The sequence below is a fragment of the Loxodonta africana genome, chromosome 3 (genome assembly GCF_030014295.1).
Source record: "Loxodonta africana isolate mLoxAfr1 chromosome 3, mLoxAfr1.hap2, whole genome shotgun sequence".
Taxonomy (NCBI): domain Eukaryota; kingdom Metazoa; phylum Chordata; class Mammalia; order Proboscidea; family Elephantidae; genus Loxodonta; species Loxodonta africana.
In genome coordinates, this window is record NC_087344.1 from 152343853 (window position 1) to 152415941 (window position 72089).

Consider the following 72089-nt stretch of genomic DNA (forward strand, 5'->3'; position numbering starts at 1 on the left):
TTAGGGTTTCATCCAGCTTCCATGGCCCCAGAAAATCTGATTCCATGAGCATTTGAAATTCTGTCCTGTAATTCCCCCCTTTTGATCTGGATTCTTCTACAGAATCTTTGTTCAAAATGTACGGTAATGGTAGCTCGGAACAGTGCATTTCTTCTGGTCTCAGTGAAAAAGAGGCAGAGGACTGGGAGGAATGTCCCAGAGCCCACTGGGCTCAATGTGTCTTTGGCCCCACTCAGCTCAGCCCAGGGTGTCACACACCTGGGGGTCTTTGGGGTCACTGGCTTCAGAGCTGAGGAGGAGTGAGGAGGGGCGAAGGTCATTCAGCAGCCCTTGTAGCTTCAGGCTCACCTAACGCACAGGTTTCAAAAGTGCAGAACTACTCGGTTTGTGGCCCCAACCCGTCAGGCTTTTTGAGGCTGTGGACCCTGTGCAGTTGTGCGGGAGAAAGCAGGTGGCACTGCCTAGTGGTTACTGAGAAATCCCTCTTTACTAAGGCAGGAAACACTGGCGATTAATGGCTCTGTTGCACTGGTTAGCACTTTAGGCTCTCAAACGAAAGGTTATTTGTTCGAGTCCACCCAGGGACGTGTGTTTCTGCTCTATAGATGTTCCCTACCCTTCTGTCCTCTGTGTTTTGTCCATGACGAGAGGAGCTAATCCAAGGTCCTCTCAGATGCTTCCAGAAGAGTCATTGAGAACAAATTAGGGGTATGTCTGGGAACCCGGAAATGCTTGAAACAATAAAATCATCATCATTAATGAGATTTTCACATTGTTTATTTGTACTATCATTTATTGAACACTTTCATCATTCTTGTGCATGTATCTTTGGCCGCTTGTGCAAGTATTTCATTGACACAGTGTGGAAGGGGAATTGCAGAAAAGGCAGTATGCTGGGGCAAATCTTAGGGCTCACTTTTTTTGTTTCCTTTTTTTCAAGGCTTACTCACCCTTCTGGCCTGATGTCCAGTGTTATGAAAACCAGTGTTAAAATTCGTCCTTTTTTGTTCAGGAGCCCCACTGCTGCAGTGGTTAAGCACGCTGGGCTGCAAACCCAAAGGTCCACAGTTTGAACCCCAACAGGCACTCCACAGGAGAAAGATGTGGCAATCGGCTTGGTAAAAATTACAGCCTTGGAAACCCTGTGGGACAGTTCTATTCTGTTCTCTAGGGTTGCTGTGAGTCGGAATGGACTCAATGGCAGTGGGTTTGGTTTTTTGGTTTTGTTTGTTTAGAAAGTATATTTCACGCAGGAGGGTAAATTTGGTTCCTCAGATTCCATCTTTGCCAAAAGTAGAAGGCATACGTTTAAATGTTTTTAATTTGAGTTCAACAGTTGTATAAATGTGTTTGCATTTCAATTTATTTTTCCAACTCAATGAGTCATTTTCTTCATACGTTTGCCAGCACAACAAATTTTTTATACATCTGTGGTGCAATGAGTCCCTTTATAGGGCCTTTTGCCTTGGTACCTTGGGAAAAACCGCTTGAGAGATTTTTTACCTAAGCTCTGAGGAGTTCTTACCTTTTCCCTAGTTCTTTGAAGAAACTACATGAGGGACCTCTAACGTTGCTTTCTAACCCAGAGGGTTGTTACTCTTGCCCAGGGAAGAAGCATGTCTCTGCAGGAGAAAGACCTGGTGATCTGCTCCTATAAAGATTATAGTGTAGGAAACCTCATGGGGCAGTTCTATTCTGTCACATGAGGTCACTGTGAGTCAGAATTGATGTGATGGCACTTCACAACAACATATTGGGTTAAAAATTGTAGTTAGACATAGAAATCTGCATTTTACAAGCAGTAATATAACAACTGAGGCAAGCAGGGATCATCAACAAACATTAAAACTTTTATAGGCACACACGCGCACACACAATATATTTATACACTCTGTAAGTATCACCCACAAACTATCTAAAACTTACAAAGTGAAAAAATATATCTTTACGGTAGAGAGGACAGACACATCCTTAAGCTAAGGATCAATAACGGAAATGAACAGACTGACCACTGTTTGTTTCCTACAGGATGCAGTACAAAGCACACACCATCACATATGTGGCATTCTTGCCCAAAATGTTTAGCCTGATCAGAATTAGGATAAGGCAATAGGTCTGTCCTCTTCAAAATAAAACCACAACAACGAAGTAGTAGGAAAAGAGTAGAGAGACAATTCAATATAATTAGGAATAAAGAGATACAACAATCAAGTGCCATTTAAAAACCTTAATTGGAGCATCGAGAAAGAACGTGACCACAACTGTCAATCTGCTCTTGCTTTGGCTCTCTCACTCTTGCTCTCTCATTCTCACTCTGATGATATATATAAAAACAAAGGAGGAAATTTGTATTTGGACACTATGTTAGCTATTATTGAATAAATATTGATATTCTTAAGGATGGCACAGGGCTTGGCAGTGTTTCGTTCTGTTGTGCATAGAGTCGCTATGAGTCAGAACCAATTCGATGACACCTAACAATTCTTAAGTTTGATAATATGGTTATGTAGGATATTGTCCTTTATCTCAGGATATACACACTGAGGTATTTAGAATTTTTTTTTTTTTTTGGTCTGAATTTACCAAAGAAGTATGTATGTCTGTGTGGGTGTGTGTAAAGACAGAAAGAGCAAATAAATGTCAGTTGTTGAGCTTAGTAGAACAGCATGAGGTGATCATTGTATTATTCTTTCAACTTTTTCTATAGGTTTGAAAATTTTCCAAGCAAATAGTTGCTGGGGGTGGGGACAGGATTATCGTGAAATATGGCAGGCTGTGAAGCTCTGGCAGGATCCTGGACTAAAACTGGTCTTTATGGGTCTCCCTGTTGCAGGAGGATATGATAGTCTCCACTGCCACTCACTGGTACAATAAAACAAAGATCATTAATCTGCCGTACAAACTCTTGCTTTTATACTCGATTGCAAAAGAGAAGTCAATGGTTGCGAGAAATTTATTTCCAGGGGAAAAACAAATCAAAACAAACAAACGACAACAAAACAGGAGAGTAATTTACAATATCCTTAGTTTCATTTAGGTATTCTCTGTATCTCTGTGGGTCCTCTAGGATGGAACTTCTGCTAGAACTGGACGGGAAAATTTTTTCTCATCATGCGTGAACAGCACGCTCTCAGGATTTTTCTTTGGCAGAGGGTCTATCACTGTTTCTTTGGGGACCCAGTTGTGGATATGTGTGAGTCAGCTGCTCTAACAGACGCCTCACTGCCAGGACAGATGGTGCTGGCTGAGTTAGCTCTGTTCCCAATGTAAGACCAAATATAGATTTTCTGAGTAACACCAGGTGCTTGGTAACATTTAATTTTGGAAGGAAGTGATGGACCTAGACTGAGTTGCTATTACTCTGAGGGTATAAATGGTGTGTATTAATGACAGAATTGTCTTCCATCTGTTGGGAAAAGAAAGGTTTATAATTTTGATATCTTTAAAAAAGTGATAGGCAATAAGTGTGTATAAAATAAAGTTAATTTTCAGAGATTTTAAAGCTCTCATCTTTCAAGGAGAATGGACATGTGCTGAAACTGATGAATAGTCTGCACTGATATTATTCTAAGTCTTGACCTCAAGTCCTTGAGGTTTTCTTCCAGCTACTGCTAAGGCCAGTCATGTACATGATGGGGCTGGGGAGAAAAAAGGCTCTGGTTCTCTCAAGGTGATCTGTGAATCTAGTCACTGGTGTCCCTGAGGCAATTATCACATTTGGAGCTGAGCGGTTGTGGTTTGTGCTATCAAACTAGCTGTTTGGAATAAAAATCCTCAATGGCTGTGACATCCGATTCTCATCTTGCTTTCAGATTTGGACTTTCACTTGTTTTGTTGTATTAGTTTTGGTCATCAATTTGGGAACTAAGCATAAGTTTGTCACTATGCATTGTTGAAATTAGACAAGATCTTTTTGTAATTCCAACATTAGTTGTTACCTGTAACAGAAAGAAAAAATCCAAATGAGAATCTTCTATCAGGTCCTGCTGATAGCTAAGTGAGGCTTGAGTGAGACCTAAGTGGTGATGGATGCCGGGTGCAAACTGAGTGCTGTTAAGTGGATGAACCACAGTCAGGAATGAGTTAGTGATGATAGCAGGGTAGAGGAAATGTGCTCTGAAATACACTTAAGCCCCATACCCCAGTCATGGCGATAACTAGTTTACGTCAAGTTGCTTCCGACTCATAGTAACTATATAGGACAGCGTAGAACTGTGACACAGGGTTTCCAAGGAGCTGCTTGTGCATTTGAGCTGCCGACCTTTTGCACTGGTGATAGTCCTGCTCCTAGGAGGAGATGTACATAGACTGAAACATGCACATTTAGAAAAAGCTGGTTATAGGAGAGAATATTTTCAGAAAAGCCCCCTTCCTAAATTCATTTCCTATTCCTTGTAAATAGGAGGGTGGTGCCAAAGGAAGTGCCCCAGAATGTGTAAATCAGCAGGGACCATCCAAGTACAGCTCCACCTTTTATGGAGGAGGAGACAATGTTAGCAAGAGGCTAAGGACAAGCTAAACCTGCATGACCTGCAAATGACAAACTGGGACCAGACTCCAGGACTCTGACCTTTTCCACTGCATCTCAGAGTTTGGGGAAATAGAGAGAAAAGGCTTCAATCTTGACAAAGCCAATGAGCACCAGAGACTATCAGGTCATCTTGGTAGGGAAAGGAATAAGACTTTACACAAGGGTCTTGCAAGTATTCTTCTAAAGAGATCAGGGAAAAAAGAAATCATAAGAGAGAGAAAAATGGGAATTAACAGATAAGAGGGAAGCTTAACCTTGAACCAATCCATTTTCACCCTGTGGAGGCCAACATTCTCTAAAGTTACTTCCACATCAGGTTATATCTTAGGGAAGTTTCTAGGAATACTTTCAATAGATAAACTAACAAAATTTTGAAGTGAAAAATTACAAATTTATTATTCCTAGGTGGTCTCTATAACTTGTTTCATTCCAAATGAGTTCTTGGGGAAAAATTTTTAACCTGTGTTGAAAAAATACACAACTAAACATGCAACAGTTCAACAATTTCTACATGTATGTATCAGAGATATTGATTACGTTCTTTGAATTGTGCAACCATTCTCGATACCCTTTCCCAAATTGTTCCACTACCATTAACATAAACTCAATGATCCTAAGCAAAAACTACCCATCCGCCCCTCCATTCCACCACTGGTAACAAATAATTTTTGATTTCTATATATTTCCTTCCCCTACTTTTGTGTCAGCCTGTTAGTGGAATGAGGAAAGTCATTCCTGATATCAAATGGATTTTAACTAAAAGCGGAGAATCCCAGAAAGATGTTTACCAATGTTTTATTGACTATGCAAAGGCATTAGACCGTGTAGATCATAACAAATTGCTGATAAGAGTGCAAAGAACAGGAATTCCAGAATACTTAATCATGCTCCTGCAGAATCTGTACATAGACCAAGAGACAGACATGCAAACAGAATAAGGGGTTACTGTGTGGTTTAAAATCAGGAAAGGTATGTGTCAGGGTTGTATCCTTTCACTGTACTTATTCAATCTGTATGTTGAGCCAATAATCGAAGAAGGTGGGCTATAAGAAGAAAAATGAAGCATAAGGATTAAAGGAAGACTCATTAACAACCTGTGATATGCAGATAACACAACCTTGCTTACCGAAATCGAAGAAAATTTGAAGCACTTACTGATGAGAAGCACTGCAGACTTCAGCACAGATTACACCTCAACATAAAGAAAACAAAAATCCTCACAACTGGACCAATAAGCAACATACCCATAAGTGGAGAAGATACTGAAGTTATGAAGGATTTCGTTTTACTTGGATCCACAAACAATGCCCGTGGAAGCTACAGTCAGGAAACCCAATGACGTATTGGGCAAATTGGCTGCAAAAGACCTCTATAAAGCATTAAAAAGCACAGATGTCACTCTGAGAACTAAGGTGTGCCTGACCCAAGCCATAGTATTTTTAATCGCCTCATATGCATGGGAAAGCTGGACAATGAATAAGAAAGATGGAAGAATTGATGCCTTTGAATTATGATGTTGGTGAAAAAAATTGAATATACTATGAATTGCCAAGACCAACAAATTTGTCTTAATATAAGTACTGCCAGGATGCTCCTTAGAAGCCAGGATGGCAAGTGTTTGTCTCACATACTTTGGAAATGTTAGCAGAGGGATAAGTCTCCGAAGAAGGATATCATTCTTGGTAAAGTAGAGAATGGGAAATGTACACTACGTTTCCTAAAAGTTTTAAATTTAATTTACTCTTATATAGTCTCCTTAGATAGTAAGTCCTAAAAGCTCTCTTTTGGGGTTTTGCTTAATGAAAAACGTTGATAAAAAGCAAGTTTTTCAAACTGCAATTCTGAACCATTACTACGTGGTGAAATCATGCCGTGACTAACTACAGGTTTTATTGAAAGAATCAGAAACAAAGAAACAAAAATACTAGAATCCATTAAATGTAGTGATCAAAAAAAAAAAAATTTTTTTTAAGTACACTGCATCATACAGAATTTTATGTCTCTTTCTGCATGTCATGGTCAAAAAAAGTTTGAGTAACTATATTCTACTTAGATGGTTATAGGTCTAATCCATCATCGACCTCTTTTCCTCTTTTTTTTTCCCCCATGTTATACCAAAATAAGACTGTTGAGAAAAAGAATGCATATTTTATCGATAACTGACCTTTAGTCTTCTTCTTTTTTTTTCTCTCTCTCTCTCTCTGAGAGATTTATCTCAAGAAGGTGGCTTACAAGTTTGTAGAGGCTGACAAATCCCAAGTCTGTGAGTTAAGCTGCTGGGGAAAGAGGATGACTGGTTTCCAAAAAACACGTCATTTTATCCACTTGATTGTTAAAATCCTCCTCTGCCAAGGTCACCCTTTGGTGGTCATCCACCTAAGATATAAATATCTTCATTTCTTTGGCCCATAAAAAAAATTTTTTTTTTAATCCACATATCTCTTCCCTATTCATCCTTGTCTCCAATTTTCCAATCATATTCCTTCCAAGTCCCTGATCATCCAGTCAAACCATTGGCCACAGCCCATGAATCACTATACAATTACATATCTAGTCATTTCTCCTTCCAAGCAAAGTGAACAACCATGTGCAGTGCTTGAAATTCTGCCCGTTGGGAGGATTTTTCTTCACCACTGCCATTCATGGAGGTCCCAGGAAGGAGCTGCAGTGCTACAGCTGTCCTCTTTAGAGTGGTGCCTGCAAATTGCAAAGAACCATCTTTAAACTAGGCACAAGCTTTCTCTTTGTCAGTCAACTGATCATAAAGAACTCCCCATGAGGCCATAGGTGCAGACTGGGAGAAGGCAGATAATATGAAAGGAGTGGAGACCATGGGCATTTGAGCCAATTCCTCATGCAACTTGCTTGTGTCTTCAAGTCATGCTGGAGGCCGGTCTCGAATATAGCACTTCCATTTAATGATGGAGTGCTGCTGTGCAGGTCTGACTTTATTGCTTGGTGGATCAGACAACTCCCAGTTTGTGACGAGCAGCTTAGGCTCCATGGTGACTTGGTGGCCCATGGATAAGTGTTCAGTATGTAATAAGGCCCAGTAACATACCAAAATCTGTTTCTCAAAGGAGATGATGGTAAGAATTTGCTCCAAAATTATAAGGGTCTGTGCCTTGATTCACCAATAGGGGCCTGCCAAAGACTCAAAACAACATCTCTGCCACTGACACTTCAAGCACCATTGGATCAGCCAGGTTATGTGGAACAAGTGGCATAGCGGCTTGTCACAGCCTGAATTTTTGTTGGATTAATTTCCCATCCTATAGCACGCAAATGTTTTACCAATAAGTCCAGAGTCATTAACTCTTCTTCCTTAATAGGTCCACTCAGCTTAATGTCATCAATGTAATAAACGAGTGTGATGTCTTGTGGAAAGCAAAGGAGATCAGGTTTCCTGCAGACTAAGTTATGACACAGGGCTGGAGAGTCATTATACCCATGAGGTAGGACAGTAAAAGTGTATTGGCAGCCTCACCTGCTGAAGGCAAAATGCCTCTGGTGTTTCTTTAAAACAGGAATTGAGAAAAAGGCATTGGCCAGATGAATATCTACATACCAGGTACGAGGAGATGTATTAACATGCTCAAGCAGTGAAACCACATCTGGAACAGCAGCTGCAATTGGAGTCACCACCTTGTGAAGTTTACAACAATCTATTGTTATTCTCCAAGATCCTTCTGTTTTCTGCACAAGCCAAATACGTGAGTTAAATGGGGATGTGATGGGAATCACTACCCCTGCATCCTTCAAATCCTTGACGGTGGCAGTAGTCTCTGCAATCCCTCCAGGAATGTGGTATTGCTTTTGGTTTACTATTTTTCCTAGGTAGGGGCAATTCTTATGCCTTTCGCTTGGCTTTTCCTTCCATAATAGCCTTTACTCCACTTGTCTGGGATCCAGTGTGTGGGTTCTACCAGTTTCTGAGTACATCTGTTCTGATTATACATTCTGGAACTTGGGTAATCACCACAGGATGGATTGGGGGACTCACTGGACCCATCTGTAAGACACACATGAACTAAGACTCCATTAATAAACTGACCTCCATACATTCCCCCTCTGACTGATGGGCCACAGTGATGTTTTAGATCTCCTGGTATTAGTGTCAGTTCAGAGCCAGTATCCAGTAATTCCAGAAAAGTCTGATTATTTTCTTTTCCTCAGTGAACAATTACTCTTGTAAAAGAGTGCAGATTCCTTTGGTGAAGGCTGCGAGAAAGATTAACAGTATAAACTATTGGCAGTGCAGAGTGGTCTTTACTCAAGTGAACCAGGCCTCCCCTTCATTCAAGGGGTTGTAGGTGCCTAAACTGGCTGAAGTCTGGGAATTGATTGAGGAGCTGTGATTCTCTATTCTGGCCACTCAAGTTAGACTGCCATTTACTTGACCTAGAATTTTTCCCCTTGAACAAATCAAGTAAATATTTAGTAGAGTTCCCATCTTTTTCACTCATAGGAACACCATGACCAAGTAGCCAAACCTTAAGCCCATATGAGTCAGACTATTCTGATTGCTGCTTTGACTCTGCTGTCCATTATGATAACAACGCCCACCTTGTCTTTGTAGATTGAGTGCCACCACTTGGCTCCTATCACCATGAGGTCCAATTATCCCCATTGTAGTTAGGTGCCTTAATCAGTTGGGGGAGTTCTTTTGCGGAGTAGCGTACTTTCTCTTGGGTCACACTTTGTACTTTACTTTTTGTGGCTCACTGGGATGAAAGTCTAGCAATAGCTCTAGAAGCAAAAATGGGTGGTGTGAATGTGTTCTGAGAACATCCAGCAATGTCTTCCTTTCAAGACACCTGCCTCAGGCCATGCTACAGGCATTGACTCAAATGCAGCCTCAGGTGATATTTCAGACAAAGGATCTTGAGACACAGCTGGCTTAATCTCATCGGATGGGGATGGAAGGGCTAATGGTTTTACCGGGGAGCATGGCTACCAGACAAAGACGGAGTAGTCTCTTCAGATGACAGTGAGAGAGCTGGTTCTGTTGAGTGATTCAATGGAATTTAGGGGCTCAGTGTGTTCAGGGAGGAGCCAGAACTCATCCCAAGGACACAAATAACCTCAGTTCCAGGCCCTATGGTGGGTTTCCACATCTTTCTTTCTCAATCTCCCAGCTGCATTTTATAGATGAGGTAGCCAAGGTAATTGAGACACAGGAAAGTTAGGTAAATTTGCCCAACATCACAAAACTAGAAGTTAACTTTGCTAGTATTCCAACCCAGGCATCTGTTTCTATTTTATTTGTATATTGTTTAAGGCAGAACCCCAGAGACCTAAATTCTTCCAGGCCCTGGAAAACCATCCAGTTCCCAGAGCCCCTGGTTGTCTAGTTTTCTGCCTTTCTGTAAATTTCTGCCCTTCTCCTTGCACAAATTTATTCTTCATTCCACCAGCATGGGCTGCCCGCTTCAAGCAGAAATTCCCGCAGCTGCCCTGCACAGATCCCTCCTTAAACAATTCTTGCAGCTGGTCTCTCCTCTTCCAACTGCAGCTCCTCCCCCAGCACGGATTCAATGAGGGCCTTGTATTTTTCATACTCTGAAAAGAGACAGTCACACCTGCCTAGGTGGAAAGCTGGACCTGCCACTGATGATCACTGTCTTCAAGGGTGGAGGCAAGGCTAATCCCAAGGACACAAATAACTCCAGTTCCAGGCTCTCTGCTGGGTTTTCCACAACTTTATTTTTCAGTCTCCCAGCTGCAAGATATTTGGCCATTCCCATTGCATAGACAAGTAAAGAGAGACTCAAGGAAACGTAGTGGCACAATGGTTAAGAGTTCAACTGCTAACCAAAAAGTCGGCCTTTCCAAACCTCCTAGCTGCTCCATGTGAGAAAAATGTGGCAATCTGCTTCCTTAAAGATTACAGTCTAGTGAACCCTATGGAGCAGCTCTACTCTGTCACATGGGGTTGCTCTTAGAACCGATTCAAAGCAGTGGGGTTGGGTTTTTTGTTTTTATTTTTTAAGAAAATTTTCAGAGGCAGTTAAGGTAACTTGTTCAAGATGATTCATCGGTATTTGGCAGAGTCAGAATTCACATCCCCAGAGGTCTGACTGATTTGTGGGCCCCTTTACCAAGCCTTGTGACCTCTTCAGTAAAACACTCACCTGGGGCACGAAGTAGCTCTTTCCTGCAAGTTTGGGAAGGCCCCAAGGACTATTGGACTGATGGTTCTCCTGGGTGGATAATTTCAATAATAGCCTAGTATTTCCAGAATTTAAAAGTTCATATGGATAAAATGTGTAAACATGCAACGGGAAAAAAAAATACCTGAAAGACTTATCTTCAAATGCTAACAGGTGTTAAGTTAGAATTCATAGGAGAGAGTGTTTCCCATGTGCCAGGCACTGTCCCAGTAGATTTTCAAGAATTAAGTCATATAATTATACCTGCCACAGGAAGAGGTAGGTACTACTCTTATTACCATTATAAGTGAACAAACTGAGGCACAGAGAAGATAAACAACTTGGATTTGAGCCCAGGAAGTTTAGCTTCAAGGTTTGTACTCTTAATCACTGCACTGTATTTCCTCTGCCCTAAGATTTGGTATCTTTCTTCTTCTCTGGCTTCAAAAATTCTGTCCTACATTTTAATAAGGATTATTATAATGAATAATGTGGGGAAAAAAAGCTTAGTTTTTTCCACTCCTCAAAGCTTATCTTTTCACTTCTTTAATACGTAGGCTTCATTGTTACTTTTTGTCTATGACAGTATTTATTCCCCATTGATTTGTTGGAAAATAACTGTATACATTTGGAAACCAACAACTTCAATTACAGCCAGAACCTTCCTCTAATATCCCTGCCCTTCGTGTCCCCCTGTTCCCTTTAGCACTATATCTCCAGCCCTTTCCCCCATTACTAATAGGTGTGGGGTTGCCCAGTGGATTTCCAAATGTGAAATCCAGCTGTGGGGAGGGAAGGGCCAGCCTCTATACCAGCCTGCTGGGACTGCTGGTCTCCTCCACCTGGCCTTCTCATTTTGGTCATGTGTCTCATAGCCCAGATGCTGGAGGTCCACCTGGCCTTTCTTGCTGTCTGCAAGGTTCATATTCAGGGAGAGATAGAGTACTAGAGATTCTCTGAGTTTCTTGGAAATACCCTCACCCAGAATATGAGAACTGGCTTCCTTGAACTGCGGGAAAAGAATCTAGCTGCAGGCATCTGGACTTCCTCCTGTGCTTGCTATCCATGTTCTCATCTCTAGATACCCCAGGCTAGCTTGGGAATAGACAGTGTTTAGCTCCTTTGAGGCAGGTATGGTAAACTAGTACCTGTTTCTTCCCCGTACAGCTGACAAAATGCTTTTGCAAATGGCTGTTTAGTAAAAGTTTGAATTGAATCCTGAAATATTTGGGTCAACAATGATATATGTTTGTAGACTCTGAAACAGTTTCCTGAGTGAGAAAAGGCAGTTTTGTGCCTGAACTAGGATTTTAGCCTCTATTCCTCCCTACACTCTCACTGCAAACTTGGGAAGGTTGCTTTACCTCTTTATATCTCAGTTTTTTCATCCTTTGCAGATTAAGGATAAAATATCCATTTCTAACTTTCTAGGAGTATACCGAGCATAAAATTTATTTTGATTAAGGGGAGAGAAGAACATTTAGTTTCTGGAGAGTGTTTAGTTTCTCAGAGCATGGGCAGACAATCATTCATCACTTTGGTGACCTTGGCTCTGCAGGACTTACTGTATTTCTGCAGCTGGTTGGCCAGGGTGTAGGCAGTAGCTTTGTTGTTGTTGTTAGGTGCCGTCGAGTTGGTTCTTCTGACTCATAGTGAGCCTATGTACAAGAGAATGAAACACTGCCCCATCCTGTGCCATGCTCACAATCATTATTATGCTTGAGCCCATCGTTGCAGCCACTGTGTCAATCCATCTCTTTGAGGGTCCTCTCTTTTTCACTGACCCTCTACTCTACCAAGTATGATGTTCTTCTCCAGGGACTGATCCCTCCTGATAACATGTCCAAAGTATATGAGACATAGTCTCACCATCCTTGCTTCTAAGGAGCATTCTGCTTGTACATCTTCCAAGACAGATTTGTTTGTTCTTTTGGCAGTCCATGATATATTCAATATTCTTCACCAATGCCACAATTTGAAGTTGTCAATTTTTCTTTGGTCTTCTTTATTCATCATCCAGCTTTTGCATGCATATGAGGTGATTGAAAACACCATGGCTTGGGTCAGGTGCATATTAGTCTTCAAGGTGACGTCTTTGCTTTTCAACACTTTAAAGAGGTCTTTTGCAGGAGATTTGCCCAATGCAATGCATCTTTTGATTTCTTGACTGCTGATTCCATGGGTGTTGATTGTGGGTCCAAGTAAAAAAGCTTTAGATGTGAGGAATTTCTCTTTGAGGTCTCTGAATTGCTGTTTGCTTTGTGCTAGTTGGAGTGCAACTCCTGGCTGATTTCCAAGATACTCCTTTTTCTGCCCTCAGCTCAGAGGAAGCTCTGAGAGATAATTCCATGATGAAGCTTATGGTAGAAGGAGTGGAGCCAGAGCCTGGGAAGAAGAAAACCAGACAAATAATAAAGAAAAGTTAACGGATTATGCTGATATTTACACATCTTGACAAATTTACTAAATGTTATTGAATTGTACAGTTAAAAAGGGGTGAATATTACAGTGTGTAAATTATATCCTAAGAAAGTTTTTTTTTTTAAGTGAAAAAAGTGATTTAACTGATATAAAGGATGCAAATGTGATTCATAGCTTACTTTTGGGATAAACTTTGTCAGCATCCCACAATACTTGAGAGATTCAAACTGCCAAAAGAAGGAACAAGATGCCAGACCTCAGAGCCTAAGTCACTCCTCTAGCTCAGACTTCAACTGGAGTGCCAAAGGGAGGACCCACAGCACCAGGAAACTGTTTGGAGTCACAATAACAGAACTGGAAGTTGAGAGGTGCTATGAAATTTTAGGAGCCCCTGTCTTCCAGTTGCCTGGGTCATGCTGATACACAAGGCTGCCTGGTCTCCTCTGAAGGTCACACCGAAGGGGACCACACTCAGCACCACTTGGTATGTGTGTACCCTATTGCTGATATAAAAGACCTGTCTCTTTCTAAAATTTAAGCATGTTTTTCATTGTTTATTCTTGCACAGAAAATATCAAGTGTTCCAAATTGTCCCCAAATTCTTTCATTTTCTTAAAAAAAGTTACGAAGTCACTTTTTCTTCTTTATGGAAAACTAAAAATTTATGGATAATCTTCATATTCTTCTTTGATTCTTCTCCAGCTTTTTTCCCGAACCATTTTAATATTATAAGAAGAAAATCCTGAGTATAATAGTCTACCCAGTTTGTAAATAAATTATAATATTTTTGCCCTGCCTATCCTCATAATATCCTTTTTCCTGCATCCCAATGTTATGCAGCCTTCCTTTCCTTCACTGCAGAAGAATGTTGGCTTTTCATTAAACCTGAAGTCAAGTTTCACATTCCTACCTCCTAATCCTACCCTCCTCTGGTGTGTGAGTTATTTTGCTTATTAATCACCTTATAAATATTTTGCACTTGTCACTTAAGAATTTCATTCTAGCTCTACAGGGTCTCTTTCCAACTTGTCAAAGTCATTTAAATATCTCATACTAGTTGGTTATTATCCACTAGCTTCATGATTCCCTGGACCCCTAAGGTGTATGTATATCTCCTTGAATAGGTGTAGTGTCCACCTATTTTGGGATGACTTGTAAACTGATGCTATGCTTTATGTTCAGGAGCAGTTTCTATGGGACACTGATTGAGAGATCTGCTTGGATTGACCAAAGCCACTGAAGTGTGACTATCCTGCAGTTGTATTCTCTGACACAACACAGATAATCAAGATCATGGGCCTTTGGTGGTTCCTGATATCCACAGCATTCCTGTGCAATAGGGTTTAGTGGCACAGAAGCTGAGCTTTTAAGGAGAGGCACAGTCAGGGAGGACAGAAAGTGATTCCCTGACACACTTCTGTACTTTCTAAATATCCATTCCTCCCTAGTTTTGTGAGCCTGAGACTAGGAAGACTGTTTCTTCCCTTCAGCTGTCTGACTTGCCTACCCATTTGGCAGGGAAGCCTTTGGGGCCCTGAGAAGAGGGAGGCTGGGGGGAGGAGTTCTTGAGGAGGGGAGCTATGCAGAGGGGCTGAAGACTTCCTGTGGAGGTAGGCCCTGTGCTCTGCTGGTCTTAGTAAAATTAAGGACAAGGATGAGTCACACGTGGAGAGCAATACATACAAGAAAATCAGTTTTCTCACTCCTGTTTGTTTTACACCCCAGCAGGCAAATCTTCAGGTCAGGGGATTATTTTTAATGCTTATGGTTAAGCAGCATTGGGAGAAGGCCATAGCAAACCTCAGCTCTGGAGGTTTGGAAGAAGAGACTCTGGAAAAAGAATGCCTGGGGACACATGGCTTTTCCACACCTTTTTCATCAACTCTTTTCTTCAGCAAAGCTTGCATGGTTCCCAGAGATCATATTGCAGCTACCACATTGGTGGTTTCAGTGCAGCTAATACATTCTGATTTATGAGACATTTGATCATCATGACTGGGGTAGAGGTGGGGTTTTCTATTGACATTTAGTTGGCAGAGGCAAAGAATGTTCCTAAACAATCTGCAATACATGGGAGATCCCCTCCCCACACACAAACGAAGGAATTATCAGATGCAAAATACCAGTAGTGCTGCGGTTGAGAAACATTAGCTTAAATCAATGCTCACGATTGAGTGACTAGAAAACATGAATTCCTGACTCATTGGATTTGGGGTCAAAGGAAAGCTCTGGAGTCAAAGAAAACTCTTATTTCTCACCTCAGTATACGGAAGGATGGAGTTGCCACCAACTATGATGGGAAAACCGCAGGTGCAGGAGGTTTTAGTGGGAACATCCAGCTCAGAACCCTGGGCCTTCCTTGAGTTTTCCATCCAGGCTGTCTCCATTCCTGTATCAGTATGTCCTTTTTTGATGCTGGAGATACCTGGCTCTTGGTGCTCGACCCCTCTTATCCTGGGTGCCATTTGTTCCACCTCCTGCTGGCAAGCTAATCCACTGCCCTGGTTCCTTTAATCATCTCTCCACAAGTTCTTCTGTGCAGAAGTGTCTCTAGGTCACCTGTGAGGCATGGCCAAGAAGAGGCAACTCACTTCTTGAATTATGGACAAGGAGATAGAGTAGTTCCCTGGTGGTCTAGAGAATAAGATTCCAGAGCGAATGACCCTGGTTCAGTTCAGGGCCAGAATTATTTTTCCATCTCTGCATGCAGGAAGTCTCCTTTTATCCTAGGAGGTCTGGGTACTCCAAGGATCAGAAGTAGAAGAGCTTCCACACTGAGTCCCAAACTTCCTTGTCAGGAGGGTGAAGGTTGGGGAGAGGGTGGGAAAGTGCAATGGTGGACCACTTCTTGGGACACCCCGGTCTTGCTTCATGTTCGCATTGACACAGGTGGAAGTGATTTTAGACAGCTACTAAGCCTCTTATCCAGATTTACACTGCTGTGCAGAGATTCAAATCCCTGTTGGGCTACACCCAAGATGACACTCTTTGCCCCTTCTTTTCCAGGGGCTAAGATTCTGCTGAGTTCTGAATAGCTGAGCAAGAGGCCAAGCCAAGTCATGGAGTACGCTTACGCTAGATCTAGGTGGGTCAGCTAAGCATCCTGGACTACATTTGCGGCTAAATTGCTTAGTAGGATTTTAGAAGTGGGGGTTGGAGGAAATAAATGTTATGGTAGGAGGAAGGTGAAGGTTGGGTAAGGTCATAGAGGCCTAAATAGTATGTAGATGAGGTGGTTCAGGAAGGTGATGTTCAGTGACCCAAGAAAGGCAGCATGTGAAGTAAGCATAATGGAAAACTGTTACCTGTGCTATAAGCAAAAGGTAGATGTAAAAGGAAAGTTCTAGTATCAAAATGATGGTATTATAGCAAAGCCCTATGGCTCTACCACTGTTGTGATCCTTAATCCCCCATAGACTTTTCCAGGCATGGGAGGCGTTTTCTCTTTTGCTTTCAGTACTCCCAAGAGGTGTTCAGATGTGTTTTATGTCCCTTGTAACCCAAGAAGGAGAGCTACAGCCAGGGAGGAAGAGTTGCTTCAGCCAGTGGAGGCAGCCTGGGAAATACACAGATGAGGTGGCAGAGGAGTTACTGGTGGGACTCTCTGCTTCCAGGCAGTGTGGTTGGCTGGGGTGTGGCTTCCAGTTGAGGGCTGTGGCTTGAACGAAACTGGAACGCAAAAGCGGCAGAGGGCGAATAGAGGGGAGGGTGGAGGCCTTGAGCATACAGCGAAGAGATATGAGGCTGCACTGTGCCAGTTGTTGTTCTGCTCATATTTACTTGGCAGAAAAGTTACCATGATCAAACTTTGTGGTTTTCCAAGGGTGAGGCTCATGCATTGCACAGCGGATGTGCTTACCCCTGCGATTTTCCCAGATATGGGAAATTCCACTGCATAGTTTATTGTAGTGGGGAGCTCCACGCTTTTTCCTAACGTTCTGCGTCTCAGGACAGACCCTATTGCACGTTTGCATTCTGCCTTCTAAGTTCCTTCCGTACCTGTTTTTCCTTTAAAAAGCCAAACCCATTGCCTTTTAATATAAATCCCGTCTCACAGTGATCCCGTGGGGCAGAGTAGAATTGCTCCAAAGGGTTTCCAAGGAGCCGCTGATGGATTCGAACTGCCAACATTTACAGTTAAAAGTCGTAGGTCTTATCCACTACACTACCAAGGTTTCTCGTCAAATACACTCGTATTCCTGCTGAGTACCTACTTGACCTGCAAAGTTTTGACATTGTCAAACCGGAACTGCCAACATTGTTTCTCTGTTTCTCTCTTCTCTCTCGTCCTTTCCCTTACATTTTCCCTTCCACAACTTTTCCGCTTTTAACTGCCTCATCTTCCACCCCTGCTTTGGAGACAGCTCGCCTCCATCCTGGGACACACACTACTGGTCGGCTTTCCCGCCCGCGCTTCTGCCCCCCGGAGCAGCTTTCCCTGCCCTGAGCGAAGCCTCATGCGCCCTCTGAGAAGTCGCGGCTTGGTCCGCCTGCCTCCAGCTTCCTCTCCACGCTTTGCTCCCACCTGCAGTGAAGAGGCGGCTCTGGCTGCGGACTCGGCTTTGGCGGCGCGGGATGGCGGGGTGGGGACGAGCAGGGGACTGAGTGGTGGGTTTCGTTCGGGTAGAGCCTGCGGTGGGGAGCAGGGGAAGAGGGAAGGGACCGCGGCTCCTCAGTCTTGCCATCGCCAGTGTTCGCGTGGGAACACAAAGGCTAGTTGTTGAGATGCAGCTCTCTCGGCTTCCGCTGGTATTCCTAACTGGTAAATGGGGCCTGCTCCCTGATCTTACTGGCTTTCATTTCGTGAGTAAAGTGTGTGGATGAGCCCTACTTCTTGCCCGAAATGTCCTGCCTCTCTCTCGCTCTGCGCCCGGGCTCCCACCTCAGACAACTCGACCCTTGGCAGGCCCTCTAGGCTGGGGGGCAGACACCCACAAGAGAAAGGGCATAGGGCCTGCCTGATGCACGACGTGGGCGACTCAGCCTTCCTATCACTCCAGAAGGCCTTTTCATTTTCTTCTGGGAAGAAGGAGGCCCGAGGGCTAGGGTTTCAGGGAGGCTCTGGGAACAGGATGCCCTCCTACTGGCTTTATCCAGTTGCTTCAGACATCTCACTGCTTCCTCCTCATTCTATCCTGGTAGTTCCTTGAGTGTTGCGGGGAAACATTTCTTCCTGCACCCCAGGTTACACATATCCTTGTGTTGTTCTGAGTTTTAAATTAAAAAAAAAAAAAATTAGGTAATGTAAAAAGTTTTTTTTTCTTTACCTAAGAGGTGCCTTCAGTGCTCAGTAAGTGGGAGATCTATTATTTTTTTTAGGTATTTCCAGTGAATAGGTCATTGCTTATTGTCATGGATTGAGTTGCGTCCCACCAAAATATCTGTCAACTTGGCTATGCCATGATTCCCAGTATTGTGTGATTGTCCACCGTTTTGTCATCTGATGTGATTTTTCTAAGCATTATGAATCCTATCAGTATGATGTTGCTGAGGTGGGATTAGTAGCAGTTATGTTAATGAGGGGAAACCGTCGTGGCATAGTGGTTAAGAGCTAGGCTGTTACCCAAAATATGTTGGCAGCTGGAATCCACCAGGTGCTCCTTGGAAACCCTGTGGAGGCAGTTCTACTCTGTCCTTTAGGGTCACTATGAGTCGGAATCCACTGACCGAAACCGGTTTGGGTTTTTTTCGTTTTTTTTTTTTTAATGAGGCAGGACGCAATCTGCAAGATTAGGTTGTGTCTTAAGCCAATTTCTTTTGAGATATTAAAGAGAGAAGTGACAGAGAGGCACGGGGACCTCAAACCACCAAGAAACAAGAGCCAGGAGAATAGTAGTCCTTTGGACCCAGGGTTCCTGGTCTGAGAAGCTCCTAGAGCAGGGGAAGATTAATGACAAGGAACTTCCCCCAGAGCCCACAGAAAGAGAAAGCCTTCCCCTGGAGCTGGCACCCTGAATTCGGACTAATAGCCTTGTACACTGTGAGAGAATGAATTTCTCTTCCTTAAAGCCATCCACTTGTGGTATTTGTATTATAGCAGTGCTAGATAACTAAGACACTAATTGTTCCAGTCGTGAGGATTTTTGTTTTCTGTATATTGAGACGTAGCCCATACTGAAGGCTGTAGTCCTTGATCTTTATCAGCAAGTGCTTTAAGTCTTCTTCACCTTCAGCAAGGTACTCACAAATACAATGTGAAGAGAATCAATTAGCATCTAGATTCACTCATAAAATTGAGAGATTTACATGTATTCGGAATTATAGAGACATTTCTATGAATCCTTGTTTCAAAGCAGAGTTGAAAATGGAAATTAGAAAAGGTTCTGAACTAAATAAAAATGAAAACTCTGCACATACTGCATAATGTGCAGCTAAACGTGTCCTTAGAGGACAACACACAGCTTTAAATGTGAATGTTAGAATTTTAGTGCTGATTGTTAATGAGCTAAGTCTCCATCTCAAAAATATTACCAGAATAATAACAACAAAAGCAGAAAGGAGTACAATTTAAATATAAAAACAGAAATTTACATTTAGAAATAGAGAGGAGAGAAGATAAGCAGTTGGTCATTTATAAACACTACTAAAACTGACTACATTCTGTTAAGTGGGAGGTAGAAAAGAGAGAGAAGACACAAAAAAGCAACATGAGGAATAAAACAGAAGTCATTACCACTGAACTAGTAGATATAATCTGATAATAAGTGAACAGATATGTGCCAATAAATTTAAAAAAATAGAGGAAATGAACAAATTTCTAGAAAATATAATTACCAGTAATGATTATGAAAAAAAAAATTAAAAGAAAGTCCTACAGGTATTAAATAAATAAATAAGTTAGATCAGAATTTAAAAATTTCTTGCAAAGAGTATGCAAAGACCAAATGGTTTGCTAGAAGAAATGACTTCAATTGAAAACAAACTGTAAAAAAAATTAAAATCTTCTCCAAAATATTTTATGTGATTAGACTGGAACCTGTCTTAGTCACGTAGTGCTGCTGTAACAGAAATACCATAAGTGAAATGCTTTAACAAAGAGAAATTTATTTTCTCACAGCCTAGTAGGCTAGATGTCCAAATTCATGCATCAGCTCCAGAGGAAGTCTTTCTCTCTCTGTCAGCTCCAGAGGAAGGTCCTTGTCATCAATCTTCTCCTGGACTAGGAGCTTCTTTGAGCAGGAACCCTGGGTTCAAAGGACGTGCTCTGTTCTCAGCGCTGTTTTCTTGGTGGTATGAGGTCCCCAACTCTCTGCTTGCTTCCCTTTCCTTTTATCTCTCTTGTAAGATAAAAGGTCATGCAGACCACACCCCAGGGAAACTCTCTTTACTTTGGATCAGGGATGTGACCTGAGCAAAGGTGTTGCATCTGACCCTAATCCTCTTTAATGTAATCTAATCTTGCCTCATTAGTCCTAGGAAGAGATTAGGATTTACAGCAGATAGGGCCCCTTAACCCTAGGTAGAGATTAGGATTTACAACAGATAGGACAATTATATCAATCACAAAAAGGAGGACAACAACACAATACTGGGAATCATGGCCTAACCAAGTTGACACACATTTTGGGGTACACGATTCAATCCATGACAGAACCAAAACACTGAAAAAGGCAAGAGGAAAAACAGAAGCTACAGGCAGGCATCATTGATAAATAGAGATGCAAAAATCCTTAAGAATATTTTAAGAAAACTGAATCCAAGAATACATTGGCATAATATAGTATGTTAAGTTTATGTTCTACATCCTAGTTTGGTGAGTAGCATGGTGCCCGGCTCAAACATGGAGGCTGACCGTGAGGCTTTGAATGTATGTTTCTCTCCTCAGTCCTGGCAATAATCCAGTCTCATGCATCAGGTTCCTGAAGGGGCTGAGTATGCCGCTTCTGAGCCTTCCATTACAGGGCTTTGACCTATAGTTTTTATGGTTATAGTTACAGATCAGCCAAATAAAAAAAAATTGGATCTCTTCTGGTTTCACCTCCTCAGCCATGACTGAACCAGTTTGAACCTGTTTGAAGCCCAGATTTAAACAGGTGGTGAATGGGAGATAAAAAAGACATTGTTAATTATACATGATATTTCAAGGTGGCAGAGTCAGAATTTTATTCCTATCCTTCTTCTTTCCTTTCCATACATATCCTATAAATCTACCTCTTGACTTATTCCAAATCTGAAGATCCATTCAGGACCCTTTTACTACCTTACCAAACCCATTGCCGTGGAGTCAATTCTGGCTCATAGTGACCCTATAGGACAGAGTACAACTGCTTTGTAGAGTTTCCAAGGAGTGCCTGGCACTTAACCACTATGCCACCAGGGTTTCCTTTACTACCTTACATGCAAGCAAAATTTTATTCTTGCTCTTGCTGTTCCTAATTGCTGTGCTATAGTTTCTCTACTTTGTGGACTGATTGCGGACTACTATTCTTGCTAAATTCCTTTTCTCATGTACTTATCTGTGTGTATGTGTGTGTGAGAGAGAGACAGTGATAGAAACAAGAGGACAGAAAGATTCTTTCATTCATTAATGTCTTAGTTATCCAGTACTGATGTAACAAATACCACAAGTGGATAGCTTTAACAAACAGAAATTTATTCTCTCACAGTCTAGGAGGTTAGAAGTTCAAATTCAGGGCACCAGCTCCAGGGGAAATCTTTCTTTCTGTGTCAGCTCTGGGAGAACGTCCTTGTCATCAATCTCCCCTTGGCTCTAGGAGTTTCTCAGCTCAGGAACCCAGGTCCAAAGAATGTGCTTTACTCCTGGTTCTTCTTTATAGGTGGTATGAGGTCCCCCACCTCTCTCCCTGTCCTCTTTTCTCTTTTACGTCTCAAAAGAGATTGACTCAAGATACATCCCAGTCTTGTAGATTGTGTCATGCCTCATTAAGAAAACTGCCTCTAATTCTGCCTCATTAACATGATAGAGGTTAGGATTTACAGTATATAGGATAATTATATCAGATCACAAAATGGAGGACAACCACACAATACTGGAAATCATGGTCTACCCAAGTTGACACACATTTTTAGGGGACAGAATTCAATACATAATAATGAACAAATATAGACTGAGCTATGCTAGTGTCTGTGTCAGTTCCTGAGAATATGTTATGTACATACACACCCTTGGCTTCCTGGGAATTATCAATATTTTGGAAGATGAAGACAAGTAAAGCATGATTACTTTAACCCCCCCCCCGCCCCCAAAAAAACCCAGCCCAGTGCGGTGGAGTTGATTCTGACTCATAGTGACCCTAGAGGACAGAGTAGAACTGCCCCATAGAGTTTCCAAGGAGCACCTGGTGGATTTGAAATGCTGACCCTTTGGTTAGCAGCCGTAACAGTTAACCACTATGCCATCAGGGTTTCCATGACTGCAATAGAGCATGATTAATGCCACAATATAAATGGACACATCAGTAGGCATTTAACTCTATTGAGAGGATCAGGAAAATCTTTCCAAAGGAAATAACTTCTGAACTGAGGCCTGAAAAATGAGAATAAATCAGAAAAAGGAAGAGGGAGTGGTGAGAGACAATTCCCTATTGAGGGAAGAAAGAGTGTGGAAGTGACTCAGCTCCAAATTCTTCACTGTTGCTGGATTTGAGAATTGGCAGGAGTATGATTTGAGAATTGGCAGGAGTATGATGAGCATGAAGGGAAGGGAAACATGAAGAGAAGCCAGGTACAGATCAGAAAGTATTAAGACATTTTATTGAAGAAATATGAGAACATTAGGTTACAGGAATGTCCAGATTTGGGCTGTGGAAGGGACACTCAGGATGAAGTATGGAAATGAATTGAGTAGACTAGACTGGCTATAGGAAGCCCAGCTTTTTATCTAGCTTTATTAATGAAGGTAAGAATTGATGTATGGAAGAGTGCAGTAATAAAGTGAAATTTAGTTTATGGAGTGTCCATTTAATTTAAGAAATGTTCATTAATTCAACTGGAAATAAATTGTTGTGTTGTGAGAGTTTTTATCCAAAAGAGAATAAAAGTTTATCCACAGAGGATACCAAAGCCCAGTTTAGGTAACAGAATCTGGGGTAGTAAGAATCAATGTATTTAGCATGGGTAGTAATGTACTATTTTATTGATGGATTTAAACACTCAGGACAGTGCACTACTCTTTGGGAGACACTGTGTTAAGAGTAATTATAGGGTTGAGGTAGAGAGTGGTATGTGTAGAGGTAGACAGGGATGCAGATAAGGAACTTACTGAAGCATTAAGTTTATTTAGCATTTGTGACTCGGAGATGCATATGAGGCATTGACTTGTAAATTAGGAGTTGCAAGTTAGAACTGCAGGTTGTAGTTTAGAAAAAGAGACTTGGGACTAAATCTAGATCCGGTTGATGTAGGTGGTAATTCAAGGGGTGTTTTTTAACCAGAGTTGGAAACCCTGGTGGTATAGTGGTTAAGAGCTAAGCCTCCTAACCAAAAACTCAGCAGTTCCAATCCACCAGGTGCTCCTTGGAAACCCTATGGGGCAGTTCTACTCTGTCCTATAAGGGTCCTTATGAGTCAGAATAGACTTGAAGCCAATGGGTTTGGTTTTTTCATTTTGGTGCGTGTCTCGTGTGTTGGCAGAGGGCAGATAGAGCTAAAGCTCTGCAAGGTCAACATGACAGTCGACTTCCCTGTTGAGCTCAGGTTTATGACTAGGCCTTGACCTAGCTTGGCTTCTCAGCATGAAAAGCATGAGTACATGTCTGCAGCTCCTGTTTTTCAAACAGTCATAATAACTCCAACATGTGGGAGAGTTCTTCAGTTTAATTTCCCCCAGGGAAATGGGTGAAAGAAGTATCTCTATATTTTACTTTCATCGAAGGACTAATACATTAACATCTCAGCCATCAATACTTACTTAAAATAGTCTACTCCTTATATAACTAATACATCAATGAATATTAATTTAAGAAACTGAATTCTCCAAAACAATTAACCATTGATTGCAAAATTAATGTTAATTTTTTTATAATAGTGACTTTTCCATTTAAATACTTTAAAAAGCAGACACATACTATTCTTGTAATGATTACAAAATTGATCATTATTCTTGCACAAAAACAGTTCAGCAAAAACAGTTACAAAGAACTAAATCGTGGACCGTAATTTGTTTCTTCATTATCTCTATTTTGATTCTTGCCCTTTTCTTCTTCTAATTCTGTTTCTTATTTTTTCTCTAGGTTAGAATTTTAGTAACCTAACCTAACAGATCCAGAAAGGTAACAGTTTGAGGTTCACAGTTGAAGATTTAGGTACATAAACAAGGGACCTGAATGGATGCATTTGCGATGTTTTCTATGGGGGTGTGTTATGCAGTTGAAAACAGCCTTTTTCAGAGCTGTAGTTTGAGCTGACAAAACAGCTCACTTTGATATTTTTGTATTTTAATTTGAATGCCATCACTTTACGCTGTTGCCTGTTGTAAGTCTCCTTTTAAGTCTTAGCTTTGGGTTTCTGTCGGTTTGTTAGCGCTGTCTTGCAAAGACAACACTATTTGAAGCCTATTTCGGAACTTTTTTCAGTGGTTATAGCGATCCTTTCCCCTCAACTTCGTGCTGTAAGAAACAACAGAGGCATTGGTGGTTCAGTGGTAGAATTCTCGCCTCCCACGCGGGAGACTCGGGTTCGATTCCCGGCCAATGCAGCTAGTGACGCACTTTTATTTGCACAGGGCTTTCACGCCTCCAGCCTACTGTGCACAGCTCGGCCACGTGATGGTTCTGACAGCCAGGAGCAGAAGCGGCCAGAGAGCATTTCCGGAACATAAAATGTTAAAGAGTCGCTCTAAACTGCGACTTCCCAGAGCCCACTACAAAGGAGAGTATTTTCATTCTGGGGCTGCAGAAAGAAAGAAAGAAAAAAAAAAAAAAAACTCTTCGCCATCCAGTCGATTGCGACCAACAGAAACCCCACAGCAGAGTAGAACTGACCCCCAGAGTTTCCAAGGAGCTCCTGGCGGATTTGAATTGGCCACCTTTTGGTTAGCAGCCTGAGCTCTTACCCACTACACCCCAGGGCTGCAGAGGGACCTACAAATAACATTTCAAAGAATCAAGTAACATCTAGAATTCAATTACAAAAAGTAAGAAGGAAATTCCATGTATTTGAAATTTTAGAGATGCTTTTTTATTAAACCTTGTATCAAATCAGAGATGAAAATGAAAATTAGAAAACATTCTAAACTGAATAAAAAGGGAAAACTTCCATATAGTGCATTTGTTACTGTTAGTTGCTGTGGAGTTAGCTCTGACTGGTGGCGACCTTACATACAACAGAAGGAAACATTGCCTGGTCCTGTACCATCTTCCTGCGTGTTAAAGTCCATTGTTCTGGCTGTTGTGTCGGTCCATCTCATTGAGGGTTTTTCTTGTTTTCACTGACTCTTTACCCTTTTTTTGAGTTTTACCTTACCAACCATGATGACCTTTTCCAGTGATTGGTCTTTCTTGATGACTTGTACAAAATAAGTGAACCAAAGTCCCACCATTCTCACTTCCAAGGTGCGTTCTGGTTGTATTTCGTCTAAGGCTGATTTGTTTGTTCTTTTGGCAGTCCATGGCGTCTTCAATGTTCTTCTCCAACACCACTATTCAAATGCATTCATTTTTCTTCTTTCTTTTTCGCTGTTCAGCTTTCCCATGTATATGAGGCAATTTAAAAGACCATGGCTTGGGTCAGGCACACCTTAGTCATCAAAGTGACATTTGCAGCTAAACCAGTCCTCAGAGGACAACACACAGCTTTAAACACAAATATTAGAAAATTAGTGGTGATCATTAACAAGCTAAGTCTCTACCTCAAAAAATTATAAAAAGAGCAACAACAACAAAAGTGAATAGGAGCAGAAATCAAATATAAAAAGTAGAAATAATTATACAGAAGAAAAGATTAAGTAGTTGATTCTTTATAAACACTACTAAAATTGACAAAACTAGGGTAAATAGGAGGTAGAAAAGAGAGAAGACACAAATAAGCAACATGGGGAATAAAACAGAAGTCATTACCACTGTATTTGTAGATATAATTGGATAATAAATGAATATCATGAACAGATACGTGGCAAGATTTTTTTTTTAATCAGAAAAAATGAACGAATCCCAAGAAAAATTATCACCAATAATGCTCTTGAAAAAAACTAAAAAGTCCTACACATAATAAATAAATTAAATCAGAATCCGAAAATCTTCTTGCAAAGAAGGACCAAATGATTCACTGAAAGAAATTACTCTAATTGCAAACTAACTCTAAGAAAATTAAAATATGGTATACTTCTCCAACTTACCTTGTAAGATTAGATTGGAACAAAATGTCTAAAAAAAGTAATAGGAAAAACAGAAGCTACAGTCATGTCTCATTGATGAATATAGATGCAAAAAATTTTTTAAATATTTTACCAAATGGAATAAAAAATTATATATATATATGTATATATATAATATATATATATACACCCATTGCCGTTGAGTCAATTCTGACTCATATAGACCCTGAGGACAGAGTAGAGCTGCCCCATAGGGTTTCCAAGGACCAGCTGGTGGATTTGAACTGCTAACCTTTTCGTTAGCAGTATATACACACACACATATATATATACATGTAGGAAGCCCTGGTGGCATAGTGGTTAAGCACTCTGGCTGCTAACCAAAAGGTTGGCAGTTTGAATTCACCAGGCACTTTTTGGAAACTGTACGGGACAGCTCTACTCTGTCCTATAGGGTCGCTATGAGTCGGAATTGACTTGACGGCAGTGGGTATTTTTATATATATATATGTATATATACATATGGAGCCCTGGTGGCACAATGGTTAAACGCTCAGCTGCTAATCAAAAGGTCAGTGCTTTGAACCTACCAGCTGCTCAGCCAAAGAAAAATGTGGCAGCCTGCTTGCATACAGATTTACAGCCTTGGGAATCCTACGGGACAAGTCTATTCTGTCCTATAGGGTCACTATAAGTCAGAATTGAGTTGACAGCAACTAGTTTATATGTGTGTGTGTATGTATATGTGTATATATATAACCATATACATGTATATATACATATACACTCACACATATATATACATATATACATATATATGTGTGTGTGTATGTATATGTGTATATATATAACCATATACATGTATATATACATATACACTCACACATATATATACATATATACCATGATGCTCGGAAAAGTTATCATTAGAAAATGAACTAATCTATTTCATCACATTAATAACTTAAAGGAAGACGATCATAATCACTAAAACAGAGATAAGGTGTTTGAAAAAAATTCACCATCAATTTATGATTAAAAAATACAACAAACAGGACACAACAACGTAGAGATCCCTGGGAGGTGCGAATGGTTAAGCACTAGACTACTAGCTGAAAGGTTAGTGGTTGGAACCTACCCAGAGGTATCTTGGAAGACAGGCCTGGCAATCGGCTTCCAAAAGGTCACAGCCTTGAAAGCCCTATGGAGTAGTCTACTCTGCACACACGCGGCCACTATGAGTTGGACTTGACTCAATGGCAACTACCAACATGCTGGCTACTGTAGCAACCCAATGGCTACTGTAACAAATTACCACCAACTTGGTGACTTAAAAAGAAAAAAGAATAGCTCAAAAAAAGAAAGAAAACCTACAACAAGCATTATACTTGATAAAATACTGACCTTTTCCCTCTTATGAATCAGGAACCACCAGGAATCAGACCCTATGCCTACTTGACCACTTCACAACTGTGATGGAGCACTTAGCCAGTGTGGAAAGGAAAAAAATAAATAAATAAAAAGGTGTAAGAAATGAAAATAAAAAATGAATACTGTATTTACTGACCTCGCCTTACCTGTCCTTTTTGCTATAATAAAACTATAATAGTAAGTATATTGCTTTTCTGAGTTCCACAAATCTGGAAAATAAAATTACAAGTTTTGCCTTATGAAGACAGAGTTTTCTTACTCTGAACACTATAAAGGTTGTCATATTAAATGTTAATAACCTACATACTGTAATAAATAATCTTTAAAGCTTATTTAAAAAAAGAAAACCCATTGCCTTTGAGTCAATTCCAGCTAATAACAACCCTATAACCAAAAAAAACCAAACCCAGTGCCCTGTAGGACAGAATTGAACTGCTGCATAGAGTTTCCAAGGAGCACCTGGCAGATTCAAACTGCTGACCCTTTGGTTTGCAGCCGTAGCACTTAACTGCTACACCACCAGGGTTCCCCCAGCTCTATAAAAAAAAAAAAAATTTTTTTTTTTTTTTTCATGCTGAGTAAAACTGTCCCTTAGAGTTTCCAAGGATCAGATGATGGATTTGAATTGCAAACCTTTTGGTTAGCAGCCATAGTTCTTAGCCACTGATCATTATCATTGGTTGCTAAGCTTAAACTATTAACTAGTCTTTAGAAGTAGCTTGTCTTGTTTCACATAACTGTATATAAGTGATCAGGATCAATGAAACACTTGAAACTTATTATTTCAGAAAACAACAGAAGATTAATGAACACATCTTGTTTCTTCACTAATCTTGAGATTGTCTTGGCAAGGTTCCTAAATAAACTTTGATGATGTTTGAGCACATACTGCGCTCTTATAAGGTTTACCTATTCTGACTTAATCGTCAACCACTCAAAACTTCTTCATTCAAAGTTCCTGATAAAATTGCATATAGGCACCTTGGAAATCTTAATCAGAAAACTGATTTATTCTGGTTTGTGCTGCACAACTTGTTAATTGTTTACTAAACCTACATAGCAATCAGATAATGGAGTTCTGAGTTGCTTGTTGTTGACACATCATTCCAGTGAATTTTAAGGTGGGGGTAGTGACCAAACCAAAACCAAACCCACTTTCGTGGAGTCGATTCTGCATACTGTAAAAGAAAGAAAACCCGTTGCTGTCTCTCTGGCTCAAGACGAAAGCCTGTACCTGAAAGTGAGAGAGTTCCTGACATGAGAAATGGTTCGTTGTTAATGGATTTGAGAGTTGTCAACTGATACTCTGATGAAGGAGCCCTAGTGACAAACTGGCTAATAGGCTGCTAACCAAAAGGTCAGTCATTCCTTGGAAACCCTGTGAGGCAGTTCTACTGTCATATAGGGTCTCTATGAGTTGCAATCAACTCCATGGCAACGGGTTTTTTTTTTTTTTTTTTTTTTTTTTTACAGGCATTCTGGTGAGGAAACCCTGGTGGCATAGCGGTAAAGAGCTAGAGCTGCTAACCAAAAGGTCAGCAGTTCCGATCCACCAGGCGCTCCTTGGAAACTCTATGGGGCAGTTCTACTCTGTCCTAAAGGGTCGCTATGAGTCAGAATCGCCACGACCGCGACAGTTTTTTTTTTTTCCTGATGAAGAGCATGGAGAGAAGCAGGGTACAGATCCTAAAGGTATGAAGACATTTTCTTAAAGGAATATAAGGACACTAAGTGGATTTAGGCTACAGTTATGTGCAGATGAAGGCTGTGGAAGAGTCACTCAGGATGCAGCGTGCCAAATGGATTGGAGTGGACTACGCTGGGTGTAGGAAAGCTCGTTTTATATCTGGTCGTATTAAAGGAGGTAAGAGTTGATGGATAAATGAGTGCAGTAATAAATGCACAGTTTCCTTTGCCCAGTTTACTAAATCAGGGTTAATCGAGGAAAGAAATGCACTACTTGACCTTGTCAAAAGATCAATATATTCATGTTTTCACCATTAAAATATCTCTAAAATAATTTGTACTCCATATACAACTAATGGCAACCCTGGTAGCATAGTGGTTAAGAAGCTACTGCTGCTAACCTAAAGGACTGTAGTTCAAATCCACCAGCCACTCCTTGGAAACTCAATGGGGCAGTTCTACTCTGTCCTATAGGGTCACTGTGAGTCAGAATTGACTCAATGGCAACGTGTTTGGTCTTTTTTTTTTTTTTTTATATACAGCTAATACATCAAAACATATTAAATTAGGAAATTGGATTACCCTAAACAGTTAAACATTTGTTTCACACTTTAAGTAAAATGTCCATATAATTGGATGAGCCTGCAGCTGAAGAATTGTTGTATCCTTGGAGGGATGTCGACTGACTACAGATCGTACTGAAGATGGGGCTGGAATGGTGAGGGGTCAGGCACTGGAGAAGGTTGAAGAAACAGAATTTGAAGAGAGGAGAAACAAAAATAAGAACAGCATATAGTGAGATGACTTCCAACTTCAAATATTTGAAGGACTTTAGGGAGAAGGAGTAGGAGTGTTTTGTGACAGGAGTGTTGACAGGAGTGCTTTGCGATACTCCTGGTGCTGAATAAGGAACGCCAGATGGTGAAGAGTACAGGATGTCAGGTATTGGCCAAGATAGGTACCAACCAAATAAGCTATTAGACCTTTTCCTAACCTCTTGAGCTGAAACACTGAGTGAAAAATCTGTGTATCTTGGGCCCATATCAATAAACTCAGACTGCTCCAATTTTATGTTCCTTGCACCGTTAACCCACACACTTAATAGTTATTCTCACACATATTCCTCGGGAAAGTCAAGCAGTTCTTTTGGAGTGTTGTGTACCTCCTCCTGGGTCATACTTTGTACTATACCTTTTGGGGTTCACTGTAACTTAAGTCTAGTTATAGGTCTAGAAGCTAAAACGGGTAGTGGGGATATATTTTGAGAACATTCAGCATTGTCTTGTAAGGCATCTGCCTCAGGCGATGCCCCAGGCAGTGACTCAGACAGAGGCTCTTCAGATACAGCTGGGTTAATCTCATTAGATTGAAGTGAGAGGGCTGATTGTGTTGGCAGGAATGATTCAACAGATTTTAGGGGCTCAGTGCTCCCTGCTTCCTTATTATCTGCCCATATGCTCCCATCCCAATTTTCAGAATCCCATTTCTTCCCAATCAATGCCCTCAACTTTAACTTCAGATACTGCTCGAGGTAGAGAATTCAGTTGACTTTATAATTCAGCCACTCTTACAATAAGGCTTTGGGTTTTGTTTTCAGCAATGTCAGCTCTGTTACTACAAGGAATAAGGCTTTGTTTTAAGGCATGAGTGGCTACTTTGAGGTTGTTTATGCAGCCCTTGAGCTTTGATTCTCAAGGCCTGAGTTCATCTCTTTCTTTCAATACTTTGTCTTGTGAAAGCAGGACCAACCAACCAGCTTCCTTACATTTCTCATTTTGACAAAATTGTAGAAAGGTATCAAACATGCATTCTCTCAGAGCTTTGCCTCTTATCAGTACCTGATCTATTGGTGGTAATATATTGCATATTTTATTGTCACCTCACACCATGAATTAGCAGTGCCCTCTTTACTACAGGGAACAACAAGCATCAACATCTTTAAGACTAATCAGACTTGAGAAGCAATTTAGAAAACTCATCCTTAAAATTTTGTTTCTCTAGAACCACTCTCAGTACCACGGGTCTTAGTCTGGGTACTCTAGAGAAGCAAAGCCAGTGAAGCATGTACATATATATGGAGAAAGAGAGAGATTTATATCAAGGAAATTGCTCACGTGGTTGTAGAGGCTGGAAAGTCCCAAGTCTGTGGGTCAGGCTGGAGGCCTCTCCTGACTCACATAGCTGCAGGGGCTGGTGAATCCAAGACCAGCAGGTCAGACAACAGGTCTCTGGTTCACAGGCTGCAGGGGCCAACAAATTCCAAGATCAGCAGGTAAACTGCTAGCACAAGTCCAAAGAGCTCGAGGTCAGGTGAACAGGAGCCAGCTGCAGGATCCAGAGTGATCAAAAGCTGGTGAGCCTTGCCAGAAAGTCCACCTTTTTGGATGTAGCCTTACCTCCATGGAAACTCCCTTTCGACTGATCGGCTACTCTCAGCAGATCCCATCAATGGAGGTGACCACATTATATCAGATTTTACCATGGAGGTGATTACATCATTATATGATTGCCAAACTACATCATAACTGCTAAACCACTGAGAATCATGGCCCAGCAAAGTTGACACACAACTTTAATGACCAGAAAAGTGATATAAACCTGAAAGTAGCAAAAGCCCCAATTCTTAAACTAATGAAAAATAAAAGGAGCAAAACATTGAAATAAGTATCTTAGGTTGATCATTTGAAAACTATAAATTTGTTGTATTTGAACTATAATATCCAAGTTACGTTATGGTGTCTAACTCTTATTACTGAGGAAGAAAGAAAGAAAAAAAAGCATATGTTCAGATTGGCAAAAATGTTTACAAACCTGCAAGATGTCCTCAGCCTACCTTTATTCCCCCAGAAGTACTATTTACCAAGTTCTTGCTGTGTGCAACATCCACCTCAATATCCATACATGTACAGCATTCACCTGAGATCCCTTTTCCCCTTCTCATACCTACGATTTGCTTTTGCTTTCAAGGACCCTTCTGTAGAGGACTGTCCTCAGACTACTGGAGCTACTTTACTGATGACTCAGGGAGCTGAAATTAACTCGATGTTTTTATCAATCCCACAGCAACCAGTTGCTTCCTGCCTGCAAAAGCATTTACCAATGGCTGACAGATGTTGGAGTATGAATTTCAGCTACCTGACTTCAGGAGACCTTTGTGGTGAACTGTCTTTGGGAAAAGGGAATCTAAAGGCCAACTTTGTAAAGACTCAGATAGATAGATAAATGGAAGGAAAACAAGAACTATCAGGGCAATGTTTGCCTTGGAATTCCAAATGAGACACTGATTTACCTGAGACTGTGAGAAGGAAGAATAAAACTTGATGCAGAACAGTCCGGGGATAGCCCAGGCTTGGAGAGGTGAGAGGCGATGGCTCAGAGCCTCCAAGAGCTGCAACCTACTGTGGACCACCAGGAACCGCCACCACTCCTGCTGTCCTCATCTTAGAAACCTAACTTTTTGCTTTCAGGATTTTCATCTCAAAGAGAACGAAGTAGAACCTAGGACAAGAGTTTCAGTCTTCCTTTAAAAAAAATTTTCAAACACCAAAAAAGTTGAAAGAATAGTAACTTTATATATTCTTCATGTACATTTGCCAATAAACATTTTCCACATTTGCTTTGTCAGCCTCTCCATATAATGCATTTGGTACCCCATTTGAGAGTAACTTGCAGATCTCAAGATCCTTTGGTTACTCTTTCCTTTAGCAATATCCTTCTAAACCTGCCCTTCGGGAAGACCTCTGCTGTTTGTCCTCTCAGAGAGGCCTCTCTTGCCCCTTCATCATAAACTCTCAGATGTGACCTGGAGCCCCTTCATGAATTACAATGACCCCAATCACTGATGAAATCTCAAGTGTTTAGAGATTACCTTCCAGAAAACAGGGAAAAAGTTCAAATCTTTTGAGTAAAATTAATTGTACACTCCACAGATATGCTCATTCGCCCCTATTTTTATCCCCTGGAAAGGTCAAGAAGACACTACCTTCAACAAGGCTATGAGAAATACATCCTAGGGAACTGTTCCTGCATTCTAAAAAGAACTGTGTGGTGACTATTTTATGAAGGACAGTGGGAACTGCTGCCATTGAACTGGGATCTTTGAAATGAATGGAGATGATGGAAAGATGGGATTGGAAGGGCCAAGTGACAACATTTAATCCTTAAGGACAAGGTGACCATAGTTACTACAATAATTGGCAGAGCTGAAGCAGTAATCCTAATGGCCTGACCCTCAAAGCTCTTCAGTATTGACTCATTGATCTGTGTCCCTAGAAATGAAATTTGTGTGCAGCTATTACAGTCTTACTAGATTTGTATAAGCAGAAACACTCTAGGTCTGGTGAACACACTCTGGCTTGAATCACAGCAATAGACAGTCACAGACCTTCAACAAATTCACAAGCACTTTGAATGAAAGAGAGGTAGCTTCCCAAAAGAAGAACCTGTTTATATAGTTAAAAATTAATTTTCTTAGGCCTTTAGGCAAGTGGCATGTTCCCACCACAGTTATCTGAGGAGAATGACCTATTAGTAAAAAATTATTTTATACCAGAATATTCAGAATTTATACCATAATAGTATAAATATTACCTTACCCTTGTTTTGTTATTAGTTACTTTTCATTGCAAAAAAATGTTTGATAAGGATTGTCACCAGGGTTGATCATCAGTCAAACTAGAATGAGGCAAGTTTAGAAAGCGAACATCTATTTGACTGTCACAATATCTACCTTTGCTAGGAGGCAAAAGTAAAGTAAGTAAATGTATATTTAAGCAGAATTTAACAGCTTTAGAGGAGCAGATAAAATTATTTATAGGTTGTTTTAGTTACCAGCTGAAAGAAATATAAAGGTAATAAATGAACCTATAATGTGTGATGGTTAAAGTTGTGTGTCAACTTGGCTCGGCCGTTATTCTCAGTGGTTTGGCAGTTATGTAATGATGTAGTCATTCTCCATGATGTGATCAGCCAATTAGTTTTAAGGGGAGTTTCTTCTGGGGTGTGGCCTGCATCTAATATATGCAGGGACATTCTAGCAAACCTCACTTTCTTGCTCTTGACCCAGCATCCAATTCATCATCATATGACCTCCAGTTCATGAGACCTGAACCAGCGGCCTGCCATTTTGCCTGCTGATCTTGGGTTCATCAGCCCCTGCAGCTACATGACAGGAGAAGTCTCCACCGTGATGCCTGACTCACAGACTTGAGACTTGCCAGCCTCTACAATAGCGTGAGCCAATTCCTTGAGAAAAATCCATCTCTGTCTCTCTCTCTGGCTTTATTTTTCTAGAGAGCCAAGCCTAAGACATTTCATACTGAGAAAGGTTTCAGAGAAACAGAATCACAAGGATGAGTGTTCCAAATTTGTTCCTAAGTCTGAGTAGTCTCAAGGGCACTGATGACTCTGCCTGCAATAGAAAAGAGGGTGCTGCCAATCCATGGCATGAGGCAGCAATATTAATACACCAAATATCACCACCAATAGATCAAGTACTGGTCAGAAGTGAAGCTCTGGGTCATCACATGTTTGATACTTTTCTACTATTTTGTCAGAATAAGAAATATAGGCAAGCTGGTTGGTTGGTCCTAATTTCTCTAGATAAAGTGGTGAAAGAAAGAGATGAGCTCAGGGCTTCAGAGTCATGCTCAAGTGCTGTATAAAAGACCTAAAGTTGCCAATTTTGTCCTGAAAGAAAGCCTTATTTCTTGTAGTAACAGAGCTAATATTGCTGAAAACCAAACCCAGAGTTTTATTTTAAGAGTGGCTGAATTACAACACCAATTGAATTCCCTACCTTGAATGGTGTCTGAAGTTAAAGTGAGGTCATCGATTGGGAAGAAATGAGATCCTGAAACTTGGGATGGGGATATATGGGCAGATAATCAGGAAGCTGGGGATCCTGAGCATCAAGATTCTGTTGAATCACTCTTACCAACAGAACCAGCTCTATTACTCCACTCTCCATCTTTGACTGTTAAGCCACCCTGCCCAGTAAAACCATTATCTATTCCACCCCCATCTGGTGAGATTAACCCACCTGTGCTTGAAGAGTCCTAGTCTGAGATATCGCCTGAGGCAGCACCTGGCAAGTTGCCTGGGGCATTGGCTGAAGTAGATGCTTTATGAGACATTGCTGAATATTCCCAGGACTCACCATAATAACCATTTTTGCTTCTAGATCTATAACTAGGTTTAAGTCCCAGAGAGCCCCCAAAAGTGAAGTCCAAAAGATGACTCAAGAGGATGTGCACTGTACTCCAAAAGAACTGCTTCTAATATGTACTAGTAGAAACTTGGGGAATATGAGTGGGAATGGCTATTAAAAAAGTGGGATAATGGTACAAGGAACATAAAATTGGATCAATCTGAGTTTACTGATATAGGCCCACTAAGCACAGATTCTTCATTCAGTGTTTCAGCTCAAGAGGTTAGGAAAGGTTGTAATAGTTTATTTGGTTGGTTTGCTGAAGTATGCATTAGGCAGTGGCCTAAAATAAATCAAGTTGAAGTGCCAGATCTACCTTTGTATACTGTAGAAGAAGGTATCTAAAGGCTTGGGGAAATTGGCATATTAGACTGGTTTTATCTGGCTGGATTCACAGGCCCACACATGCAGTGTCCAGAGGACACATCTTTTACATCAATGGTGAGGAACAAATTTGTGAAGGGAGTACCGACATCCTTGAAGACTGCAGTGATTACTCTGTTATGTAAGATTTGACAGTTGAAACTCCCCTAAGTGAATGAAGACACCTAAATACAATGGGGCTGATTGGACCCCATGGTAGGAGGGGCTGAGTGGTGACATTCAGCCAACAAAGACAAGGTGGGCATGATTACGGTAATGGACAGCAGAGTCAAAGCAGTAATCAGAATAGCCTGACTCATACAGACCTATGGTGTTGGCTACTCAGCCATAGTTTCCCTAGGAGTGAAATACATGGGAAATCTACTAAATATTTAGTTGATCCACACAAGCAGAATAATTCTATGTCAAATGAATGGCAGACTAACTCAAATCACCAGTCACGGCCCCTGAATCAATTCCCAGAATTGAGACAGTTTAAAGAGCCCCAACCCATGGAATGAAGGGAAGGCTGGGTCCCCTTGAGGAAGGATCCCACTACACTGCCAAAAAGATACAGTATTAGTCTTTCTCCCAGCCTTCCCCAAAGTGATGTACTGCCTTTTATGAGAGTGCTATTCATTGCAGAAAATGAAAGAATCAGACTTTTTGGGGACTGCTGGCTACTGGCTGTGAAATTACATGAATTCCTGGAGAACCAAAACATCACTCTAGCCCACCAGTCAGTGTGGGAGCATATTGAGGTCATATTATTGTTGGAGTCTTAGCTCAGGCTCATCTCACAGTAGGTCCAGTGGGTCCCTGAACCCAGCCTGTGGTGATTTCTCCAGTTCCAGAATGCATAATTGGAATAGATTTACTCAGCATCTGGGAGAACCCTCACATTGGATCCCTGACAAATGGAGTAAGAGCTGTTATGGTAGGAAAAGCCAAGTGGGAACCCTTATAACTGCCCCTACCTAGGAAAATAATAAACCAAAAACAATACTGCATTCCTGGAGGGATTGAAGAGATTACTGCCACCATCAAGGACTTGAAGGATGCAGGGGTGGTGATTTCCACCACATCCCCATTCAACTCGCCTATTTGCTCTGTGCAAAAAAATAAATGAGTCTTGTAAAATGACAGTGGATTACCGTAAACTTCACCAGGTGGTGACTTCAATTGCCTTCTCTTGGTCTGGGCCCCACTCAGCACAGGGATCTTGGGTTTAAAGGATGCACTCTGCTTCTGGCACTATTTTCTTGGTGGTATGAAGTCCCCATGTTTCTCTGCTTGCTTCTTTCTTTTATATCTCAAAAGAGATTGACTTAAAACACAACTTAATCTTGTAGATTGAGTCCAACCTCAATCTGCCTATTTTTCAGTTGTAGAACAGCCAGATGTAATAACTTATCCTTCACTTTTGACATGCTCTACACCTCTGGACCCCTAGAGGTGGAAGGTGCCTGAATTTTTGTGGGATTAATTTACCAGCTTCTAGCATGCAAATGTTTTACCAAAAAGTCCAGAGTCGTTGACACTTCTTCCTTACTAGGTGTCTTGTTAATCTAGTGCTGCTATAACAGAAATACCACGAGTGGATGGCTTTAACAACAGAAATTTATTCTCTCACAGTCTAGTAGGCTACAAGTCCAAATTCAGGGTGTCAGCTCCAGGTGGAGGCTTTCTGTCTGTGTTGGCTCTGGAGGAAGGTCCTTGTCATCAATTTCCCCTGATCAAAGAGCTTCTCATCACAGGAGCCTTGGGTCCAAACATGCACCCTGTTCCTGTTACCTCTTTCTTGGTGGTATGAGGTCCCCCACTTTCTGATGGCTTCCCTTTACTTTTATCTCTTGTAAGATAAAAGGGGATGCAGACCACAGCCCAGGGGAACTCCTTTTACATTGGATCAGGCATATGACCTGAGTAAGGGTGTTACATTCCACCCTAATCCTCTTTAATATAATCTACTCTTGCCTCATGAACCACAGGCAGAGATTAGGATTTACAACACATAGGAAAATTACATCAATCACAAACGGAGGATGTCATGGGTTGAATTATGTCCCCCGAAAAATGTGTGTATCAGTTTGGCTGGTCCATGATCCCTAGTATTGTGTGATTTTCCTATAAGTTGTAAATCCTACCTCTATGATATTAATGAGGGAGGATGGGTGGCAGATGTGTTATTGAGGCAGGAATCAATCTGCAAGATTGGATTGTGTCTTGAGGCAATCTCTTGAGATATAAAAGAGAGAAGCGAGCAGAGAGACAGGGGACCTCATACCACAAAGAAAGAAGCAGACCCGGGAGCAGAGCATGTCCTTTGGACCTAGGGTCCCTACCCAGAGAAGCTCCTAGTTTGGGGGAAGATTGATGAGAAGGCCAACAGAGAGCAACAGCCTTCTCCTGAAGCTGACACACTGAATTTGGACTTGGTAGTATGAGGACCCCACCTCTGCTTACTTCCTTCTTTTATGTATCAAAAGACAGTGACTTAAGATACAATCTAATATTGTAGATTGACTCCTGTCTCATTAACATAACTGTCTCTAATCTTGCCTCATTAACATCATAGAGGTACGATTTACAACACATAGGAAAATCACATTAGATGACAAAATAGTGGACAATCACACAATACTGGATGTCTTAGTTATCTATACTGCTATAACAGAAATACTACAAGTGGATTGCTTTAACAATCTAGTAGGCTAGAAGTCTGAATTCAGGGCATCTGTTCCAGAGGAAGGCTTTCTTTCTCTGTTGGCTCTTGAGGAAGGTTCTTGTCATCAGTCTTCTCCTGGTCTAGGAGTTTCTCAGCACAGGGATCGTGGGTTTAAAGGATGCACTCTGCTTCTGGCTCTATGTTCTTGGTGGTATGAAGTCCCCATGTTTCTCTGCTTGCTTATTTCTTTTATATCTCAAAAGAGATTGACTTAAGACAAAACTTTAACTTGTAGATTGAGTCCAACCTCATAACATAATTGCCAATAATCCTATCTCATTAACTTCATAGAGGTAGGATTTATAACACATAGGAAAATCACATCAGATGACAAAATGATGGATAATCACATAATACTAGGAATCATGGACTAGACAAGTAGACACACATTTTTGGGGGAACACAATTCAATCCATAAATGCTGGGAACCATGACCTAGACAAATTTACACACATTTGGGGAGACACAGTTGAATCCATAACAGTGACTATGGTGCTCCTGACCCAAGCCATGGCCTTTTCTATTGCCTCATATGCATGCAAAAGCTGGACAATAAAAAAGTTAGATTGAATGCTCCTTACAAGCAAGGATGGCGAGACTAGTCTAACTTACTTTGGACATTTTCTCAAGAGAGACCAATCCCTGGAGAAGGACGTCATGCTTGGTAAAGTAGAAGGTCAGTGGAAAAGAGGAAGATCCTCAATGAGATGGATTGACACTATGGCTGCAATGACAGGCTCAAGTGCAACCTACTATTGTAAGGATGACGTAGGGCTGGCTAACGTTTCGCTCTGTTATATGTTGAAGCTCACTTGAAGGCACCTAATAACAACAACTGGGAGTATTGGTATCTCAGTGTGATTTTATTATCTATTTCTTTGATGACTTATGATATTGACGGCTTGGTTAAGTATTTTATTAGCCCTTGGTATATCTTCCTTTCTGTTCAAGTATTTGTTAAAGTCTTTTACCCATTTAAAGATATTCAGATGTTGCTTTTTTTTTTTTTTTTTTTTGGTCAGGTTGTAGGAGCTCATTATATATTTTTGATAAAGGTTTTTTTGTCAGGCATGTTTTAGGAATATTCTCTCCCCACCAGTGGCTTGCTGTTCACTTTCTTATTGGTGTCTTGTGATAAAAAGGTATCATTAATGTTGATGAAGTCTAATACTTCACAAGTACTGGTTGAGCCCTTGTGGCCAAAGACCCTTGTTGTACCCTATTGAGAAAAGAAATCTCCAGCTCTCTGCAGGGCTGATGAAGAGGCCAAATGTCTGCAAAACAGCACCAAAGTCTGATGTTCCCTGAAGGCTCGGCTGAGGGGATGGGGATCTCACTTTTTATTTTAGGAAAAGTTTTCTTTAGTTATTTCTAAGCAACGAGATGTACAAAGTCTTGTATTCTTTACAGTTTTTCTCTTCTTTCTAGAGAAAGTCCTATAATAGATTCGAAATTTCCTAAGCTGGTTGTTGGGTGTGATGTTGCAAAACGGAGACTGAAAGAGAGCTGATTTTTTTTTCCACATGTGAAAGAAGATGAGGGAGAAGCTGTCTTACCAAGTGAAGAATAGGTTGGAACCAGGAAGCTGAATTTAGGATGTGGCAGGGGTTATCAGATTCTGGAGAAAGAAAAGACTGGAAGGCATAGGTAGGGAAGAACTTGAGTGGAAATAGATGTTTAAAGGCAATTTTATAACATTTTTCATTTGTTTATATTTAATTCTTTCCTATCTCAGTAAACATGGCACAGTTGAGAAAGATGTGCTTGTTTTATGTTTTTGGAATAAATATTTAAATAAAAACTGCTATGGCACTGAAAAATATTTATTCGTTTAACTCCTAAATTCATGTAGAGTTCCATGCATTGAAAGTAAAGTAGTTTCCATTTGGGGGTTGTTGTTTTTAGTTGTTCTCCAGTGAATTCTGACTCATAGGAGGTGCCATTGAAATAAAGTACTGGGATTTTGACAGTCTCATCAATAATTTCTTTCCATATTGCAGTGGAAATCTTATTTTCTTCACACTCAATCCTTTCTTAAAATAATGTTAGTTGAATCCTTGGGATCCACACAATTCTGATTAGGAAAGTTTAAGTGCAACACACTGGAAGGATTGGGGAGAGCTTACTCAGTGGTAGCCAGGACATGGTTGGCTCCTTTGTCTACTCTGGCAAAATGGAGAGAGCTCAATTCACCTTCACCAGATATGGGAGGACACATGCCCACAGAGACTGACTTTATGATTTTGTTACATGCGGAAAGCACATTTGATTTATTCCTTTCCCTTTGATCTATCTAGAGCTATTAATCCTTCAAAATAAGAAGCACTGCATTTCTTTTGAGTCAGGATTCTGTGTTGTCACCTGTCGAGCAGTGATAATAGGACTAGAAATGTATCCTTCAGGGCTGTTATAAGTGTGAAAGGGGTTAAGGCGGGAGAAGTCCTTAGAACAACTGCTGGGAGAGTGCTCTGTGTGTTCTTGACATGTGTTAATTTCCGCCTCCTAATGCCTCAGCTTATGCTCCCCACAGATAGTCCCTGAAATGGATAGAGCAATGTTTGGTGGCTCAAATGAGCTTTTCTCCTCCTCTCCTGGGGTCGTCTGTCTGAACAGTTGGGTATTCAGGAGGTTTGGGCAAAAATAGGAATTGGAGATGCCCCTAAAGAGGCTGGCACCAGTTCCAGTGGCCTCCTGGGCCTGGGATGGGAGTGGGATGTGCTGGGAAGCTGGGGAAGGTAAGAATGTGAAATGGGGCAAGTGTGCGATAGGCTTCCAGCAAGGAATTTGCCACATGCCATCTCATGGAAGCCCAGAATGAACACCCACTGTGAGAAGTCAAAGTTGGAAAATGTCTGTGGAGGCTTTCATACAGGCATTCATTGGATTCAGAAAGCAACCACAGCCATGAGTGTGGTGAACCTGTGTAGTTAGGGAAGCCGAAAGGGCTGTTCTTTGAGAAGCATTGGATGGGTTCCAAGGACAATTTCTGCAGGAGGTTCACTAACGCCATGGTCCCCAGGAGCCTAGCTGATGGTCCTGTGAATCTCATGGTGGAAAACAGGCCTTTCGTGAGAGGTATATATCAGGGGCACTGAAGAAAGTGTCACCTTAATGGCTTCTCCTCTCTTCAGGGTGCTCCTAGGGAAGGATGAGCTATGGAAGCAGCACTCCATAGCTGCCCAGTACGCAGAGTCCAGGCATCTGCTGGAGTTTCCCCCAGGCTTCCCTTATCAGCAACACTGGGCCCATAGGCTATTCTACTCACTCCCTAAGGTGCAATGAAGAGACTCTGCCCTTGAGGTCCACATGCTGAGCAATTCTGACAATCCCCTAGGGCTCTCAATGGGCTGCACCAAGAGAGGCAGCAAGGGGAGGTGTTCAGGCAGAAGTCTCTGTTGCTTCTTCTTGTTAGAAAATGTTCATCCAACTCTCTCCCCAACCATGAAGACTAAGCTTGGTCTTGTCCATTAGCTCTCAGTCTGTAAGTGCAGAGGTTGTCTGGCGGAGGAAGAAGAAGATGAAAAGGAGGAAGAGGGAGGATGCAGGGTAAGATGTCACAAACAGCTGGATCGCTAGAGCAGGGAGAGGTGGCCATGGTCCCCACAAACCCCTTTCCTGAGAGAGGTGCCTCCTTCACTCCAGTCTGCTCTGAGACTCTAGAGAGGTCTTGTCCTCCAGTGGGAAGGAGACGTGTTCCATATTTTTACAGGAGGCAGCCCTATGCCCTTTCCCCTGCTGTTGACAGACACCCAATCCAGAGGGGCTGCCTTTGCCCTCACATTGGGCCCGCCCCCCAGCAGAGAGCTGTGTTCTCCGTGGTGGGAGCCTGCCACAGGCCTGGAGGAGAGGGAATCTTTCTACGGGACATTCGGGCAAGAACCAGGGCTCATTTAGACACTTTACTCACGAAGTGAAACCCCGTAAGATGACGGTGTACACCGATTTTCCGGGTAGGGCTAAAAGCGATGACGGGAGAGCTGTATCTAAACCTGTTTCCTATCCACTGACTCGATTCCCAGCTCCCCTAGAAGGCTGCCTACCGGAATCTCAGGACTCACTACTACCCCCTAGGGATCCCTCCCCCGACCACAGCTGAGTGCTCCTCCTACAAGAGTGCCCCCGTCACCCTGCATCCGCACCTCCCGCAGCGCCCTTTGTGCCCGGCCCAGTGCACAGCCAGAGCCAGTTTCTGAGGTGCAGGTGGGGACAGAGTGTCTGTCCTTAGAGACCGTGAGACTAGTGGATGAAGTTGCGGATTCTGGAGTGGCTCAGAGAAAGGAGAGAGCCTCGGAGCAGGCCAGGGAAGCATAGATGGGACTGCTGCCAAAGAAGCTGTAAATGAAAGGTGGAAGAGAGAGACATAAGGAAGAGCAAAGAATTGAGTGAGCGGTGAGGAAAAGCTAGTGGTAATAGGATTACGGGGCATGGTAGCTGAGGTTAGCAAAGTCTGTCTTTAAACAGAAGATCAGGTAAAGTGTGAATTTAGTTCCCACTACCAGAAGCTTCTCACTAGTGGGAAAATTGCAGAGTTCAGCACTGCCAAAGCGCAATGGATGAGCCTCGCCCTGGGAAAACCACCTTTGTGTTCATGGTATCTGATCTGCTAGGTGACTATGACTGCATTTTCTGCCTGCACAGTGCAGCCTGCTATGTCTGCACTGTACACTCACAGTTGCCAACCTCCCCTTGATCCGTCCGCCGCCACTTTTGAAAACCATGCTCCAGAAAAACATCCATGCCCCAGCCCCCAGGTGGAACCCACAGCCCAGCCAACCGCACTGTCTTGAAGCACAGATCCAGGCCAGCTGTCACTGCGCGGACTCATCTACAGACTTCCCAGGTTGCCTCCATGGGCTCAGGCAACTCCACCTCCTTGGCTGTGGCTCTCCTCTTGGATTGCAATGGACACAAGACAGATCTGAACCCCTCTTGGAAGTGTTGAATGAAAAAAGAGAAAACATGTGCTGTGCCTTGAGCCTATTGGGATTAAAGGTTATAGCAGTGGTAGAGTTGTGGGGCTTTACCATCGTTTTGATATCCTGGTGTTTCTTTTTACACCTACCTTCCGCTTTTGATGGAGCCATGGTGGCATAGCGGTTAAGAGCTTGGCTGCTAAACAAAAGGTCGGCAGCTGGAATCCACTAGCCGCTCTTTGGAAATCCTATGAGACAGCTCTATTCTGTCTTATTGGGTCGCTATGAGTTGGGATGGACTTGACAGCAAAGAGTTTTTTTTTTTTTTTTTTTTTTTCTGCTTATGACACTGATAACCGGTGTCCATTGGTGGTTGTCAGCAGAGCTGGAAAGTCAAATGACGTGAGGAAAAGAAAGTGAATGCATTTAAAGAGAATATTTTAAACACATATTCAATCCCCAGCTGAGGTACGCATAAAAAAAAAAAAAAAAAACCCAAACCCAGTGACATCGAGTGGACTCGGACTCATAGTGACCCCATAGGACAGAGTAGAACTGCCCCATAGAGTTTCCAAGGAGTGCCTGGCGGATTTGAATTGCCAACCTCTTGGTTAGCAGCCGTAGCACTTAACCACTATGCCACCAGGGTTTCCATAGACAGGGCAAAATGCTGGGGGCAGGGCAAGCTCCTGGCTGCTGTGGAATTCAATGGATCTTCATACCCAGAAAATCTTGAGTCTCAGTCTCAGTCTGGGAGGGAGCTCTCAGGAGGCTCCACCTGCCTTTGAAGACCAAATGACCTTGTTTTCTTCTCCTGGGAGACCCTTCTGGGAAACTTCCTGGATCACACCATAAATTAGAATGGGGGCCAGAGCCATGTCATCTTTGCAGGAGCCTGGTGGAGTCCCCATGGAGAAGCTCAAACGGTTTTGCAGCCTCTTTCTCTCCTCCTCCTATCTAATCCCGCTTCTCCCTCTTCCTCTACCTCTCCTTCCTCCTCCTCTACTTCTTCTTCTTTTCTTTATGACTGCTGAGGGTCATTGGATTCCTGACTTTTAACCTTCCTGGATTTTAGGATTGCTACGAGTCAGACTAGATGGCAAAAGCGTTTTTTTTGTTTGTTCATTAGGGTGTGAAGAAGGTGTAAAAAAAGAGGCTCATGGGGAGAGGGGCTGCAAATGGGAGTGAAGTCTGAGTGTGATGGTAGAAGGCAAGGGCTCTGAAGCCAGAATCTCTGGGAAGTCACTAATTCTCTCTGAGTCTGGGAGAATTCACCTGTGAAGTGGTGATGATGATAAAACAAACAATAATAATAAAAATCAAACCAGCTGCCACGGACCATATTTCAGCTCTTGGCAACCCCATGTGTGTCAGAGTAAAACCGTGCTCCACAGAGTTTTCAATGGCTGATTTTTAAAAAGTAGATCGTCAGAACTTTCCTCCATAGCACCACCCAGGCACTCCAACGATGACAACAGGACTAGAAATACATCCTTTGGAGTTGTTATAAGTGTGAAGGCTGTTAAGGCACAGAAAGCATTTAGAACTGTTGCTGAGAGAATGCTGCGGGTATTCTTGCCATGGGTAAATTTCTACCTCCAAATGCCACAACTCTCTCTCCCCACAGACAGTCCCTGAAATGGATGGAGCAGTGTTCAATGGCTCATATGAGCTCTTCACCTTGATTGGGGCCAGCTGCATGGAAAAGGTGGTGGATAGTGCAGGGGAGTATTGCACACTTCATTTGTCATGAAGTGAGTTCCTTCATCAGATGCAATGCTGTGTGGAATACCGTCACTGCTGATAACACATTTTGTAAGTCAGTTGTGGCAGAAGATTTATGTTCAGGGAAGGCAAATTCATAACCAGTGTAAGTGTCTATTCCGGTAAGAAAGAAACACTGCCCCTTCCATCATAACCAAAAAAATCCATTGCCATCGATTCCAACTCATGGCGAACCTATAGGACAGAGTAGAACTGCCGCATAGAATTTCCAAGGAGCAGCTGGTGGATTTGAGCTGCCCACTTTTTGGCTAGCAGCTGAGCTCTTAACCACTGCGCCACCAGGGCTCTCCTTTCATCACATAAGTGGTGTAATCAACCCTTCACTAGGTTGCTGACTCATGTCCCTGGGGAATGTTGCTGTATCTGGGACTCAGTGTTGGTCTCTGCTGATGGAAGAACAGGCACTCAGTGGTGACTATAGCTAGGTTGGCCTTGGTGAGTGGAATTCCACGTTGCTGAGCCCATGCATAATTTTTATTCCTGCCACCATGGCCACTTTGTTTATGAGCCCTCTGAGCAATGACAAGAGAGGCTGAGGAAAAATGGTAACTGGTATCCACAGAACATGTTATCCTAACCACTTGATTATTAAAATCTTCCTCTGCTGAGGTGACTCTTCAGTGAGCATTCACATGGAACACAAACATCTTCATGGTTTTTGCCCATTCAAAGGGGTCTATCCACATACCTCTTCCCCAGGGTCCCTTGTCATCAATTCCTAATTATGTACTTTTCAAATCCCTGGCCATCCAACTGAATTATTGGCCATAGCACATGAATCTGTACACAATTGCACACCTGGCCATTTCTTATTCCAAGCAATAACAACCAGGTACACTGCTCAAAGTTCTGCTCAATGGGAGGATTTCCCTTCATCATTGTCTTTCAGGAATGTCCCAGAAAGGGGCTGTAGTGTTGCAGCTGTCCACTTTTGGGTGTTGCCTGCACATCATACAGAACCATGTGTAAACCAGGTCCAAGTTTTTTCTTCCTCAGTCTATTGATCCTAGGGAACTACCCACGAGGCATTGGCACAGCCTGGGAGCAATCCTGTACATGAATGGACATTGAGGTGAGCACTGCACACAGCAGGAACTCAGTAAATGTTAAATCTATTATGGGGCACAGCTGAGGACATTGTGTAGGTTTAAATATTTGTCAATCTGAAGACATGTGTTTTATTTTTTTCTTTTTCAGTAATAAGAGTTGGGCACCATAAGGTGAGTGGGATATAAGAGCTTGAATCCCCAGTGAAAATACACCAGGTTCTGACATTTTAAGAACCAGACTGAGCTGTGAGAGGGGACTGACAGGGCCCATTGTCTCTCCCAACCATATCACCTTGCTGATCTAGGCACAAACTGAGGATCCGCTATTCCATTTTTCTTCTCTACTGTGGAAAAGTGGCCACTGATTCCCAGATGTTTGAGGAAGGGCCAAGCCTGGCTTTGCCACCACCACCAACCAGCTGCTAAGCCCTGCCTGTCAGTGACACCATCTTGATCCCAGTGACCCAGGAGATGTCACCATTCATGTTTTTGCCTGGGAATACTGAGATGGCAGGTACCCAGGAAGTTTTCCTGGAGTAAAAATAATCTGCTTGAGACCTAGAAGGCTTTGGGTTGGCAGATGAGGCCACACCTGTTCTTCATTTACTGTTATCCTTAGTCCTGTAGCCTAAAAAGAAGGTCCTTGAGAGGCAGAAGGGGATGAGAGAGAAAGTTGTTGATCTCTACCCACAGGTAGAGATAAAGGGGTAAAAGGGAAAGTAGAAGTAGAGCCTCAAGGCTTCTGAGAACCATGAAAATAGGAAGTTGGACAACTTAGACAAAGAAAAAAATTATGTGAATTTTTCAGGCTTCTAGAACCTTTTAAACTTATTATCTTGGTTTTTTTTTTTTTTTTAATCACTTCTCCATCCATTAACTCATACATACATCTATGTTATTTCTACATGGTGGTTACTAACAACTGTAAGTAATGTAGTAGAGGTCCAAATCTCTTATCAGGAACATAGGGGCCAGACGCGTTTCAGTATGAGAACATGTGGTTCATTAGGGAAATAATACAACACACTCCTTATATTACACACCTCTCCAGTGGTGTCTGAGGCAGTGCTCTATAGTCAAACATATTTACATTTCTACCATGAAATTAATATATATTCTCACAAAGTAGGCTAACTAAGGACATCAAATAACCTCACATCAGCTCAGTGAGGGAGACATGGCCCTCAGACTGTGTTCCACACTACAGTAGAGGCTCTTCTCTCTCCTTCCCTCCAAACATTCTCATTCTTAATCAGATTTGCTTATTTATCATTTTTAGATGTTTTTCCTATATCTGTTACTACTTACTTTTCCTGATAACACCTTTATCAGACTCTAACCTTTGATGCCTACATTCATGCAATCTCCTTCCAACTGCTTTCTCTGATTCTCCAATTTACGTTCTATCAAATGCCTCACTAATCTTTTTTTTTCTTTTAATTGTGTTTTAAGTGAAAGTTTATAATTCAAGTCAGTTCCTCATAAAAAAACTTATACACACATTGTTATGTGACCCTTGTTGCTCTCCCTAAAATGTGACAGCATACTCCTTCCCTCCACCCTGTATTTTCCATGTCCATTCAACCAGCTCCTGTCCTCCTCTGCCTTCTCATCTTACCTCCAGACAGGAGCTGCCCACAATAGTCTCATGTGTCTACCTGAGCTAAGAAGCACGCTCCTCACCAGTACCATTTTATGTCTTATAGTCCAGTCTAATCTTTGTCTGAAGAGTTGGCTTCGAGAATGCTTTTAGTTTGGGGCTAACAGAGAGTCCCTGGGGCCATGACCTCTGGAGTCCCTCCAGTCTTAGTCAGACCATTAAGTCTGGTCTTTTTTTTACTAGAATTTAAGTTCTGCATCCTACTTATCTCCTGCTCCATCAGGGATTCTTTGTTGTGTTCCCTGTCAGGGCAATCTTTGGTAGTAGCCAGGCACCATCTAGTTCTTCCATTCTCAGGCTGAAGGAGTCTCCGGTTTATGTAGCCCTTTCTCTTGGGCCCATATTTTCCTTGTGTCTTTGGTATTTTTCATTCTCCGCCCCAAATGGGCTGAGACCGATAGATGCATCTTAGATGGCCGCTTACTGGATTTTAAGAACCCAGACACCACTCACCAAAGGGGGATGCAGAAAGTTTCCTTAATACACTTTGTTATGGCAATCGACCTAGATGTCCCCTGAAACCATGGTCCCTAGACCCCTACTCCTGCTCCTCAAAGTGTTTGCTTGTGTTCACGAAATTTCTTAGCTTTTGGATTAGTCCAGTTGTGCTGAATTCCTCTGTATTGTGTGTTGTCTTTCCCTTCACCTAAAATAATTCTTGTCTACTACCTAATTAGTGAATACCCCTGTCCCTCCCTCCCTCTCCACCCTTGTAACCATCAAAGGATGTTTTCTTCTGTGTTTCAACCCTTCCTAGAGTTCTTATAATAGTGGTCTCATACAATATTTCTCCTTTTGCGATTGACTAATTTCACTCAGTTCAGCATAATGCCTACCAGATTCCTCCATGTTATGAGATGTTTCATGATTCATCGCTGTTCTTTATCCTTGGGTAGTCTTCCATTGTGTGACTATACCATAATTTGTTTAGCCATTCATCTGTTGATGGGCACCTTGGTTGTTTTCATCTTTTTACCTAAACTGTGCTTTACTTACTTAAACAGTTACTTTACTTAAACAGTGCTGCAATGAACATGTGTGTGCATATATCTATTAGTGTAAAGGCTCTTATTTCTCTAGGATATATTCCAAGGAGTGGGATTGCTGGATCATATGGTAGTTCTATTTCTAGCTTTTTAAGGAACCAACAAATCCATTTCCAAAGTGGCTGTACCATTTTACATTCCCAACAGCAGTGTGTAAGTGTTCCAGTCTCTCCACAACCTCTCCAACATTTACTATTCTGTGTTTTTTGGGTTAATACCAGACTTGTTGGGGTGAGATGGTATCTTATTTGTAGTTTTGATTTGTGTTTCTCTAATAGCTAATGATTGTGAGTATTTCCCATGTATCTATCTGTTAGCTGCCTGAATGTCTTCTTTGGTGAAGTGCCTGTTCATATCTTTTGCCCACTTTTTCATTGGGTTATTTACCCTTTTGTAGTTGAGGTTTCGCAGTACCTTCTAGATTTTAGAGATTAGACGCTGATCAGATTTTTCATACGCAAAATTTTTTCCCAGTCTGTAGGTTGTCTTTTTATTCTTTTGGTGAAGTCTTTGGATGAGTATAAGTGTTTGATTTTTAGGAGCTCCCAGTTACCTAGTTTCTCTTCTGGCGTTTGTGCATTGTTAGTAATGTTTTGTGTATTGTTTATGCCATGTATTAGGACTCCCAGCCTTGTCCCTATTTTTTCTTGCATGATCTTTATCATTTTAGATTTTATGTTTAAGTCTTTGATCCATTTTGAGTTAGTTTTTGTGCATAGTGTGAGGTATGGGTCTTGTTTCATTTTTTTTGCAGGTGGATATCTAGTTATGACGGCACCGTTTGTTAAAGAGACTATCTTTTCCCTATTTAACTGACTTTGGGCCTTTGTCAAATATCAGCTGCTTATATGTGGATGAATTTATGTCTGGGTTCTCAATTCTGTTCCATTAGTCTATGTATCTGTTGTTGTACCAGTACCAGGCTGTTTTGACTACTGTAGTGGTATAAAAATAGGTTCTAAAATCAGGTAGTGTGAGGCCTTCCACTTTGTTCTTCTTTTTCACTAATGCTTTACTTATCTGGGGTCTCTTCCCTTTCCATATGAAGTTAGTGATTTGTTTCTCCATTTCATTTAAAAATGCCATTAGAATTTGGATCAAGATTGCACTGTATGTGTAGATTGCTTTGGGCAGCATGGACATTTTCACAATGTTGAGTCTTCCTCTTCATGAGCAGGTATGTTTTTCCACTTATGTAGGTCTCCTTTTTGGTTTCCTGCAGTAGTGTCTTGTAAGTTTTCTTTGTATAGGTCTTTTACTTCTCTGTTAGATTTATTCCTAAGTATTTTATCTTCTTGGGGGCTGTAGTAAATGGTATTGATTTGGTGATTTCTTCTTTGACATTCTCTTCGTTGGTGTAGAGGAATTCAACTGATTTTTGTATGTTTATCTCATATCCTGATAATTCGCCCAAATCTTCTATTAGTTCCAGTAGATTTCTTGTGTATTCTTTAGGGCTTTCTGTGTATAAGAGCATGTCATCTGTAAATAGGGATACTTTTACCTCTTCCTTACTAATTTGGTTGCCCTTTATTTCCTTTTCTAGCTTAAATGCTCTGGATAGGACCTCCAACACAATGTTGAATAAGAGTGATGATAAAGGGTATCCTTGTCTGGGTCCCATTCTCAAGGGGAGTGTTTTCAGACTCTCTCCATTTAGGATGATGCTGGCTGTTGGCTTTGTATAAAGCCCTTTATCATGTTGAGTAATTTTCCTTCTATTCCTATTTTGCTGAGTTTTTATCATGAATGTATGTTGGGCTTTGTCAAATACCTTTTCTGCATCAATTGATAGGATTATACGGTTCTTATCTTTTGTTTTATTTATGTAGCAGATTACATTGATTGTTTTTCTAATGTTGAACCACCCCTACATACCAGGTATGAATCCCACTTGGTTAAGGTAAATTATTTTTTTGATATGTTGTTGAATTCTATTGGCTAGAATTTTGTTGAGGGTTTTTGCGTCTAAGTTCATGAGTGATATTGGTCTGTTATTTTCTTTTTTTGTGGTGTCTTTACCTGGTTTTGGTATCAGAGATATGCTGGCTTCATAGAATAGGTTTGAGAGTATTTCATTCTTTTCTATGTTCTGAAATATCTTTAGCAGTAGCAGTGTTAACTCTTCTCTGAAAGTTTGGTAGAATTCTCCAGTGAAGCCGTCAGGGCCAGGGTTTTTGTTGTTGTTGTTAGGACTTTTTAAATTACCTTTTCAATCTCTTCTTTTGTTATAGGTTTATTTAGTTGTTCTACCTCTGTGTTAGTTTAGGTAGGTAGTGTGTTTCTAGAAATTTGTCAATTTCCTCTAGGTTTTCAAATTTGTTCAAGTACAATTTTTCATAGTATTCTGATTCTTTTAATTTCAGTTGAATCTGTTGTGATATCACTCATTTCATTTCTTATTCTAGTTATTTACTTCCTCTCCTGTTTTTTCTTTTGTCAGTTCAGCCGTTGGTTTATCGATTTTATTGCTCTTTTCAAAGAATCAGCTTTTGGTCTTGTTAACTCTTTTGATTGTTTTTCCAGTCTCTATTTCATTTAATTCTGTTCTAGTTTTTATTACCTGCTTTCTTCTGGTGCCCAAGGGCATCTTTTGCTGTTCTCTATCTGTTTGAGTTGTAGGGTTAATCTTTTGATTTGGGCCCTTCTTTTTGGATGTGTGCATTTATTGCTATAAATTGACCTCTGAACACCGCATTTGCTGTGTCCCAAAGGTTTTGGTAAGATCTGTTTTCATTTTCATTTGATTCCATGAATTTCTTTATTCTGTCCTTAATTTCTTCTATAACCCAGTAGTTTTTGAGCAAGGTGTTGTTCGCTTTCCATGTGTTTGATTTTTTTTTTCCTTGCTTTTCCTGTTATTGATTTCTACTTTTATGGCTCTCTGGCCAGAAAAGATGCTTTGTAATATTTCAATGTTTTTGATTCCATTAAGGATTGCTTTAGGGCCTAAGGAAACCCTGGTGGCATAGTGGTTAAGTGGTACAGCTGCTAACCAAGGGGTCAGCAGTTCGAATCTGCCAGGCACTCCTTGGAAACTCTATGGGGCAGTTCTACTCTGTCCTATAGGGTCACTATGAGTTGGAATCGACTCGATGGCACTGGATTTTTTTTTTTTTTTTTAGGGCCTAATATGTGGTCTATTCTGGAGGATATTCAATGTGTAGTGGACAAGAAAGTATACTTGGCTGCTGCTTAGTGTCTCACCAATCTCACTACCCAAAAACCTTCAGCAATTTAGGACACTGGATACATCTTTATGATAATTCATATTGAGAAGAATAGTAAAACATCTTAAACCAAAAACCTGTTTGGTGAAAAAATTTTCAAAAAGAAAAATAGAACTTAGAGTTGGAAGTTTTGAAAGAGGCAACTAATGAGAGAATATTTTCAGCGCAATCTCATCATATCATGTAGTCTCTGCTAAAATATCTTGTGAAGGCAGCTCGCTCGGAGTCAGCCATTACATCATTAGATAAGTCTGGTGGTTCGGGAAAGCTCCTGTATTATGACCAATATCTGACTACCTGATGTCCTGTAGTCCTCACTGTCATTCCTTATTCAGCTTCAGGGGTGCCACAAAGCACTCCTGTCATCACTCCTGTCACAAAACACTCCTGCTCCCAAACCCTGAAGTCCTTCAAATATTTGAAGTTGGATGTTAGGCTGGGTTCTTTAGAGAAGCAAAATCAGTGAAGTGTATATATATAGAGAGAGAGAGCGAGGGAGATATATATCAAGGAAATGGCTCACGGGGTTGTAGAAGCTGGAAAGTCCCAAGTTTGTGGGTTAGGCTGGGGTCCTCCCCTGACTCACATAGCTGCAGGATCTGTCGAACCCAAGATCACCTTTCAGACAGCAGGCCTCTGGCTCACAGGCTGCAGTGGCCAAGGCATTCCAAGGTCAGCAGGTAAGCTGCTAGCTCAAGTCCCAAGAACTTCAAGTGAGGAGCCAGATACAGGATCCAGAGCAAGCTTTCCCAGAAAGTTCACATATATTGGATATAGGCCACACCCCCAAGGAAACTCCCTTTCAACTGATTAGCTGCTCATAGCGGATCTCATCATGGAGGTGATTACATTATATTAGATCTCATTGTGGAGGCGATCACATCATTACATAGCTGCCAAAGGACATCATAACTGCCAAACCACTGATAATCCTGGTCCAGTCAAGTTGACACACAACCTTAACTATCACACATGTCATCCCACTAAATGTTCTTTTTTTTTCTGCAGTCTTAAAATTCTCAGATTCTTCAATTCTCTCCAGTGTCTGACCCTCACCATTCCAGCCCCATCTACAGTATGATCAGATTTTTCACTCAGTGTTTCAGCTTGAGAGGTTAGGAAAAGATCTAATAGCTTGTTTGGTTGGTACCTATCTTGGCCAATATTTGAAGTCCTATACACCATCCATCATTTCTTATTCAGCATCAGGAGTGTCACAAAGCACTCCTGTCAACACTCCTGTCACAAAACACCCCTACTCCCTCTCCCTAAAATCCTTCAAATATTTGAAGTTGGAAGTCATCCCACTATACATTGTTCTTATTTTTTTTCTCTTGTCTTCAAATTCTCAGTTTCTTCAACTCTTTCCAGACTCTGACCCTTCACCATTCCAGCTCCATCTTCAGTATGATCTGTAGTCAGTTGATATCCCTATTAAAATTCGGTGCCAAGGATATAACAATTCTTCAGCTGCAGGCTCATCCTATTATATGAACATTTTATTTAAAGTGTGAAGTGAATGTTTAACTCTTTAAAATAATCCAATTTCTTGATTTAATATGCTTTGATGTACAAGCTGTATTAAAAAAAAGAAAAAGAAAAAAAACAACACAGCAAACGTGTTGCCATTGAGTCAATTGTGACTCGTAACGAGCGACCCTGTAGGACAGAGTAGAACTGCTCCATAGGGTTTCCAAGGAGCACCTGGTGGTTTTGAACTGCTGACTTCTTGGTTAGCAGCCATAACTCTTAATGACTATGCCACCAGGGTTTCCATTAGTTGCATAAGGAGAACAAATCATTTTAGAGATATTTTAATGGTGAAAGCCTTAATATATTGATTATCTGACAAGGTCAGGTAATGAAGTGCATTTCTTTCCTCGATTATCCCTGGTTTAGAAAACTGGGCAAAGGAAACTGTGCATTTATTACTGCACTCATTTATCCATCAACTCTTACCTCCTTTAATAAGACCAGATATAAAGTGAGCCTTCCTACACCCAGCGTAGTCCACTCCAATCCATTTGCCACGCTGTATACTGAGTGACTCTTCCACTGCCTTTATCTGCACATAACTGCAGCCTAAATCCACTTACTGTCATTATATTCCTTTAGGAGAATGTCTTAATACCTTTAGGATCTGTACCCTGCTACCCTCCATACTCATCACCTGAGTATCTCTTGACAAATCTCAAATCCATTAGCAGTGAACCAGTTTGCATGCCAGAAACTCTCTCACCTCCAGGCACATGTTTTCATCTGGCACCAGAGAGCCAAAGTGGATCCGAGAGTAGAGTGAAGGTGGAGGAAATTTTGGAGGCGGCGGCCCAGAACCCATCAAGACAGAGCTGGGAGAGTGCAGGGACAAAGCAGAAAAGGTTGGGCAAGGGAGTGACAGCCTTCCAGGATCTATACACTACACACAGTGAATTGTATTAATTAAAACTGTCAATTACTTAACCTCCAGTTGATGGTTAAGGCCCTTATAGTTTTCTGAGAAGGATTATTTAGGAGTAGAGATATGTGTGTATAAATGTAAATATAGTAATATATGCTCTTAATTGGCGTAAATACGGAATATTGACTCTATATGTCCTTGGCTCGAGACCCAGATGCAAATGTATATTCATTTTCTCTCAGGGAAATCAACCTATTCTGCAGTTATACTGTGGGGTAGAGGAAAGCCAAGTAGGACCCTCAGGAAAGACTTCTGCTGGCTGTCATGGACACTTAGTTTCACTGTCAGCCTGTGGAGAAGATTCAGACAGTAGAAGAGAAGAGAACTTTAAAGAATTTCGTGATCTAAAATCTTACATGAAGTCAGCATCGTCCTATAACCCCACTCCCTCCGGGAAGCCGGTGGCAATTGAGGTTATCTCTGACTAGGAACAGAGAAACGAGGTTTGGTTCTCAGTGTGTAGTCAGGCTGGAAAGAAGTGGCACACCTCTCCTGTTTTTTGAGAGTCAAAGATGTAGCTATCTCCCTTCTCTGCCCTGCCCCTTTTCGTCTTTCCTTCACAGGAGACTTATTGGAGAAATAAAATGACTTGTAGAAGTGTTCTGTTTCCGCCTGGTTTCCGAGGAGGAGATCTTTCCCATAGGAGGTGAATGTGCTAACCACTGGAGTACAGAAACCAGGGGGCTGCTGCATGTTACCAACTGCCATCTAAACAAATGTGGCTTCCAATATGCAAACTTCAACTGCATTTTGAAGTTCGACCGCTAGCAGTTAAGTGATAGTAAAAAGCCTCTGGAAGCACCAAACCAACCCTTCGGACTAATGGGAGTAAGGCTCTGGATAGGCCCTCGTTTCATTTTCCTCGCCCACCCCTGAAGCAAGGACCTTGGGGTACCACACCAGGGCTTGGGGATCCCAAATCTCAGGCAGGGTTTCCAGTTCCAGAGGTAAGTGAAAGCTGCAGGAGCCTGCAAGTTATGTGCATGAAGCCCGAGCTCTCCCACCTCCCAGGAGCTTCGGGGATGTTGTCTCTCTGGGCTTTATGGACCAGAGGTTCAGTGGTGTTTTTCATGGCTCCAGTGGTCAGTGCTCTTGGCTCCGGACAAAGGATTTCTGCTTCGAGTCCACCAAGGGACCATAGGACCTTCCCTCCCCGCCTTCCACTGCGTTGGGTCTGACCTCCTCCTTTTCCTCTGAAGCCCTTTCGCCCTGGCACTTCTCCACTGTCCTTCCAGGCAGGGAGAGTCCCCCTGCACCTGGCTGCTGTCTCTTGTTCCTTTCAGCTCAATTTAAGTCCAATACGTTAACCACTCCTTCATGTTGTAGCTGTACCTTAGCAAAGGCTAAAGCATTTGGCTGTCTTAGGGCATTTGACTGTTTGAAAATATTGAGCAGCCAACACAGGCCAAGAAAGCCCCTGTGGCCTGCGCTGAATTCAACATCAGACCAGGAGGCGGACTCTGAAGCGCAGGACCACGGAGATTTCACAATCACTTGATTTCTCCCTCAGTCTTGAGATTCTTTTTGAAGGGCAGTTTTATTTCAGGAGCTAAAGCTCATTTTTATTTGCCTTTTTTAATTTTGCTATTCAACAGGACATACAGTGCGAATTTTAACCCAGGAAAAAGAGGAAAATGCTGTTTGCACAGAGTGGTAGTATCTGAACAGGTTTTCACCTTTGCTCACAGCAACTGGCAATAGGCAAAAACGGTGAAGAGATTTTTTTTTTTTTTTTGCTCAAATACGGTAGTTATTCTCCATAGGGTTTCTTTTAGAAACGAAATTGAAAAGAAAATTTGGAGAAGAATGTGCTTTCCTCCCGCTGTTGTATTCTTAGTGCAGCGCTTACCTCCTTGCCTTCACACCCTAAGTTCAAGTGCTTCCACCTGGGGAAGGTGTGCATATGCCTGCTTCCTGGGAACCAGGATGCAGTGCTCAGCCTTGTTCTTTGGCTCAAACTGGAGAAAGGTGTGTAACTGGACTGTGTCACCCTTGCCAAAGATTGGAGGACGCAGTTTCAGAAAAGGGGTCTTTAAGATAACCAAAAAAGAAAAAAGAAAATTGCTATCATCTCAGTAGAATTACCCATTTAGGTTTCCAAAGCTCCCAGTAAACGACTGGTGGGTTCCAACTGTCAACCTTTCTGTTAACAGCTAAGTGCTTAACCACTGTACCACCGGGGCTCCCGTGTTAACAGAACCCTAAAATGAAAGGTGTTCAACTCTCAGTAATGGGTTAATCTGCTCTGTGTCTGAAAGGGGGAAGAGAGCAAAACTGTAGCTGTTCTTGGAAAGAATGCCTTTGCACAAGCTGCCCCTAGCCCTGAAAGATAAAGTGAAACCATTTTCACAAAATGCTTGCACAGGCTGGCTCTGGGGTGTCTGTAGATTAATTGATGTTTAACTGTAGTTACTGTTGCCCTAAGCTTTCATGTATAAAAGCCCTCCTTAGCTTCATACTTTGGCTTTGTGCTCCCCAGTTTGAGTTGTATTATTCCTCAATAAAACTCATTTCTTTTCTACTCCTAACAGAGTAAAAATTTTATTCTTCAACACTCCTTAGATCAGGAAACTTCATTAAATCCTTCTTCCCTTTCCTTCTTTCCTCCCCACCCATTCAAAGGAGAGGATTCACTACCTTTCTACAGGCCCAGGACCCTTTGGGTCCCTCCTTGACAGGACAAAGAGGGCAGTTGCCCTTTCCTACAGAGGCTGGGAGGGCAGCAGCTCCCAGCAAACCACAACTCACCCCGTGTGCCCCCTTGTATTGCATACCTGTGCTTCACTGGGTTCAGAAACAGGTGAAGCGGGAAGACCACTACCTCCTAAAGCTTCTCTGCAGGCTGAACTGGAAAGGTGTATGATTCCTGACCCAGAGAGACTAGCTGTTCTGAGGGGGTCTCAGGCCAGTTTATGGGCCATGAGGACAATTCAGGAAGAGGATAATTTTAAGTGGCAGAGCCAAAGAAAAGGGACAAAGACAGCCCAACCCAGCAATCCCTATATTTAGGGTCTAGAACCCTAAGGTCTGAGAGAGCTGAAGGTTGATACTTAAATTGATCTCTCCATCTTTATCAGGAGAGTCATTTGTTCAAATTCAGACATACTAAAAACAAGGATTGTGTAGACCAAAGGTCCACACTTCACCAACAAAAAAACATGAATTCCCTACTAAGTTTGACCCTGAACATTGGAAGGATAGAGTTGCAATCAATTATTACAGAAAAACTGTGCTTGCAAAGGTTTTACGGGGAACATGGTTGTTCAGTTCAGGGCCTGAGGTCTTGCTTAAGAAAGATTCCCATCCAGGTATCTCCTTTTCTGCATATGACCCCCTTTTTTTTCTTCTTTAGATCAGGAGAGAGGGGTCAGTGCTGAGCCCTATCTCACGCTGGGAGCTTCTCTTTCCACTTCCTCCCACAACCTCATCCACTGTCCTGGATTGGGCCACCATTCTTTCAGGTGCTGCCGGTGCCACCTCAAAAAGGCGTGTCTCTAGGTCAGTTCTTAGCTGCAGCCTGGACGAGCCCACTTTCTCAGAGACTTGTGGACATGTTGGGCCTGAAGGGTGTGCTACCATCTGACAGTACTTTCTTCAAAGAGCATCACAACCTGGCTCACCCTTTGAAGAAAGTGTTGCCAGACCCTGGAAGATGGGTTCTGTACCTCACTCTCAGGCCTGCCAATAATCTGGACACTGACCTTTGAAAAAGAGTAAGTAACATTATTGCAATGCATCAAGCAAGGAGACAGGAGGAAGTTCCTCAGATCCGACTACCCAGGCTATGGGGAAGCTGGGTTTGTACGTGATTTGTGCAGCATACTGGGGAGGGAAAATTCTAGAAGGACGCGGTTATTGTCAGACCTCTTGCTTCAGAACGGGATCCGTGTGATGATTTTCCTTCTGATTCATTCCACCTGTTGCTGCGTCCTCTGTTGAGACCACAGCTGGCCCTTCTGCGCATGAGCGGTGGGCCAAAACTGGCCTGGGCTGGTTTAAGGGACTAATGGAAATTTACTGGCATTCTAGGGTCAGGTTACAAAAGCAGGGAGGAAACTTTTTTTTCGACAAGATCCCTGGATGGGAAGGTGGCACCTGGAAGGGTAAGAGAACTGGACTTCTCTGAGCTCGTGTCAAGGCATCTATGGCCAAAGGGTAGAAGAAAAAGAGACAACGCAGCTGTCTGATGGTATAACCCATTTCTTGTTGCTGTTGAATCGATTCCAACTCATAGGGCATGGGTGGTTCAGTGGTAGGATTCTAGTCTGCCACGCTGGAGGCCTGGTTTAATTCCCGGCCCGTGCAGCCCACTGTCACCTTTGGAGCCCTGCTGGCACAGTGGTTAAGAAGTTACAGTTGCTAACCAAAAGGTCGGCAGTTCAAATTCACCAGCCCTCCTTGGAAACCCTATGGGGGCATTTCTACTCTGCCCTATTGGGTCAATACGAGTCTAATGGCATAGTGGCAATTAGAGGCAGGGTTCATGGAGGTAGCCTGGGTTCCATTCCTGGTCACGAAGCATTTTGTAACATCTCTCTTCACACAAGAATCTTCTTTAGCCCTGGTGCTGTGATGTGCTTAAAAGGTTGATGCAGAAGGGACCCTACACAGAGTCCCAAAACTCTGGCAAGGCCCAGCCCCAGAGCCCAAAGTATCACCAAGGCTTGGGGAGGTGAGGGGCTATATGAGCAGTTGTTCAAATGCTGGGACTCCCAAACTGCTGTATCCTGCTCTGGGCCACTGGGAACCACCACCACACCTGCTCTCCTAATCTCAAAAAACCTAGTCTTTCACTTTCAGAATTTCGGGTGCCCACTACCTCTGCCCTTGTGTTCCATAAGCACTGGAACAATCTGTCAAAAATTAAGCAACTCAGAACTCCGTTACCAGATTGCTATGCAGGTTTAATAGTCAATTTGCGAATTGGACAGCACAAATCAGATTAAATCAGTTCTGCTATTAATTAAGATTTCCAAATGCTTAAATGCAATTTTATCAGGAACTTTGAACGAAGAAGTTTATAAGAGAGCAATATGTGCTCAAACTTTATCAAAACTTAAATAGAAACCTTGCCAAGACAATCACAAGATTAGTGAAGAAATAGGATGTGTTCATTAATCTTCTGTTGTTTTCTAAAATAATAAATTTCAAGTGTTTCATTGATCCTGATCACCTAGGTAAAATTTGTGAAACAAGACAAGCTACTTCTAAAGGTTAGGTAATAGTTTAAGGCATAGCTATAGGCATTAAAGATTATTTATTTATTACAGTATGTAGATTTTTAACGGAGTTTAACAAGATGAACTTTATAGTTTTCAGAGTACGAACTCTTTCTGTTTTCATAAAGCAAAACTTGTAATTTTATTTTACAGATTCAAGGAACTCAGAAAAGAACAATATTTACTATTACTTTTTTTTTTAATTAACTTTTATTGAGCTTCAAGTGAACGTTTACATATCAAGTCAGTCTGTCACATATAAGTTTATATACATCTTCCTCCGTACTCCCACGTGCTCTCCCCCAATGATTCAGTCCTTCCAGTCTCTCCTTTCGTGACAATTTTGCCAGCTTCCAACTCTCTCTATCCTCCCATCCCCCCTTCAGACAGGAGATGCCAACACAGTCTCAAGTGTCCACCTGATATAATTAGCTCACTCTTCATCAGCATCTGTCTCCTACCCATTGTCCAGTCCCTTTCACGGCTGATGAGTTGTCTTCGGGGATGGTTCCTGTCCTGTGCCAACAGAAGGTTTGGGGGCCATAACCGCCGGGATTCCTCTAGTCTCAGTCAGACCATTAAGTATGGTCTTTTTATGAGAATTTGGGGTCTGCTTCCCACTGATCTCCTGCTCCCTCAGGGGTGCTCTATTGTGCTCCCTGTCAGGGCAGTCATTGATTGTGGCCGGGCACCAACTAGTTCTTCTGGTCTCAGGATGATGTAGGTCTCTGGTTCATGTGGCCCTTTCTGTCTCTTGGGCTCTTAGTTGTCGTGTTACTATTACTTTTTTATTGTAACAAAAAGGACACGTAAGGCAAGGTCTGTAAATAATTACAGTATTCATTTTTCATTTTCACTTCTTATACGTTTCCCTGCCCCCCTTTCCACACCGGCTAAGATCTCCATCACAATTGTGAAGTGGTCAAATAGGCATAGCTGTCTTTCTTTTTTTGAGCCAACCTTTTTTTTTTTAAAAGTCACCAAGTTGGTGGTAATTTGCTACAGTAGCCACTGTGTTGTTACAATAACCAATGTGCTGTTAGTTGCCATTGAGACAATTCTGACTCATAGTGACCCCACGTGTGCGGAGCAGACTGCTCCGTAGGGTTTTCAAGGCTGTGATCTTTTGGAAGCAGATCGCCAGTCATATCTTCCAAGATGCCTTTGGGTAGGTTACAACCACCCACCTTTCAGCTAGCAGTCCAGTGCTTAACCTTTTGTGCCACCCAGGTACCTCAAGGTTGTTGTTTTTGTTTGTTTGTTGTCTTTTTAGTCATAAATTAATGGTGAATTTTTTTCAAACAATATCTCTGTTTTAGTGATTATGATTTTTCTCCTTTAAGTTGTTAATTTGATGAAATACGTTAGTTTATTTTCTAATGATAACCGTTTTCCCAGTATGAAACCAACTTCATAATAATATATGTATGATATATATGTATGATATAGATATGATACACATCATATATCATATATATATGATTTATATGTAAAAAAAAAAAAAAAACCAGTGCCGTCGAGTTGATTCCGACTCATAGCGACCCTATAGGGCAGAGTAGAACTGCCCCATAGAGTTTCCAAGGGGTGCCTGGCCGATTCAAACTGCCGACCCTTTGGTTAGCAGCCGTAGCACTTAGCCACTACACCACCAGGGTTTCCAGATTTATGTATATATATATGTCTTAGAAGAAATACAACCAGATTGCTCCTTAAAGTGAGAATGGCAATACTTTGGCTCGCTTAATTTGGACAACTCATCAAGAAAAACCAATCATTAGAAAAAGACATTGTCTTAGTCATCTAGTGCTGCTATAACAGAAATACCACAAGTGGATGGCTTTAAAAAAGAAGGTTTATTCCCTCTCAGACTAGAAGGCTAGAAGTCTGAATTCAGGGTACCAGTTCCAGGGGGAGGCTTTCTCCCTCTTTTGGCTCTGGGGGAATGTCCTTGTTACCAATCTTCCCCAGCTCAGGAGCTTCTCAGTGCAGGGACCTCAGGTCCAAAGGACGTGCTATTCTCCTGGTTCTTCTTTCTTGGTGGTGTGACGTCCCCATGTCTCTCTGCTGGCTTCTCTGTTTTATATGTCAAAAGAAGATTGGTTTAAAACAAGCCTAATCTTGTAGATTGGGTCCTATCTCAACAACATAACTACCAATAATCCCATCTAATTAGACAGGGTTTGCAACACATATGAAAATTGCATGAGCTGACAAAATGGTGAACAATTGCACAATACTGGGAATCATGGATTAGCCAAGTTGACACACATATTTTGGGGGGACATAATTCAATCCATGACAGACATCATGGTTGGTAATGTAGAAAACCAAAACCAAACTCATTGTGACTCTATAGGAAAGGGTAAAACTGCCCCACAGGGTCTCCAAGAAGCCACTGGTAGATTTGAACTTCTGACCTTCTGGTTAACAGACAAGCTCTTAACCACTGCACCAACAGGGCTCCTGGTAAAGTAGAGGGTCGGCAAAAACAGGAAAAACCCTCAAAGAGGTGGACTGACACAATAGCCACGGCAATGGACTCAAATATACCAGGAAGATGACATAGGACCAGGCAATATTTCCTTCTGTTATATATAAGGTCGCCATGAGTCAGAGCCAACTTCACAGCAACTAACAATAACAATGCAGTGTATGCAGAATTTTTCTTTTTTTCTAGTTCAGAATATTTTCTAATTTTCATCTCTGCTTCGATATAAGGTTTAATAGAAGTATCTCTAAATGTCCAAGTACATGGGATTCCTTCTTATTTTTTGTAAATGAATTATAGATGTTACTTGATTCTCTTGAAACGTTATTTCTGGGTACCTCTCCAGCCCTAGAATGAAAACATTCTCCTTTGTAGTGGGATCTAGGAAATCCCATTTAGAAGGACTCTTTACCATCCAGCTGCTTCTGCTCCTGGCTACCAGAACTGCCACATGGCTGGACTTGCCTGTGCAACAGATAATCCTGCACAGTAGGGAGGAGGTGTGAAAGCCCCCTGTAAATAAAAGAACGGGTTAAGAAGTGCACTGGCCAGAAACCAAACAAGGGTCTCTTGTGTGAGATGCGAGAATACTGCCATTGAACCACAAACGCTTTCCCTTTCTATCGTAGCATGAAAGTATCAGAAAGGATTGCTTGAACCACTGAAAAAAGTTCCAAAATAGGCTTCACATAGTGTTGTCTTTGGAAGACAGTGATAACAAACTGACAGACACCCAAAGCAAAGACTTAAAAGGAGACTTACATCAGGCAATAGTATAAAGTGATGACATTCAAATTAAAATATCAAAGTGAGCTGTTTTGTCAGCTCAGACTACAACTCTGAAAAAGGCTCTCTTCAACTGTGTAACAGAACCCCCATAAAAAACATCACACATTCATCCAGGTCCCTTGTTTATATGCCTATATCTTCAACTCTCAACCTCAAACTGTTACCTTAGTGGATCTGAGAAGGTAAACTAACTTGTTAGGTTAGATTACTAAAATTCTAACCTAGAGAAAAAATAAGAATCAAAAACAGAATTAGAAGAAAAAGAAAAAGACTAGAATCAAAAATAGAGATAATGAAGAAACAAATTTTGGTCCATGGATTTAGTCCTTGTGTGAGAATAAAGATCAATCTTGTAATCATTACAAAAATAGTATGTGTCTGCTTTTTAAGGTTTTAGAGCATTTGAATGGAAATGTCACTATTTAAAAAAAAAGTTATTTTACATTAATTTAGCCATCAGTGGTTACTTGTTTGAGAGAATTTAATTTCCTAAACTAATACAGATTGATGTATTAGTTATATAAAGAGTAGACTATTTTAAATAAATATTGATGGCTAAAATATTAATGTATTGGTCCTTTCATGAAAGTGAAACATATAGAGAGATATTTCGTTCTCCCTTTTCCCTGGGGGAAATTAAACTGAAGAAAGGAGCTTGGAGAACACTCTTATATGTTGGGATTAGGAGTCATTATGACTTTTTGAAAAACAAGAGCTGCAGACATGCATTCATGCTTTTCTTGCTAAGAAGCCAAGCTAGGTCAAGGTCAAGCCATAAACTTGAGCTCAACAAGGAAATAGATTGTCATGTTGGCCTTGCAGAGCTTTAGTTCTATCTGCCCTCTGTCCAACACACAAGACATGCACCAACTCTAGCCAACACCCCTTTAATTACTACCCACATCAACAAGATCTACATTTATCCCCACATCTTTTTCTAAACTACAACATACAGTTCCAGCTCACAACTCCTAATTGACAAGTCAATGCCTCATATGCACCTCAGAGTCAGAGATGCTAAAACTCAGTGCTCCAGTGAGTTCCCTGTCAGCATCACACCACTCTCTACCTCAACCCTATGATAAGACCTAAGCACAGTGTCTCCCAAAGAGTAGTGCACTGTCCTGAGTGTTTCAATCCATCAATAAGATAGTACCCTACACCCATTCCTAACCCTGCCTAGTACGTTGACTCTTACTACTCCAGATCCTGTTACTTAAACTGGATATTGCTATCCTCTTTGGATAAACACTTTTGCAACACAACAATTTATTTCCAGTTGAATTAACAAATATTTCTTAAATTTATTGACACCCCATGTCTTAGTCAAGTGCTGCTGAAATGACTAAGACATGGATACCACAAGTAGATGGCTTTAAAAACAGAAATTTATTTTCTCACAGTCTAGTAGGCTGGAAGTCCAAATTCAGGACATCAGCTCCAGAGGAAGGCTTTCTCTCTCTGTCAGCTCTGGAGGAAGGCCCTTGTCATCAATCTTCTCTGGACTAGGAGCTTCTCTGCACAGGTACCCTGGTCCAAAGGATGTCCTCTGCTCTGGGGGCTGCTTTCTTGGTGGTACGAAGTCCCTGACTCTCTGCTTCCTTCCCTTTCCTTTTATTTCTTGTAAGATAAAAAGTCGTGCAGGCCACACCCCAGGGAAACTCCTTTTACATTGGATCAGAGATGTGACCTGAGCAAGGGTTTTACATCCCACCCTAATCCTCTTTAGCCACAGGCAGAAAGTATGATTTACGACACATAGGAAAATCACAAAATGGAGAACAACCATGAAATACTGGGAATCATGGCCTAACCAAGTTGACACATATTTTGGGGGGACACAATCCAGTCCATGACACTCCATAAGCTAAATTTCATTTTATTACTGCCATTTTCCATACATGAATTCCTCTTTAATAAAACTGGATAAAAAGCTGGCCTTCCTATAGTCTACTGGGCTTCCTACAGTCTACTCAATTCATTTCCATACTTCATCTGTAACCTGACACGCCAAGGCCTGTTCAGAGCAGCTGTGAAGACACACAGAGCTGATGAAAGCAAAAGAAGAAGCTTTATTTAGTTGGCCAAGTAAAGGAGAACAGTGGGAATCGGGTTGCCAAGGTGTCTCCTAGAACAATAGCCCAAGAGGGTTTATAAGGATAAAATAAACTGGGTCTGGAGTTCCCAGGAACACCCCAGGGTGGTACCAGGTTGCTGACTGGTTTGACATGAAAGAGCATTCTTGGAGCTTCCAGTCTTCTATGCCTGTTCAGTCTGAAAGGGGGACTACAAAGATGGCATTTTGCCCCGGTCCGGGGTGTAAATGGGGGTGCTTTTTTTGGCCTGGGTGGGCATCAATAAGTTGTCTGAGGGGCAAGGTCATCAGTATTATGCAGTTCAGGAGGGCCTGAGCTGGTCCAAGGCTGGTTTTAGCTGGACTGAAGACCCCAGTCTCTTCTTTAACTCAGTCGTAACCAGAAGTATACCTAAACAAGGAGATACTCTAAAAGCAGAGGTTAGTTCCTGTTTTGCCTAGTAAGGGGATAGCTTCCACATTGGGAATTAACTCTCTCTGTTACTGAAGATGGCAGACTAGGCCCCTTGGCATGGCCCCTTGTTTATTCAGTGCAGCCAGTGTACTGTCGGTCTCACATCCTGAATGACCCTTCCACAACCTGCATCAGATCTGCATCATAAATCCACACAGTGTTCTCCTTTTTCTTCAGTAAAATGTCTTAATACCTTCTGATCTGTGCCCTGCTCCCCTTCATGCTCATTATACTGATATCTCCAGCCACTTCTCAAATTCTGCAACACTGAAGTATTTCACATGTCAGGAACTCTTGTCATTTTCAGACGCTTTCTTCCTTCTATTCGGAATTGTCTCTCAGCAAATCACTTCCTTCTGATTCGTTCTCATCCTTCGGGTCTCACTTTAGAAGTCATTTCCTTTGGAAAGATTTTCCTGATCCTCTCAATACAGTAAAATGCCTGCTGATATGTACATTTATGTTAAGTATACTCTAATGTCATGTATCAAGAATAAGGTACACATATACCGAGATTGGTGCTGAGGGTGATCTCCATCAGTGTGACCTTCAGAGGAGACCAGGCAGCCTTGTATATCAGCATGACCCAGGCAATTGGAAGGCAGTGGCTCCCAAGATTCCATAACACCCCCCACTTTCCAACTCCGTTATTGTGACTCCAGACTGTTACCAGGTACTCTGGGTCCTCCTTCTGGCACTTCTATTGGAGCTTGAGCTAGAGGCAGTGCCTTAGACTCTGAGCTCTGGCATCTTGTGCCTTGTTTTGGTGGTTCAGGACTCTCAAGTGTTGTGGGATGCTGACAAAGTTGATCCCATAAGTAAGTTATGAATTATATCTGCACCCTGTAAAAAAAAAACCCTGTAGGCCAGTTTAAATCACTTTTTTCACTTAAAAAAAAAATTTCTTGAGACACAATTTATATACTATAAAATTTACCCATTTTAACGGTACAATTCAATGAGTTTTAGTAAATGTATGAAGATGTGGAACCATCAGCATAATCCATTAACTTTTCTTTATTATTTGTCTGGTTTTCTTCTTTTTGAGCTCTGGCTCCACTCCTTCCATCATAAGCTTCAGCATGGAATTGTCTCTCACCAATTTCTCTGGGCCAAGATCAGAAGGAGTATCCTGGAAACCAACCAGGAATTGTACTTCCAGCTGGTATAAAGAAAACAGCGGTTTAGAGACCTTAAAAAGAAATTCCTCTTATCTAAAGCTACTTCCTACACCTTGGGCAACGAGCTGCAGAAATACAGTAAGTCCTACAGGGTCAAAGTCACCAAAGTGGTGAACGATTATCTGTCTGCTCTCTGAGAAACTAAACACTCTCCAGAAACTAAATGCTCTTTTTTCCCCTTCATCAAAATAAATTTTATCCTCACCATCCTCCTAGAAATGTAGAAGTGGATATTTTATCCTTAATCTGCAGAGGATGAAAAAACTGAGGCATAAAGGAGTAAAGAAATTTTCCCAAGTTTGCAGTGAGAGTATAGGGAGGAACAGAGGCTAAAATCCTAGTTCAGGCACAAAACTGCCTTTTTTCACTCAGGAACTTGTTTCAGATTCTGCAGCCATATGTATGACATCATTATTGGCCTAAATATCTCAGAATTCAATCCAAACTTTTACCGAACAGTCATTTGCAGAAGAATTTTGTCAGCTGCATTGCGGAGAAACAGGTACTAGTTCACCATACCTGCCTCAAAGGAGCATAACACTGTCCATTCCCAACCAAGCTAGCCTGGGGTATCTAGAGATGAGAACATCGACAACAAACACAGAAGGAAGTCCAGATGCCTGCAGCAAGATTCTTTCCCCCCATAAGCTCAAGGAAACCAGTTCTCATACTGTGGTGAGGCTATTTCCAGAAAACTCAGAATCTCTAACACTTTCTGTCTCTCCCTGAATATGAACTTTGCATACAGCAAGCAAGTCCAGGTGGACCTCCAGTATCAGGGCTGTGAGACACATGGCCAAAATGAGAAGGCCAAGTGGAAGAGACCAGCAGTCCCTGGTCTGGCCCTTCCCTCCCCACAGTTGGCTGTCACTTTTGGAAATTCACTGGGCACCCCCAAACCTATTAATAACTGGGGAGAGGTGTGAAGATATAGTGACTAAAGGGAACAGGGGAACAAGAGGGACAGGGATATTAGAGGAAATTTCTTGCTGACATTGAAGTTGTTGACTTTCAAATTTATACAATTATTTTTCAATAAATCAATGGGGGGTAAAAATTTATCAAACTTACTGTTGGAAACCCGGATGGTGTAGTGATTAAGTGCTACAGTTGCTAACCAAAAGGTCGGCAATTTGAATCTACCAGGCGCTCCTTGGAAACTCTATGGAGCAGTTCTATTCTGTCCTATAGGGTCAGAATCTACTTGTCGGCAATTGGTTTTAACTTACTGTCGTAAACAAAAAGTAAAAATGAAGTATATTTATTAAAGAAGTGAAAAAATAAGCTTCGAGGGGTGGGAAAACAACTTTTTTTTTTTTAACACTTTAATTCATTGTAACCCTTATAAAAATGTAGGACAAAATTTTTGAAGCCAGAGAAGAAGAAAGATATCACCTAAGATCTTAGGGTAGAGGCAATACAGTGCAGTGATTAAGAACATGTACCTTGAGACTAAACTTGCTGGGCTTGAATCCAAGTTGTATATCTTCTCTGTGCCTCAGTTTGTTCATTTATAATGTTAATAAGAGTAGTACCTACCTCTTCAGGAAGCAGGTATAATCATATGAGTTAAATCTTGAAAATCTATTAGACCAGTGCCTGGCACATGGAGAACACTCTCTCCTACCAGTTCTAACTCAACACCTGTTAACGTTTGGAGATAAGTCTTTCAGGCATTTTTCCCCATTGCATTTCTACATAGTTTTAGCCAGATAAATTTTAAATCTTTGACATATTAGTGGATTATTTAAACTATTCACACAGGGGAACAATCAGCCCTATAGTCCTTGGGGCCTTCCCAAGCTTACAGGAAATATCTACTTCATGCCCCAGGTGAGAATCAGAGTCAGACCTCAGGGAATTCTGACTATGCCAAATACCAGCTGAATCATTGAACAAGTTACCTTACCTGCCTCTGAACTTCTCTTTTAAAAAACCACAAAATCAACTTTGACTCATAGTGACACCATGTGACACAGTAGAACTGCCCAATAGGATTTCCTAAGCTGTGATCTTTATGGAAGCAGATTGCCTCATCTTTCTCACACAGAGGCATTGGAAGGGTTTGAACTGCTGACCTTTCAATTAGCAGTCGAACTTTTAACCATTGTGCCACCAGAGTTCCTTGTTCTCCTTTCTTGTCTGTAAAATGGGAGTGATCAAATCCCTTGCTGCTGGGACATTGAGAAATAAAGATGTGGAAAACCCAGTAGAGAGCCTGGAACAGGAGTCATTTGTGTCCTTGGAATTAGCCCTGCGTCCACCCTTGAAGACAGTGATCATCAGTGGCAGGTCCAGTTTTCCACTGAGGCAGGTATGTCTGTCTCTTTTCAGAGTGTGAAGAATACAAGGCCCTCATTGAATCTGTGCTGGGGGAGGAGCTTCATTTGGAGGAGGAGAGACCAGCTGCAAGGATTGGATAAAGAGGGATCTGTACCGGGCAGGATGGAAAAGTGTACATTTCTGCTTCAAATGGGGCAAACCTTGCTGGTAGAATGAAAAGCAAATTTGTACAAGGAGAAAGAGAGACATTTACAGGAAGGCACAAAACTAGACAACCAGGGGCTATGGGAACTGGATGGTTTTCCAGAGCCTGGAAGGATTTAGGTCTCTGGGATTCTTTCATAAATAATGTGTGAATAAAATAGAGACAGATGCCTGGGTTAGAATACTAGCAATATTATCTTCTAACTTTGTGATACTCGGCAAATTTACCTAACTTTCCTGTGTTTCAGTTACTTCAGCTACCTCAGCCGTAAAATGAAAGTACCAGCCTTGCAGCTGGGGGATTGAGGAATAAAGGTGTGGAAACACAGGCATTGAGCCTGGAACTGGGGTTATTTGTGTCCTTGGAATGAGCTCTTGCTCCTCCCTTGAACATACTAGGTCCCTAAATTCCATTGACTCACTCAACAAAACTAGCCCTCTCACTCTCATCTGAAGAGACTACTCCATCTTTTTCTGGTAGCCACCCTCCGCAGTAAAACCATTAGCTACTCCACCCTCATCTGTTGAGATTAACCCAGTTGTATCTAAAGACCCTTTGTCTGAGATATCATCTAGGACTGCCTATGGTATGGCCTGAGGCAGATGCCTTACAAGGCATTACTGAATGTCCTCAGAACACATCCACAGCACTAATTTTTGCTTCTAGACCTATCCAAAAAAATCAAACCAAACTCATTGCCATTGGCTCGATTCTGACTCATAGTGACCCTATAACTAGGCTTATATCCCAGTGAGCCACAAGAGGTGAAGTACAAAGTGTGACACAGGAGGAGGCATGGTACTCTCCAAAAGAACTGCCCCAACTGATTAAGACACCTAGCTACAGTGGGGATGATTGTACCTCGTGGTGGTAGGGGCCAAGTGGTGGCACTCAATCTACAAAGACAAGGTGGGCATTGTTAATATCACGGACAGCAGAGTCAAAGCACTAATCAGAATAGTCTGACTTGTATGGACATAAAGTTTGGCTACTTAGTCATGGTGTTCCTGTGAGTGAAAAAGATGGGAACTCTATTAAATACTTACTTGATTTGTTCAAGGGGAAAAATTCTAGGTCAAGTAAATGGCAGTCTAACTTGAGTGGCCAGAATACAGAGTCACAGCCCCTCATTCAATTCCCACACTTGAGACAGTTTAGACACCTACAACCCCTTGAATGAAAGGAAGACCTGATCCACTTGAGGAAAGACCCCACTACACTGCCAATAATTTATACTGTTAATCTTTCTCCCAGCCTTCCCAAAAAGATCTACAGTCTTTTGTGAGAGTAATTGTTCATTGAGAAAAAGGAAATAATCAGACTTTTCTGGAATTACTGGATACTGGCTCTGAACTGACACTAATGCCAAGAGATCCAAAACATCACTGTGGCCCATCAGTCAGAGTGGGAGTGTACAGAGGTTATTAATGGAATCTTACCTCGTGTCTGTCTCACAGTGGGTTCAGTCAGTCCCCTAACCCACCCTGTGGTGATTTCCCCAGTTTCAGAATGCATAATTGGAATACGCATACTCAACAACTGGTAGAACCCCCACATTGGATCCCTGACAAGTGAGTAGGGGCTATTATGATAAGAAAAGCCAAGTGGAAGCCATTAGAATTGCCCCTACCTAGGAAAATAGTAAACCAACAGAAATACAGCATTCCTGAAGGAAGTGTAGAAACTACGCCACCATCAAGGATTTAAAGGGTACAGGGGTGGTGATTCCCACCACATCCCAATTCAACTCACCACCTATTTGGCCTGTGCAAAAAACAGATGGATCTTGGAGAATAGCAGTGGATTACCGTAAACTTCACCAAGTGGTGACTCCATTTGCAACTGCTGTTTCATATGTGGTTTCATTGCTTGAGCAAATTAATATATCCCTTTGCAGCTGATATGTAGCTATTGATCTGGCCAATGTTTTTTCTGAATCCCAGTTTCAAAAACACACGAGAAGTAGTTTGCCTTCAGCTGTAAGGCTGCCAATGCACCTTCACTGTCCTACCTAATGGCTGTATCAACTTTCCAGCCCTGTGTCATAATTTAGCCTGCAGGAAACTTGACCTCCTTTTCCTTCCATAAGACATCACACTGGTCCATTACATTAATGACATTAGACTGAACAGACATATTAAGGAAAAAGTATCAATGACTCCGGACTTATTAGTAGAACATTTGTGTGTTATAGGATTAGAAATTAATCCGACAAAAATTCAGGCTGCGACAAGCCACTGTGCCACTTGGGCCGTATGATCTGGCTGATCCAATGGCACTTGAAGTGTCAGTGGCAGATAGAGATGCTATTTAGAGTTTTTGGCAGGCCCATATTGGAGAATCACAGCGCAGACCCTTAAAATTTTGGAACAAATCTCTGCCATCCTCTGCAGATAACTACTCTCCTTTGAGAAACAGTTTTGGTATATTACTGGGCCTTA

At 41.7% G+C, this 72089-nt stretch overlaps 2 non-coding genes across 2 annotated transcripts; both read left to right on the plus strand.

The window, feature by feature from the left end:
• The first annotated feature begins 16876 nt into the window (after positions 1-16876).
• On the plus strand, positions 16877-17037 carry LOC111748546 (U1 spliceosomal RNA). Its single transcript, XR_002784239.1, has one exon. It is a non-coding gene; the product is annotated as a U1 spliceosomal RNA (small nuclear RNA).
• A 7652-nt stretch (positions 17038-24689) lies between these two features.
• Positions 24690-24760, plus strand: TRNAG-CCC (transfer RNA glycine (anticodon CCC)). The gene has a single exon. It is a non-coding gene; the product is annotated as a tRNA-Gly (tRNA).
• The last annotated feature ends 47329 nt before the right edge of the window (positions 24761-72089 follow it).